This window comes from Triticum urartu, chromosome 7 (assembly GCF_003073215.2).
Source record: "Triticum urartu cultivar G1812 chromosome 7, Tu2.1, whole genome shotgun sequence".
Lineage (NCBI taxonomy): Eukaryota > Viridiplantae > Streptophyta > Magnoliopsida > Poales > Poaceae > Triticum > Triticum urartu.
In genome coordinates, this window is record NC_053028.1 from 181,830,439 (window position 1) to 181,902,527 (window position 72,089).

The window sequence follows — 72,089 nt, forward strand, 5'->3', positions numbered from 1 at the left end:
TGCTCGGTTTGTGAGGGGTGTGTGTCCAAACTTTCGTCAAACATGCCCAATTTTTTCCACATCATCTTGGTGGCATGAAATTACATCAACCAAGGTTTCATGTGTTTCTGATTTTTTTTTTAATTTTTTGGAATTAAAATGCCATGTCACTCCATGCTTAATTGTGTCATAGCCTTGAGACCAATATGTTTGAAAATTCCTTCCAATTTACTGCACATGGAATTAAATCGCACACAAGTACACAAAATATGAGTTTTCAAACCGTTATGGTTAGCTGTTGCATGTACATGTAGTTCAAATTTCAATTACGGTCATTAAATGGCTAGAAAATCACTTAAATGTCTTAAAAGGTCAAATGACCCCTGAAATTTTCCAAAATTTGACATGACAGTTGTATTAGTACTACAAAATTTCTCATACATTTAAAACACCATCCGTTGCCACTGTACTCCAAATTCGTCTTTCGCAGCTAATAAAAAACTACAACATCACACACAGTTGTTTTCGTGGAACCGTTCGCGATGAAAATATCTAGGTCTATTTAAGTCTCCCTCCTTAAGCTTCGCCGGCTCGTCTGCTCCAGTGCCGGCAACCCCCAAATCCACGAATCTCGACCCCCATTCCCGCACCCCTTTCTTGCAAAGATGACACCGTGGAAACGCTTCGTGAAGGCCCGTACGATGGTCGCGTCCCCCCCCCCCCCCCGCGCGCGCCGCCCGCGCCAAGAGCCGGCCCCCCGACCAAACGCCGAGAGCGCTTGAGCTGCCGTCTGTGCCGCTGATGTCGCCCTGGCCCGGGTCGAGGCCATCCACACCAAGATCAAGGATGCACACGCCAAGATATTCCAGGCCACCTCGGACTCCAGCATGCAACCCACATCTGAAAAGGTGGCGGTGGCCATGGAGCACCTGCTTCCTCATGAGGTCGCCGAGCATGAGCTGGAGATGCAGGAGGCGGCGGAGATCGAGGAGCGCCGGGAGAGGAGTTGCGCGTGGCCGAGGTCGAGGTAGAGAAGAGTCTGTCCGTCAAGGAATCGGCTGTGGAGTACCAACGCGAGCTCTAGCGCAGCCAGTACTACGAGTACTACAACCTTGAGGGCGGCGCCGACGACGAGGACGAAGACACGGTCGACTTCAGCAGGGGGACGCGGAGTCCACCAACGGCGGCATGTCGCCAGGACAAGTCATCGACGTCTCATCTCACATCGACGATGCATAGGCCGGCGCGGCAGCGGATTTGTTAAAATTATGCATACTTAGGCTTTGTTTTTAATGCTGGTCTTTTGTTAGAGTAATGTTTAGGTCAACTGGATGTGTTTAATTACTAAAATTGCTCGATTCAGTAAGTGTGGTCTGTCTGCTGTACGCTCTTTTGTGTGCCCAAATTAGCAAGCGATGTTAAATTATGCAATGACGTATCCGGGGAAATTTCCACCAAAATTTGAATTATCAAACTCATCCCATGCGCGTAAAGCAGAAAAATCATTTGCGATGCACACAATCATTCAAAGTGAATAGTCCGGCGGCACCACGCGCAAAGTTTCCCCTCCACATTTTCAAAAGTTTGGCTTACCGCCAAAATATCTACCCCCGCCCCCTTCCCCCCTTCCCCACCCCCTTTTCTCCCTGACCACAAGTCACATTTCCCCTGTTTCCTACTTCCTTCCTTCATTGCTAATCTATAGCCGCTTCCTCGCTCTCGTCGTCTCGCATCCTACCGCCGGGGTCACCATGGTCTTCTTCAAAGACCTCTCCAGCGGTTCCTCCTCCGGCGACTACTCCTTCAACATCCGGGTATGCCTCTCTTCTCTCTCTTGGTCTATGACTTGGAATGAAGGATTTTTACCCGGCGGTCGATTTGAGTCATTTCTTCCTCTTGTAGCTCCCTAAGACCATCAGTGGCAACGAATGGAGCGGGGTGGCTGAAGATCTATCTGCTCGTTGTGACCATCAATTTCCATGCGTGAAGCTAGTTGCGTTTGATTCTGTGGACAGTGGGAGGAAGTTTCTGGCATGTGCAGAGAAGGTTAGACCCTCTTTCATTGTTACAAATCATTTGTTAGATGTGATTCAGACACTGTCACGGTCCCAACCCATTCATACCACACCTTCAACCAAACGCACCGTAAGATAGTGTCATAGTTTGTACCTAGTATCTTAAATTGTTGCCATCTCATCAGCGGTGCCATTAGAAAAATATTTGGCACCACTTCAGCAGTTTGTGCAGCCAACTTTGGTCCACACATCCGAGCAGCCAAGCAGTAAAATACTAAATCTTTATGGCACGAAGGAACTGGGCATCGGAGCAACTACGTGCTCCGGAGTCCGGGTCCTTGATTTTTTTCCGCTGCATCGGCTCGCCAGTGTAGGGCACCGGTGCGAGATGTAGCAACAGTTGTCTTTACCCTAGTTTTGGCATACATAGTGGACGGCCTTAGCGCTATTAGTTCTATGTTACTAAATTTGTGCATGTACACACCTGTTAGTATCAATTTGCTGTCATCCAAACACTATCGCTATGTTGTTGCAGTTATATTTACCTTCCTCATAAAATGTTCAATTTGTTATTTATTGTACATGAGTAAGAACTTGTAGCGTCATTGTAGTTAATTATAGCTTCTGATGTTTCAGAATTTGGTTGTTGTCTCAGTATCAATTATTTCATTTGCACATTGATCTTTTTGAGAAGATATGTCATAATTAACATGTTTCTTCAGTTTTTCAAAATAAGCATTGATGATTTTCTATATTGCTATAAACCCATTTCCCCTACAATTGTTACTAGTCTAATTTTAAATATTATAGGATGAACGGAAGTGTTCTTACTTTGAGTGGGTTGATCAAGAGTGGCCACAGTCTTTGAAGATGTGCCTAACGAAGCTCTGGAGCATGTATGAGGAAGAGAACACACGTAGGCTTAGAGAAAGTGTTGTCAACGCTGAAGCATAGTTCAAGATGCGGGATAAAAATTTGAAGGTGGAGAATGAGCTCATATTTTTTTAATCAAACTTTGCTATGATGGTGTTGGCGAAGGAGGATGCACTTTCCTAGTTGGTCCGTGCAAAATGGGCTCTTACTGAACTGCAAGCAGGTGGATAAGACGAGTCTGGATGATCTCGATTAGGGAAATGAATATATTGTTCTTATAAAGTTGAACTAGCTATATGTTGTACTGTGTTGTTTTCATGTAGCTACCGTACTGTGATGTTATAATATATTTATGTGCCTGATATGAAATTGGCAAACAACTGTTCGATATGAAATGTGAATTTGCGTAATACTGGAATTATTAATTGTAAACTAATAAACCTACTAAATGTGTCATGGACCTTTGCAAACGGTTCTAGCAGAAAAAGCGCTTGCGATGGATAGCCCAATGCCAAACAATTTTATTCATCAAATTGTGCGTGATATAGTTGATAACCGCAAACAGTTAACCTGTTGGAGAACGTAGTAATTTCAAAAAAATTCCTACGCACATGCAAGATCATGGTGATGCATAGCAACGAGAGGGGAGAGTATCGTATACATACCCTCGTAGACCGTAAGCGGAAGCGTTATGAGAACGCGGTTGATGTAGTCATACGTCTTCACGGTCCGACCGATCCAAGTACTGAACGCACGGCACCTCCGAATTCAGTACACGTTCAGCTCGATGACGTCCCACGAACTCTGATCCAGCAGAGCTTCACGGGAGAGTTCTGTCAGCACGACGGCGTGATGACGGTGATGATGTTGCTACCGACGCAGGGCTTCACCTAAGCACCTCTACGATATGATCGAGGTGGATTATGGTGGAGGGGGCGCCGCACATGGCTTGGAACAATGAACTTCTGTGTTCTAGGGTGCCCCCTACCCCCGTATGTAAAGGAGCAAGGGGGGAGGCCGGCCGGCCCTTGCAGGGCGCGCCAGGAGGAGGAGTCCTCCTCCTAGTAGGAGTAGGACTCCCCTTTCCTACTCCTACTAGGAGGAGGAAAGGAAGGAGGAGAGGGAGAAGGAAGAAGAGGGAGGAAAGGAGGAAAGGGGGCCCGGCCCCCTAGTCCAATTCGGTTTGGGCTAGGGGGTCGCGCGCCTTGCCTCCTCTCTTCCACCACTTGGCCCATGAGGCCCAATACTTCTTCCCCGTATTCCCGTAACTCCCAGGTACTCCGAAAAATACCCGAATCACTCGGAATCTTTCCGATGTCTGAATATAGTCGTCCAATATATCGATCTTTATGTCTCGGCCATTTCGAGACTCCTCATCATGTCCCCGATCTCATTTGGGACTCCGAACTACCTTCGGTACATCAAATCACATAAACTTATAATACCGAACGTTAAGCGTGTGAACCCTACGGGTTCGAGAACTATGTAGACATGACCGAGACACGTCTCCGGTCAATAACTAATAGCGGAACCTGGATGTTCATATTGGCTCCTACATATTCTACGAAGATCTTTATCGGTCAAACCGCATAACAACATACGGTGTTCCCTTTGTCATTGGTATGTTACTTGGCCGAGATTCGATCATCGGTATCTCAATACCTAGTTCAATCTCGTTACCGGCAAGTCTCTTTACTCGTTTCCATAATGCATCATCCCGCAACTAACTCATTAGTTGCATTTCTTGCAAGGCTTATAGTGATGTGCATTACCGATAGGCCCAGAGATACCTCTCTGACAATTGGAGTGACAAATCCTAATCTCGATCTATGCCAACTCAACAAGTACCATCGGAGACACCTGTAGAGCACCTTTATAATCACCCAGTTACGTTGTGACGTTTGGTAGCACACAAAGTGTTCCTCCGGTAATCGGGAGTTACATAATCTCATAGTCATAGGAACATGTATAATTCATGAAGAAAGCAATAGCAGTAAACTAAAACGATCAAGTGTTAAGCTAACGAAATGGGTCAAGTCAATCACATCATTCTCCTAATGATGTGATCCCATTTATCAAATGACAACTCATGTCTATGGTTAGGAAACATAACCATCTTTGATTAACGAGCTAGTCAAGTAGAGGCATACTAGTGACACTCTGTTTGTCTATGTATTCACACATGTATTAAGTTTCCGGTTAATATAATTATAGCATGAATAATAAAAAATTATCATGAAATAAGGAAATAAATAATAACTTTATTATTGCCGCTAGGGCATATTTCCTTCATAACCATGGCAAACCATGTGTGATAGTTACGTCTTTCACACACGAGCCTACACATAAAACTGTGTGGGGTGTACGTCCGAACGGAAACGTGTTCCCTGGATTGACTGTGTGGGATGTACATAAGAACTGAAACGTATTCCTTGGATTGACTGTGTGTGATATACATATGAACGGAAATGTTTTTCTGGGATTCATAGTGTGGGTTGTACATACCTACGGAAATGATTTTCTCGGATTACCGTGTGGGATGTACATACCTACGGAAATGATTGGGTTTCGATGCCTCGCCCGATCGCACACGGCCCCAGCCTGGGTCCCAGGAGGGCCTATCCCCGACGATTTCTGGGTCGTGTGCGAAGGACACCCTATCGCACTCACTCACTTGGCGACGGTTCCAATTGTCGTCACGAAAAGGGGTTAAAAACCGTTTGTTTAAGACCGACGTGCACTAGTGCCGAGCTATCTGATCATTACATGCAAGTATTGATGAAGCCGCTGAAGCCTGGTCAAGCCCACAGAACCAAATTCCTCGTGAAGGAATTGCTATATGTGTTGAGGACTATCTATCACATTCTGACCAAGACCCTGAGTCCTATCAAAGGCCACGATTCAAATGAAGAAGAAGTCGTTGGCATCATGAAGAATTTGCTTTTCAACATCATTCATGGCGTTCCAATCAACTACCATGATTTCTTCATGAGGACTCTGGCCAATGTTGCACTGTCACCTTTTGAGTTGAAGCCCTACACTCATTGGATTACGAGATTCCTCAGATCAAGGTCTTCAATCAATTACAAGGCTGATTTTCAGAATCATCTCGGCTACTTGTCGCCCATTGAAATCTTCCAACGACCTATTTCCTCATCTGATGAGAAGGGCAAGTCTGCTATTATCGATGAAGGCATTCGTCCTTTGGATGGACAGTTTCGCAAAGCTGCATCCTACTCCATCAATGATGACTCTGCCACTCATGACTCTGCCGCCAATGCTTCAAGGCAAAATCCTCAAGGCACAGCTCCAAGGGTGCTGACTGATCGTGAGCTTCTCCTCATTCTTCACCAGAAGGTCGATTGCAATCATAAATGGGTCAAGTGTCAGTTTGGTTCAATTCTTCAGAACATGACCATCACTCAGAATTCAGTGAAGAAGAACCATTACTACCTCCATGAAGTTTTTGATCGCACCTGGGATGTTCTATCTCATCTCTACGGTGAAGAAGATCTTAAACAGATGGGCTTCAAGCACGACTTTGACTGGTCTCAGCCACCTTCGAAGAAATTCAAGAAGGTCAAAGTTCCTCACTTAGTGTCCAGCTCTTATTCTTCATCGCACGAGATTGATGAAAATGAAGACTTGGACGACACTGCGGCAGGCCCTACTTGAATAACCGACCCAAACAACGCTGGTGCTCCTCCATCGACTTCATGATGATATTCTTCAGGGGCGTTAGTCCTGATTTTTCGTCCCTTTTGGTCATTCGATGACAAAGGGGGAGAAATTTGAGTTAATCTTCAAGCGGGTCTATCTATTTATGGGCGTTTTTTTGCTAAGTTACAACTCTCGTTCTTCTGAAAACTTTGTTGGACCGAGTTGTAATCTTAACTCCGATGGTGGTCTGATACTTTTGCTATGTTCCTCTGCATGCTATTTCCTCATAAATGATAATGCACGCATGCTGAATTACATCAGCCATCATATTTCATCATGCATTTCAAATTCTTCATATCATATGTTAAATGCGTGTATGAATTACAAGATATAGGGGGAGATCTCCATGATACTACTCTTCAATGTGCATTGCTTCTCAAAAGCAAATTCCTGACACATACACATCTTCAGGGGGAGTTCTTCTATATCTTGCAATCAAATTTCTCAATATCAGTATTTACTCTTCATATGTTTATCCCCGTTGAAAACTTAACCTATACTGTCATCAATCACCAAAAAGGGGGAGATTGTTAGTGCATCTAGTGCCCCTTAGTAATTTTGCTGTATTGAAGACTTATAGGTTAAGGGACTAATGAGTTTGTGAGTGTACACAGGTCTATAAGTCTATGAGGAGTTTGATATTTACAGAGAGAGTCGACCCCTAAAAACGAATGTCTTCAACTAAAGACTTTGGTTTTCTGAAGACTTTGAAAGTGAAGAAATTGGTGTGATCCTGAAGACTTGGTATTGATGCAAGGAACATGAAGCGTGAAGACATTCGTTTTCGTATTTTCATTTTCTCTTTCTTGAGTCATAGGAAACACCGTACTGTTAAAGGGGGTCGAGGTAAAACTAAGGAAAAGTTTCCATGTGATGCTCAACTCAAAATCCTACACCTGCCAATCCCTTCGAGTGAAGCCATTGGAAATCTCAAACAGTTCAGTCAATTTCTTCAATAACAGAGACGAATTTCTTCTGGTCTCTGAGAAATTTGTTCTGACTAAGGAGTTAGGAATTCGCCAGTGCGGATTGCCTACAAGTGAGGAACATGATAGCCCTAAGGAAGTTGAACCTTGAATTTCCAACAGTTGCTGTGCTATGCGCCAGCTATCCCAAAATATCTTATCCACCTAACGGTCATATCATTGAAGGGCATTTATGTCTTATCATGTTGGACTGCTCCCTAGGCTATAAATAGCCGCCCCCCTACAACCACTAACTGGTTGGCTGCTCCGCGAGAAACTGACACTTGTCATTGAGAGCATCCCATCCTCCGAGGACTTTGAGCGAAAATTATCAAGTGAGGAAAAATCCAAAACCCCAAACCAAAAAAAACACCTACAAACCCAAAGTGATTGAGCATCACTGAAGATATTGTTCGTGTGTGGAACCGACGCTTGTTACCTTTGAGGACTGTGCATCCTTCAGACGGTTAGGCGTCATGGTCTAGAGCATCAGAGAGGAAATTATGGATCACCCAGTGACCGAGTTTGTGAAGGTCTGGAAGTCACCTGAAGACTTGCTACGAGTGATTGGGCGAGGCCTGTGTGACCTTAGCTCAAGGAGAATATGGTGAGGACTGTGTGTCCTCAGGTTTAAATACCTAGCCTCTCTAACCAGACGTATGACTGTCACAGCAATTGGAATTGGTCTACCAAATCATTGTCTTCACCGAGCTAACTGGTTCTGTTTCTTCAACCCTTTCATTTTCTCATTATTGTGTTGTTGTTCTTGATTGTTACCTTTGAAGACTTTGACTAAAGATTTTCTCAATTTCTTCAGTCAGTTTGTCCTCAGCCTGCTTATCCTGTGTTTACGCTTTCTGTACCCTGTGCTTGTTTTCATTTCTTCATGATGATTGTGCTACTACTTTGTTATGCTTGCATCTGAGTACTTATTCCGCTGCTAAGTAGTTCATTGCTTAGGAATTTCCTCACCCTGAAATTCCTCAGTGACGAATTTGTAAAAATCGCCTATTCACCCCCTCTAATCGATATAACGCACTTTCACCCCCTTTTATAGCTAAAGGGGTAACCACAGTGACAAAAAGATAATTACATGATGATTAGATAGCAACAGTGCTATCATACCTAACTCTGCTAGTTAGCACAAAAAGCATTAAATGCATCGTTAGGAGTCGCGAGGAGGAGGAGCCCGGGCAAGGTTGCTGCACCGCTTGCTCAGCTAACTCCTATTAGCTTGACACGCCATTTGGACGGGTGTCAATAAAGGTAAAAATCCTTCCGACGAGGTGACACGTGTCCGACAAGCCTCACCTAACTGCCTACGGGCTCGACACCTCACTGATCAGCGACTTGCTACTCGATGAGGTGTAGCGCTGGCAGCTGGCAGGAGCTTGCCGGCCAAGGAGCTTGTCGGCCAAGGAGCTTGTCGGGCCTTCGTCTTGCCAGCTCGGCCTTGCCGGCAAGGGCTGCTTCTGGAGTTGCCCTTATGCTTGTCTTGTTCCTTGAATCTTGGTCTTCTTGATGCACTCCTTGATCTCTCAAGGAGTGGCTCCCTTGGCTTGAGAGTCTTATTTATAACTTTATTTGGCAAGGGGAGGGGGGGCACTGCCTCTTGTCTGTGCATAGGTCAGGGTATAAAATGCCCATGTTTTATACACCGACAACGTGGGTGTAAGAGTGACAATATCGTTGTTCCAATCTATTTGCAGCCTCTTTACTGAAGTCTTTACCAATGTATTTTCTTGGATTTTAGTTTCAAATCAATGTACATGTAACTGTTACAAGTATGAATAAAATTACACTGTTTCTAAAAAAGCTAAATTTTAATTTGCTAAAAGAAGACTGGATTTTAAGTTGGGCCCAGGGTCTAGCCCACTAAAGCACTACAGCAGGCAGCCACACGTGGACCAACGAGGTTGTCTCCTCCGGCGACGATTATTTATCGTCTTTAGCGATACAAGCAGCTTCTATTGCTGAAGCTTTTTCCTCCCTCACCTCATATTGGGCCAGCCCATTCATGCGCATGATTTTTTTTTGAATTTTGTATGAGTTGTTTCTTGAGCGGGTGCAGATAAACCCGGGCTCAGAATTGTATATTCGAATAAACCACTCCCATTCATGCACGTGCAGTGTAAAAAGAACATAAAGCACTGCAGCAGGCAGCTACGCATGGACGAACGAGGTTGTCTCCTCCAGGAGCCCCTATTTGATGTTCTTTGCGTCAAATTGGCGGCGCCACGCACAGGGCAGCTCGACTGGGCTGGCCCATGAAGCTCCACCGCGGGTCGAAAAAGATGGCAAAAAGAAGTGGCAGGCGCGGAGGGGATTCAAACTGACGACCAACTGATTGCGACCGCGCACACGTGGCCACTAGGGTAGACTAGTTTAGTCGGCTGAACAACAACGCCCAGCTTAAAGTACAAAACCTGACTTGTGTACTATAGCGAGCCCGAAATTAGTTGCTACATTGATTTTTAAAGTGTAATTTCTTTTATTGTGTATATTTTAAAAAGTGTGCACATTATTTGAATTAATGAAAAAATTAGAGACCGGAACATATTTCGAATATGTGAACAAAAAAATTGAAAAGGCATAAATTGTTTCGGAGAAACATGAACCATTTTTTGAATTTTGGAACAAATTGGGCAAACATTTAAAATGCGAACATTTTTTGAATTTGTGAACAAATTATGAAATTCTAAACAAATTTGAAAGCGTGAACATTTTTTGAATTTGTGAACTAATATTTGAAAAATGGAACATTTCATGATATTCCAAACAAAAATTTGAAACCACGAACATTTTTTTAATTGCTGAATAAAAAACTTAAAATAGAATATTTCATTTAATTATGAACAAAATTCGAAAGCGCGAACATTTTTTTAAATTCTTGAACATTTCTTGAATTTTTGAACAAATTTGAAAGCGTGAGCATTTCTTGAATTGGTGAATAAAATTTTAAAAAATGGAACATTTCATGATATTCCAAACAAAAATTTAAAACCATGAACATTTTTTGAATTGCTGAATAAAAAATTTAAAATGGAATATTTCATGAAATGACGAACAAAAAAATGAAAGCATGAACATTTTATGAAATTCATGAACATTTTTCGAATTTCTGACCAAATTTTGGAACCGCGAACATTTTTCAAAATCTTGAACATTTTTTATACCTTCAACACTTTTCCAATTTGAGAACTATTTTTTATAGAAGAACATTTTCTCGAATTCCTAGACATATTTTTAAATTCTAACTAAATATTAAAAGTAAAACTTTTCTGAAATTCCTGTACATATTTGAAACTCAATTTTTTTTTAATTTGTGGACAAATTTTAAAAAGAGGAACATTTTTTGGAAAGCTGAACAAAAGCTGTAGTTTTCGAAAAATATTAAAAAGAAAGTTCAACTTGAAAAACAAATAATAAAAAAAGAAAAAGGAAAAAAGAAACAAAATAATGAAATTCTAATTTTTCTAAAATATAATAGGAAGAAGGAAAAAGGAAATAAAAATGACAGAAAAAATAAACAAGAGAAAAAAACAAAAATTGAAAAGAAATATTAAAGAACTATGTTTAGGAAGCTTCCCAAAACCAGAAAAGACCGACTGGAACTTCCTAGAAGCCCCTCCTAGCGCGTTTGGGTGGTGTGGCTGCGCCTGACGTGTTTAATGCAACAGTAATAGTCATGATTCCTAAAGTCAACTCACCGGAGTTGCTTTCCCAGTTCAGACCGATAAGTTTATGTAATGTACTTTATAAAATTGCATCAAAAGTCCTTGCTAACAGGTTGAAGGTAATCTTGCCAGTGCTGATATCTGAAGAGCAAAGTGCTTTCGTACCTGGAAGGCTCATCACGGATAATGTCTTGGTGGTGTATGAGTGTGTGCATGCTATACGAACCAGGAAATGCAAGAAACCTTTGTGCGCGGTCAAACTGGACATGATGAAGGCATACGATAGAGTGGAATGGATTTTTCTGGAGCAGATGTTGTCAAAGTTTGGTTTTGAGCCTGGGTGGATTTCCATGATTATGTGATGTGTGACGTCTGCAAATTTCAGGGTTAAGTTAAATGGGGGCATGTCAACGTCTTTCACGCCATCTAGAGGGCTCCGACAGGGTGATCCTTTGTCTCTATATTTATTGCTATTTTGCGTTGAGGGCTTCTCTGCATTATTAAAAAGAGCACAAGAGGATGACTTGATAAAAGGGGTCTCGTTTGGGTGCACTGGCCCCAAGTGACACACCAGTTGTTTGCAGATGACAGTATAGTGTTTCTTCAAGGAACAGAGGGAAGCTTCCAAGTACTCAAAGACATTCTCACAAGATATGAAGTGGCTTCGGGTCAGAAAGTCAACTTGCAGAAGTCATCAATTTTCTTTGGGAAGGCCTGTCCGGACAATGACAAGGTGGTATTGAAGCAAGCTTTAGGTGTTCCAACAGAGGCCCTATCGGAGCGGTACTTGGGGCTGCCTACAGTTGTTGGGAGATCGAAGGAAGGGACCTTTAAATATGTGACAGAGACTGCAAAAGGTAAAGTTGCAGGATTGAAGGGCCAGGGGCTATCTAAAGCAGCTAGAGAAATGCAAGTTAAATCTGTTTTACAAGCTACACCTACGTTCACTATGAGTTGTTTTCACCTCACGAAGAAGATGTGCTGGAACCTGACTTCTATCTCTTCGAAATTCTGGTGGGGGTCAACGACTGGTGAGCGGAAAGTGCATTGGATAGCTTGGGACAAAATGTGCATAGCGAAGCGAGATGGTGGGATGGGTTTTAGAGATCCAGAAGCGTTTAATCAAGCTTTACTGGCCAAGTAGGCTTGGAGAATTGCCCAACACCCGGAGTCTTTATGTGCAAGGGTTCTTAAGGCTAGGTATTTCCCTGATGGTTCAATAATGAATGCAACATGCCCATCTGGTGGTTCATACACTTTTAGAAGCATTATTCATGGACATGAACTTCTACGACAAGGGGCTATTTGGCGCATTGGCAGTGGAGCAAGTGTAAATATTCACCATGACCCATGGATCCCAAGACAAGGAAGTCTGACACCACTGGGTGCAGATTACGTGCATGGGGTAACCAAGGTTCATGATTTGATGCTGCAGTCTGGGAGAGCTTGGGATACACATATAATTGACAGCATGTTTTCCGCTGATGATGCCATGGATATTAAGCAAATAGCGATTGGTGGTCCGGAGATGGATGATTATTTAGCATGGAATCATACTAAGAACGGACATTTTACGGTCCGGTCTGCTTATCACCTGAAGATGGCCATGAATAGGGCGAAATCTGGACAGCCAGAATCGTCACTTTCCGTGGCGCGACTCAAAGGATAGCTCGGGTTATGGGATACAAGTGCTCCGAACAAGGCAAAAATTCATGTTTGGAGGCTGATTATGAATGGGCTGGCTGTTGGTTCGGAGTTGCATAGACGTCGGATCAAACCTGGCATTTTCTGTCCAGTGTGCGGCAGGGAGGAGACGATCTTCCACAGATTTTGGAGCTGCCCACACTCGGTGCTATTCTAGAGGCAACTACGCTCGAAAAAGGGAATTCCGGTGGCGATCCCACCGGTCCACGTCGATTCCCAGAGCGCGGTGGTGAGATGGCTGTTGGGTTGGTTCGCTGATGCACAGGAGGAGGAGAAGGAGCTAATGGTTCAAGCAACATACGGACTTTGGCTAGCCCGGAATGAAACACGACAAGGGAAGAAGATCTCTGAACCACAGGAAATAATAAACTCGGTGTTGATGTATGTCAATGAATGGAAGGCGTTTCATGGAGGGAAAGAAAAGATGCAGAAGCCGGAGATCAAGGAAAGGTGGGTGCCACCGGAGGAGGGTTGGGTTAAGGCAAATTTTGATGGAGTTGTTTACAAACAAGGAGCAATGTGTGGTGTAGGTGCTGTCCTACGGGCTCATTCAGGAGCTTTTAGAGCTGCTACTTGTCATCTCTATGATGGAATCGCCGATTCGGAGGTTGCTGAAATTTATGCCTGCAAACGAGCTCTACAGGTGGCGGCCGAACTCAACACATTCAAGCTGCTGTTGGAGACAGACTGTGCTAATCTAGCAAAGATGTTGTGTGCGCAAGAGAAAACTCTCTCTGCAGTTGGACCCCTGGTGGAGGAGATCAAGGAGAGGATGAAAATGTTCCAAGAAGTGCAAGTGTCTTGGGTAAGGCGGAGTGCTAATGCTGCCGCGGATAAGTTAGCTAAAGTAGGGTTAAGTGACCGACTGTGTAAGGTTTGGTTTGTCATTCCCCCAGATTGTATTCTGGGCATTGTGTCGGACGAGATTCCTAATTTCTTTTAATTAGTCAATAAAGCGGCAGTAGTTGATCCTAAAAAAAGGCCCCTCCCGCTGAAGCTTTTTCCTCCCTCACCTCATATTGGGCCGGTACATTGATGCGCGTGCAGGGTTAAAAGAGCAACGAAATGCGTGAGATGTTTTTTCTTATTTTTGTTTTCGTTTTCACTCTAAATTTTCGTATATTTCAAAAACATATTTTTTAATAAGTGATCAACATTTTTTATACACGTTCAACATTGATTAAACATTTTTTAAATACTTGTTCAACATTTTAGTATTTATTCAACATTTTTTAAAATATTTGTTCAACATTTTACAAATACTCGTTCAACATTGTTTTAATACTTACGCAACATTTTTGTAATAATCGTTCAATATCTTTTTAAAATGCTTCATTAAAAATTTATAAACATGATAAAAAATACTCATCATTTCTTTAATACAGGGTCAACATTCTTTCTATACACATTTAATATTTTTAAAATGCTTGATTAACATTTTAAAATACTTGTTCAACTTTTTTTCAAATGTTTAGTTAACATTTTTATATACAAGGTCGATTAAATTCACCATTTTATTACTACATTGTCAACATTTTTTAAATACACATTTAACATTTTTCAAATACTTCTTCATCATTTTTTCTCAAATTATTGTTCAATATTTTTGAAATAATTGTTCGACATTTTTATTTCTAATGCTTGATTAATTTTTTTATTCAACCAAGACATCGCGGTTGGCGAGTGGGGACTCTACTGAATTCTAGCATGGGTGTGGTAGATTACTGACGTGAAGCCGGACCTCTATGAGTGCTCTACATGGCCGGATCAAAGCTATTCTAAAAACTAGATCCATTGGAGTGGGAAGTACTCAAGATGTAGAAGAGGACTCAAGATACATGATTAACATTTTTCCAAGTACTTGTTCAACATTTTCCAAATACTTGTTAAGCATTTTTAAGTACTTGTTGAACATTTTTCAAATACTTGTTCAACATGTTTCAAATGTTTTTAGAGTGTTTTTTGTAATATATATATATATATATATAATATTTTAAAGTATAAACAAAAGTACAAAAATAAAGCAAAAAATGAAATAAGAAAACGTAAAAAAAGAAGAGGAAAACGAGGCTGTGGCCTCTCTCGCGGCTGGGCCGGCCCAATTTGCCCTCGCCTTCAGCGAGCATTCCCGTCTCGTCCTCCGTCCTCCACGCGCGAGGAGCGACCGGACCTAGCCCGTGCGACCAGCGATGCGAACTGCCTCGGCAGCGCCCCGGACACTGGACAGTCGCCGCCCCTCCCTCCTGCACCGGCCGGCGCTTCCCCTCCCGCCTCCCTGCTCCTCGCTCCCCCGCACTGGTAGAAAAAGGGCCTATAGTCCCGGTTCGTAAGGGCCTTTAGTCCCGGTTCAGGAACCGGGACTAAAGTGTCGGTACTAATACCTCCACCCTTTAGTCCCGGTTCAATCCAGAACCGGGACTAAAGGCCCTCCACGTGGGCAGTGCGCAGAGCCCAGTCAGGAGACCCTTTGGTCTCGGTTGGTGGCACCAACCGAGACCAAATAGGCATCCACGCGTCAGCACTTCTGTGGCTGGGTTTTTTTTTTTGAAAGGGGGGGGGGATTGGGGGTTTTGGGGGGTTAATTTAGGTGTTTCATATATTGTGTTAGCTAGTTATAATTAATAGAGAGAAGTGTCCTCTGTTATGTCCGTGCTTGGTCGACGCTACGTACTATACATACGTATATAGAGAGGACTAGAACACGCTAGCTAGCTAGTAAGCAACGAAGGAAACAGAAGATCGTCATGAACATATATGCATATATACAGAGAGAAGTGATATCGACCACCTCTCCTTCTCCGAAGAGATTGGTCGAACAACAAGTTCTCGTATATCTATCTGACACTACCGGCTACATATATACAATAATTATCTCTTACAAATATAATCATACGGACTCAGGGTCCACATAGAATTCTCCGTCTTCAGGGATCACGTGGTCAAGAAAGAATGCCGCCAATTCCTCTTGAATTCCTCGCATGCGAGCTGGTGCTAAGAGTTCATCCCGCTTCCGAAACATCTAATTTAAAGAAGGGAGTCAATACATATATATATATATATATATATATATATATGAATGAATGAAACTCAACACAAATGATGGTAATAAAATAAAATTGTGAATGTTGTTATTTACGTACTTCATATTGTTCGTCAGTGTAGCCCCGCTCACAGGTCGTGTGGCGGATGGACTCGCAAACATAGTAACCACAGAAATCATTCCCTTGTTGCTGCCACAACCACTTTACAAGAAATAGAGGTTAATCAAACTGATAAGCAAGAATGCCAAATGGTATTGATGAAACTAGCGCTTGAATGACTAGTAGATGCGCTTAAAATGCTACTATAGCTTACTTACTTTCGGGTGTCTAAATTGCAGCTCCTTCGGCAGTCCCGGAGCTTTTCTGGTGAATTTTCTCCAAACCCTGCCGGACAAAGAAAACAATTACTTGATATACAGGAAATGAACAAAGTTGTGATATGGTGATAATGATCGATTTAACTTACTTCTCGAGTATTTGAGTCATGTCTGCATAGTCCTTGGGATCTTTTCGTCTTGGGTCTAAGACGGTTACTAGTCCCTGCTCAAGCTTAATATGTAGGAGAATATAGTGGAAACTGCACACGCATGCATAACTCATCAATTACATTACTATAACCTTGACTAATATATAAGGGAAACCGAATACGCACAAGACAGTAACACTCACTTGAAGTTGTAAGGAAAGAGTATTATATCTTTGTTTTGATTTATTATCAACGATTCTAGCATGTGGCCTCGGTTTCTGCGGCATGAATTTAACCTGAGTTGCATCTATGAGATATGTGTTAATGAACCCAATATCACCGACTTGTCTTTTCTTCAATTCGACGATCTCAATCTGCATAATATAGTGAGGATGATTATAAATACATGCAATGAAAGAGCTGAGCTATATAGAGACTTAATGACAGAAGTAGTACTACTTACAGACAGTAGCAGGTGACCGTTGCTTTATCGAGGGCCAATTGATTGAAAAACTGATAGAACTCCTCAAATGGAACAGGCAACAGATCAATTCCAACGAGGTCATGCTCCTTTTAACTTCGCATACAAAGTACTCCTCCCCCCAGAGTCTCTGCAGATTTTCAAGTACCAATCATGCAATCTTCGCATCATCGTTGATAGAGATCTTTCATCTTTGACGAGAGGCTTCCCGTACTCGTATCTTTGTATCTGCACCTCCATGGGTTCATAATGTACTTCGTCGGGCAGGTAATCTTGCAAGATTGCTATAACCGGGCACCATCCTCGGATCATTATCGACGTTGTGGCTAGGCACCTTGAGCGGGGGGCACGATTGCTTCGCTTGTTCGCCGAGCTGGGCAATTTGTTTCCCAGCTCGTCGTTCTTTCAGCCTTTGATCACTGACAGTACTTCCCGACCGCTCCGCTTCGGCAAATTCCTTTCCAATAATGCGGTCATAGTTTCCTTTCGGCGGATCAGACTTCGGGTGGTTTTGTCAGGGCAGCCAGATGCGCTTCACTTTCACCCGATCTACCTTCTCCTCCGGAGGTGGATGTTTCTTTGCTTTCACCCCTTCAAAGAAGTTCCTCACTTCTTCTCGCGCGATCTCGGCGTTCTCCTACCTGGGGTCCTCTCGTATGGTAACTTCTCTGAGTCTTCAGAGAAGGACCGAATCTTATGTCCTCCCACCTCTGGTTGTACTGCTAGACACCGACCGAGCAGACAGAGCGGTTGTCTTCTTTACTTGCTTAAGCGGCGGAGGAGAAGGACTACGAGGCCGGAGCAGCTGGAGCGGCGGCAGGTCTCTTCCGCCCTTGCTGACGAGGCGGAGAAGGAGGAGGCTGGCTGCTCGGGCGCGTCGGCGCAGGCGGAGAAGGAGCGGAGTGCCGCCGCGCGCCGGAGAAGGAGCCGGCCGAGGGCCCTGATCGTCACTCGCCGGAGGAGGAGGAGGCGGTGGAGGCGGAGTGCCCTGACTCGCCGGAGGAGGAGGAGGAGGCGGTGGCGTCCAGTTCGGAAGGTTGATGAGCTCCTTCCGCCATAGGCATGAGTCTTCAGAGCAGACCCCAGCCGAGTCTCCCTTCACCGGTAGGGTGGTCAAGCTGGAGGTCCTCAAATCCCTCCGTTATCTCATCCACCATCACCCTAGCATATCCTTCTGGAATCGGCCGGCAGTGAAAAGTTGCGCCGGGTTCAGTAGGATAAACAGAGCCAACAGCCGCCTTGACCTTCAAATTCATCCATTGCGTCATAAGGTGGCAATTTTGAGACTCCGTGATAGCATCCACGGGATAGCTGGCAGGAGCCGTCAAGGCATGCTCCAGCTGAAGCAGCTCGGTGGAAGCCACGCTGCTTCTGCGCTGAGATGGCGGGGTAGCTTCGGGGGAGGCTTCGGCAGTACGTTTGCTTGCGATTTGCTTCTCGTTCCTCTATCGCGTCTACCCTTGCTTGCAGCCTTGCATTTGGGTCTGCTGCACTTTTTTCCTCCTCTCATGGGATTTGTAACCGCCTGCGTCCGGAAACCCAACCTTCCACGGAATGGAGCCTGGCGTGCCTCGTGTCCGTCCAGGGTGCTCAGGATTCCCGAGGGCCATTGTGAGCTCGTCGTTCTCTCTGTCTGGAAAGAACGTCCCTTCCTGCGCTGCTTCGATATACTGCTTAAGCTTACTGACTGGTATGTCCATTTGATCGTTCGTCCAAATGCACTTCCCTGTTACAGGGTCCAGTGTTCCGCCAGCCCGAAGAACCAAGTCCGGCAACGGTCTGGCCAGTTAATTGTCTCTGGTTCGATCCCTTTATGAACCAGATCATTCTCAGTCTTGGACCACTTAGGCTGGGCTACGAGGTAGCCACCTGACCCCGTGCGATGGTGAAGCTTCTTCTTCGCCGCATTTTGCTTGTTTGTCGCCGACATCTTCTTACTCTTTTCCTGATGTCTTGTGGGCCACAAATGCGGGCCAGTGATCTCTGATCTTCTCATATCTACCCTTGAATTCTGGTGTCTCATTATTTTCGACAAACTTATTCAGCTCTTTCTTCCACCTCCTGAATAGTTCTGCCATCCTCTTCAGAGCAAAAGACTTGATTAATTTCTCTTTAACTGGTTCTCTGGATTATCCTCAGGCGGTAGGGTGAAATTTGACTTCAGCTCAGTCCAAAGATCATTTTTCTGCATATCATTGACATAAGACACCTCTGGGTCTTCTGTAGCTGGCTTAAACCATTGTGGATGCTTATCGGGATCTTGTCCCTAACCAGAACCCCGCACTGAGCAACAAATGCGCTCTTTGTCCGGAGGGGTTCAATAGGTTGGCCGTCGGGCGCGATTGCTATGATCTCAAACTTTTCATCCGAGCTCAACTTTTTCTTCGGGCCTCGTCTCTTTACCGAAGTTGTGCTCGATCGGAGGGCTAGAAAAAAGAACAAAGACTTAATTAATATGTGTACATACCAAAACAATGAATGCATCAATCAGCTAGTCAGCATAGGCTTAACTAATATATATACCTGGCCGGACTCGGTTCGGTCACCGGAGCCGTCCTCATGTTCTTCTTCTTGCACCGGCATTAGGTCACCGTAGCCAGCTTGTTCACCCTCTCCTTCCAGACCATCGGTTTCGTTGAGAAACAACGAGATGGCATCACTTCCTTCTGCGATTATGTCCCTCAACAACGCTTCTTTTGTTGCTTCGTCTAGGGCGGTGTCCATAGTTTCTACAAATATTTACAACATGGCAATTATTATTCAAACATGATAGATGGATATATTAGTGCCAAACGTAGAACTAGCTACCTAATCATAGTAAGCTATCGGAGGGGGTATATATCGACAACGACGACACTACATCTATGTCCCTCGACGACCCTCGTTCCCGATAAAAAAAAGAGGAAGAAGAAGAAAAATAAGAGGAGAAGAAAGAATAGAGGAGAAGATCTCCTCTATTCTTTCTTCTCCTCTTTTTTTCTTCTTCCTCTTCTTTTTTTATCCTCTTCTTCCTCTCATGTTCGATAGGATCGCCGAGGGGTCGGGAGGTTGCGTAGTGTCTCAGGATTCAACAAAACCATGTCTTCATCATTAGGCGAAAGTAACATGTGCATGATGGTACGAAGCCTCTTCAAAGTTGTTCTGGAACGGACTCCCAGATAGGAATCCGCCTTTGGTACAAAGTTCAGCAAGAGCTTCCGAATATCGCTATTTGGAAGGCCTTTGCTGAATTGGTACCAAAAGGCGGATTATTCATCCGGGACTCCATTCCAAAACAACTTTGCAGAACTTCGTACCAACATGCCCTGTTACTTCCGCTAATGATGAAGGCATGGATTTCTTTCAATACTTTTGACACTAGAAACCTCTCTCGACCTCGGCGCCTCGACCCCTTGAACCCTAGACGACCCTGGAACCCTCGACCCCTAGACGGCCTCCTTTCTTCCTCTTCATGTTCGAGAGGATCGCCGAGGGTCGGGAGGTGCCTAGTGTCAAAGGATTCAACAAAACCATGTCTTCATCATAGGCAAATAACATGTGCATGATGGTACGAAGCTCTTCAAAGTTGTTCTGGAACGGAGTCCCAGATAGATATTCGCTTTTTGGTACAAAGTTCAGCCAGAGCCTTCCGAATATCGCTATTTGGAAGGCCTTTGCTGAATTCGTACCAAAAGGCGGATTATTCTATCGGGACTCCATTCAGAATAACTTTGCAGAACTTCGTACCAACATGCCCTGGTTACTTCCGGCTAATGATGAAGGCATGGATTTCTTCAATACTTTGACACTAGGAAACCTCTCTCTACCCCTAGAACCCTAAGAAGAAAAAAGTAAGAAGAAGAAGAAGAAGAAAAAAGAGGAGATGAAGAAAGGAATAGTGGAGAAGAAGAGAAAATAGAATCCACTATTCCTTTCTTCTTCTCCTCTTCTTTTTCTTCTTTTTTCTTCTTCTTATTTATTTCTCCTCTTATTTTCGGTAGAGGAAACCCTAAATAGCTAGCAAGTATCGTGGGTGTGAGATACATGTGGCCTTCGGTGTCGGACACTACATCCACGTCCCACAAGTGACGTGGGCATCGAAGCCCGCGCCACTTGTGGGATGTGGGTGTAGTGTCCGACACCGACGGTACATGTATCTCACACCGACGATATTTCTATTTAGGGTTTCTCCTCTACCGCTCCTCGACCTCTCGACGACCCTCGTTCCGATAAAATAAAGAGGAAGAAGAAGAGAAAAAAGAAGAGAAGAAAGAATAGAGGAGAAGACTTCCTCTTCTTCCTCTCCTCTTCTTCTCCTCTTCTTCCCCTTCTTCCTCGCCTCTCTCATGAATGTCCGGCGTTCTCGACCCCCCCCCCACATGTCGAAGAAAAAAAAGAAGAAAAAAAGAGGAGAAGAAGAAAGGAATAGAGGAGAAGAAGAGAAAAAATAGAATATATTCTATTTTTCTCTTCTTCTCCTCTATTTTTCTTGTCCTCTTCTTTTTCTTTTTTTCTTCTTCTTATTTATTTCTCCTCGTCTTCTCTCCCCTCTTCTTCTCCTTTCTTCCTCTTCTTATTTCCTTTTTCCTCTCATTCTTTTCTGCTTCTACCTTCTTAAAAATACATGAAGTAGTATTGCCTAATTCATTGTTCATATGAATATACAAAACATTTGCATATTTACAATAATTAATATCACCAAAAAAAATCTATGAACAGAAAAAATACTATTTTTTCTAAAAATCTATCTTCTTCATATGAACATAACATACATACATTTTCTTTGCATATGACCATACATACATTTTTCTTTGCATATGACCATTCATACATTTTCTTTGCATATGCTTTGCATATAAACATACATACATATGAACATACATACATACATATAAACATAACATACATACACAAAAAATTCTAAAAATCTGCCTAAAAAATCTAAAAATCTGCCTAAAAAAATTATATGAAAAAAGCATACATCATCCATCCATCCATATAATGAACATATACATCATCCATCCATCCATATAATCAACATATGCATATGAAAAAAAATTATATGAAAAAAAATTATATGAAGAGGATCGAGGGGACAGGGAGGAAAGGGGGTCGCCGGAGCCGGACCGAACGGGGAGGAGGGGCGGCGTCGAGGCAGGGGCGGCAGTGGGGGCGGGCGCCGGCGACGACGACAATGGTGGGGGCGGGGCGCAGGGGCGCCGTGCGTGCGGCGGGGGCGCGGCCGTGCGTGCTCGGGGACGGGGCAGGGGCACGGGGCGGCGGCCGGCGTGGGCTCGGGCGCGAGGATGGCGGCGGCTGGCGGCGGCGACGGCGACGAGGAGCGCGCGAGCGGCGGCGACGGCGACGAGGAGCGCGCGAGCGATTTGGGCAGCCTGGCGGCGGGGGCAACTGGCGACGAACTAGCTAGGGAGGCGAGGGAGATGTGAAATTTTCACAAGTCCTGGTTATATAGCAAGGGCATTGGTCCCGGTTCGTGGCACCAACCGGGACCAATGCCACCCTTTAGTCCCGGTTGGTGCCACGAACTGGGACCAAAGGCCAATTTCCAGCAGCCCAAAGGGCGGGAAGCGAAGCCCATTGGTCCCGGTTGGTGGCACTAACCGGGACTAAAGGGGAGCAATGGTCACGGCTGGTGCCACCAACCGGGACCAATGCCCCCTTTAGTCCCGGTTGGTGCCACCAACCGGGACCAATGCCCTTGTGCTGCCCGCGCCCATAAGTTTAGTCCCACATCGCTAGTTGAGAGCGCCCGGCACTGGTTTATAAGCTCTGCTGCCTCCTCCCTCTCGAACTCCTCTGAATAGCAGGCCTATGGGCCTAATTTGATACTGCTTTGCCTGTGGGCCTATTGGGCCTTCTGCGGGCCTGAATCCTGGCCCATGTAGGGTTTCTAGTCGTATTCAGGCCGTGGAGGCCCTGTAGGTGGCATTTTTTTTGGTTTTTTCTTTTTTATTTCTATATTTTTTTGGTTTTTTATTTTTTTATTTCTACTTAAAACTAAATACTTACAGTTTTTTAGTGATTTCTTTTTGCTTTTAGGTCACAAAAATTATAAATTTTCTGTGAGTGCCATTTGTTTTAAATTTTAAATAGTTTAAATTTGAATTTTTAAAAATTTGTGTGAATCACTAGTTTATGAATAACTTTACTATAAAATTAGAAATTTTTTTCTATTTATTTTTTATTTCTACTTAAAACTAAATACTTACAGTTTTTTAGTGATTTCTTTTTGCTTTTAGGTCACAAAAATTATAAACTTTCTGTTAGTGCCATTAGTTTTAAATTTTAAATAGTTTAAATTTGAATTTTTAAAAATTTGTGTGAATCACTAGTTTATGAATAACTTTACTATAAAATTAGAATTTTTTTCTTCTTTGCTATTTATTTTTATGAATCACTAGTTTGTGAATCACTAGTTTATTTCTATTTAAAATTAGAATAACTTTACTATTGATTTTAGGTCACACAAATTATATTGTTTTTGCTATTGAAGAATATTATAGTTTTATTTTAGTTGATCATAACATAATATTTTAATTGATTTTTTTTATTTTCATAAAAGTTTTGTAGTTTATTCTGTTTGCTATTAATTCATTTATTTGAGCTAAATGACTCTGAAATTGGAAAGCATTTCAAAATGAACTCTGAAAAGGTTGAAAGTTGGCATGGTATCATCATTTCACCCACATAGCATGTTCCAAAAAGTAGAGAGGGTTATGACAAAAACTTGATGTACTTCGTGTACAAAATGGACAATCACTTTCGAAGTATCAAAGTTTCGAACCATAAGACATGAAAGCATTTCAAATGAACTCTGAAAAAGTTGAAAGTTGGGATGGTATCATAATTTCACCCACATAGCATTTGCTTATTGCGGGAGAAAGTCTTCACTTTTTCTTCGCTTGTGTCATTTGCTTATTGCGCCGTAACCATGGACAATCTTCATTGTTTATCAGGATGCTTGGGTCAGCCTTGACATTGAAGGGAGGAATTTCATGAAACTTTTCATAATCTTCAGACATGTCTGTCTTGCCGTCCACTCCCAGGATGTCCCTTTTTCCTGAAAGAACTATGTGGCGCTTTGGCTCATCGTATGATGTATTCGCTTCCTTATCTTTTCTTTTTCTCGGTTTGGTAGACATGTCCTTCACATAGATAACCTGTGCCACATCATTGGCTAGGACGAACGGTTCGTCAGTGTATCCAAGATTTTTCAGATCCACTGTTGTCATTCCGTACTGTGGGTCTACCTGTACCCCGCCGCCTAACAGATTGACCAATTTGCACTTAAACAAAGGGACCTTAAAATCAGGTCCGTAGTCAAGTTCCCATATGTCCACTATGTAACCATAATATGTGTCCTTTCCGCTCTCGGTTGCTGCATCAAAGCGGACACCGCTGTTTTGGTTGGTGCTCTTTTGATCTTGGGCGATCGTGTAAAATGTATTCCCATTTATCTCGTATCCTTTGTAAGTCAGTACAGTCAAAGATGGTCCCCTGGACAACAAGTACAACTCATCACAAACAGTGTTGTCACCTCTGAGACGTGTTTCCAACCAACTGCTGAAAGTCCTGATGTGTTCACATGTAATCCAGTCGTCGCACTGCTCCGGGTGTTTGGAGCGCAGACTGTTCTTGTGTTCATTGACATACGGAGTCACCAAGGTAGAGTTCTGTAGAACTGTGTAGTGTGCTTGAGACCAAGAATATCCGTCCCTGCATATTATTGAGTCTCTTCCCAGAGTGCCTTTTCCAGTCAGTCTCCCCTCATACCGCGATTTAGGGAGACCTATCTTGTTAAGGCCAGGAATGAAGTCAACACAAAACCCGATAACATCCTCTGTTTGATGGCCCATGGAGATGCTTCCTTCTGGCCTAGCGCGGTTACGGACATATTTCTTTAGGACTCCCATGAACCTCTCAAAAGGGAACATATTGTGTAGAAATACGGGCCCCAGGATGACAATCTCGTCGACTAGATGAACTAGGACGTGCGTCATGATATTGAAGAAGGATGGTGGGAACACCAGCTCAAAACTGACAAGACATTGCGCCACATCACTCCTTAGCCTTGGTACGATTTCTGGATCGATCACCTTCTGAGAGATTCCATTGAGGAATGCACATAGCTTCACAATGGCTAATCGGACGTTTTCCGGTAGAAGCCCCCTCAATGCAACCGGAAGCAGTTGCGTCATAATCACGTGGCAGTCATGAGACTTTAGGTTCTGAAACTTTTTCTCTGGCATATTTATTATTCCCTTTATATTCGACGAGAAGCCAGTCGTGACCTTCATACTGAGCAGGCATTCAAAGAAGATTTCTTTCTCTTCTTTCGTAAGAGCGTAGCTGGCAGGACCTTTATACTGCTTCGGAGGCATGCCGTCTTTTTCGTGCAAACGTTGCAGGTCCTCTCGTGCCTCAGGTGTATCTTTTGTCTTCCCATACACGCCCAAGAAGCCTAGCAGGTTCACGCAAAGGTTCTTCGTCACGTGCATCACGTCGATTGAGGAGCGGACCTCTAGGTCTTTCCAGTAGGGTAGGTCCCAAAATATAGATTTCTTCTTCCACATGGGTGCGTGTCCCTCAGCGTCATTCGGAACAGCTAGTCCACCGGGACCCTTTCCAAAGATTACGTAGTGTAAATCATTGACCATAGCAAGCACGTGAACACCGGTGCGCATGGCGGGCTTCTTCCGGTGATCTGCCTCGCCTTTGAAATGCTTGCCTTTCTTTCGACATTGATGGTTGGTCGGAAGAAATCGACGATGGCCCAGGTACACATTCTTCCTGCATTTGTCCAGGTATATACTTTCAGTGTCATCTAAACAGTGCGTGCATGCGTGGTATCCTTTGTTTGTCTGTCCTGAAAGGTTACTGAGAGCGGGCCAATCGTTGATGGTCACGAACAGCAACGCCTTAAGGTTAAATTCCTCCTGTCTGTGCTCATCCCACGTACGTACACCGTTTTCCATTCCACAGTATAAAAGTTCTTCAACTAATGGCCTTAGGTACACATCAATTTCGTTGCCGGGTTGCTTAGGGCCTTGGATGAGAACTGGCATCATAATGAACTTCCGCTTCATGCACATCCAAGGAGGAAGGTTATACATACATAGAGTCACGGGCCAGGTGCTGTGATTGCTGCTCTGCTCCCCGAAAGGATTAATGCCATCCGCGCTTAAAGCAAACCATACATTCCTTGGGTCCTTTGCAAACTCATCCCAGTACTTTCTCTCGATTTTTCTCCACTGCGACCCGTCAGCGGGTGCTCTCAACTTCCCATCTTTCTTTCGGTTCTCACTGTGCCATCGCATCAACTTGGCATGCTCTTCGTTTCTGAACAGACGTTTCAACCGTGGTATTATAGGAGCATACCACATCACCTTCGCAGGAACCCTCTTCCTGAGGGGCTCGCCGTCAACATCACCAGGGTCATCTCGTCTGATCTTATACCGCAACGCACCGCATACCGGGCATTCGTTCAGATCCTTGTAGCACCGCGGTAGAGGATGCAGTCATTAGGGCATGCATGTATCTTCTCCACCTCCAATCCTAGAGGGCATACGACCTTCTTTGCTGCGTATGTACTGTCGGGCAATTCGTTATCGTTTGGAAGCTTCTTCTTCAATATTTTCAGTAGCTTCTCAAATCCTTTGTCAGCCACAGCATTCTCTGCCTTCCACTGCAGCAATTCCAGTACAGGTACCGAGCTTTGTGTTGCCATCTTCGCAATTGGGGTATAACCCTTTTTTGTGATCCTCTAACATGCGATCGAACTTCAGCTTCTCCTTTTGACTAATGCATTGCGTCCTTGCATCGACATGACCCGGTGGAGATCATCATCATCAGGCACATCGTCTGGTTCCTCTTGATCTTCAGCAGCTTCACCCGTGGCAGCATCATTGGGCACATCGTCTGGTTCCACTTGATCTTCACCAGCTCCCCCCGTTGCAGTATCACCGTATTCAGGGGGCACATAGTTGTCATCGTACTCTTCTTCTTCGCCGTCTTCCATCATAACCCCTATTTCTCCGTGCCTCGTCCAAACATTATAGTGTGGCATGAAACCCTTGTAAAGCAGGTGGGAGTGAAGGATTTTCCGGTTAGAGTAAGACCTCGTATTCCCACATTCAGTGCATGGACAACACATAAAACCATTCTGCTTGTTTGCCTCAGCCGCATCGAGAAACTCATGCACGCCCTTAATGTACTCGCAGGTGTGTCTGTCACCGTACATCCATTTCCGGTTCATCTGCGTGCATTATATATAATAAGTGTCCAAATTAATAGAAGTTCATCATCACATTAAAACCAAAGTGCATACATAGTTCTCATCTAACAACATAATAGCTCTCCAGAGCATCTAATTAATTAAACCATACATTGAAACTATGTAAAACATTTCAATGCGAAAACAAATGCGATCATAATCGCAACCAAGGTAACAATTGATCCAACGGCATAATGATACCAAGCCTCGGTATGAATGGCATATTTTCTAATCTTTCTAATCTTCAAGCGCATTGCATCCATCTTGATCTTGTGATCATCGACGACATCCGCAACATGCAACTCCAATATCATCTTCTCCTCCTCAATTTTTTTTTATTTTTTCCTTCAACAAATTGTTTTCTTCTTCAACTAAATTTAACCTCTCGACAATAGGGTCGGTTGGCATTTCCGATTCACATACATCCTAGATAAATAAAATCTATGTCACGTTGGTCGGCATAATTTTCATAAACAATAAATGAACCAATAGTTATGAAGATAATATACATACCAAATCCGAATCATAGACACGACGAGGGCCGACGGGGGCGGATACCAAAACCATCGCACTATATAAGATGCAATAATAAATGTAAGAAAATGATACAAGTATCTATCTAAACAGACAAGTAAGAATATTTTTCCTTTCAGAAAGAAGATAAGAACAAGAGGCTCACCACGGTGGTGTCGGTGATGAGATCAGCGCGGGTGATCGACGGCGGTGAAGACGGGGACGGGGCGTGACGGACCGCTAAATCTAGACAAATCTCGAGAAAAATGGAGCTTGGAGGTCGAGCTTCGAGAGGAGAAAGTTTAAGTAGTGTGGCTCGGGCATTCCATCGAACACCTCATGTGCATAGGAGGTGAGCTAGAGCACCACAAAGCCCTCTCCCCCTTGGCCAGAGAAAAACAGAGCACTGGGGTGCTCTGCTCGCGGTATATATAGGCACCTCATTGGTCCCGGTTGATGACTTGAGCCGGGACTAAAGGGGAGCCTTTGGTCCCGGTTCAGGCCACCAACCGGGACCAATGGTGGTGGGCCAGGAGCGAGGCCCATTGGTCCCGATTCGTCCCACCAACCGGGACCAAAAGGTCCAGACGAATCGGGACCAATGGCCCATGTGGTACGGCCGGCCCCCTGGGCTCACGAACCGGGACCAATGCCCACATTAGTCCCGGTTCTACACTGAACCGGGACTAATGGGCTGAGCCGGCCTGGACCATAGCCCTGTTTTCTACTAGCGCCATGACCCCCTGCGACCACGCCCCGATCCCTAACTTGTGACATGGCGGCAGAGTTCCGTAGCCGGCGCCTTGCCGGCCCCAGCAGTTGCCTATCCTAACCTGTGCCGCCGGCCCGCCGCCCCGTCGCCCTCCCGACAGAGTGTTCCAGCAAACTGTTCTATCGACCACACGCCTTTCTGAAGATTTATTCTTCATGCATTTAGATGTATTTGCTGGTGTGCCCACAACGATGTGCTCAGTTGTGCTGCTTTAGATGTATTCAGTACGTTCATTTTTTTTTACAGGAGATGTTTGCTAGACCTTCTGCACGGTGCCAAACAGCTGCAGCAACAGATTTCGTCCAAGAAAATGAACACACTCGAGCAGGACTTCTGACATATTTCTTTGAGGTAAAGCATTACTAATATGTTATGTCTCCAAGTGAAGTGTGTTTTCTTTTGACAGAAACGGTGTTTTTTCTCTTAATAAAAAGTTAATTCATACGAGTACTATGTAGCATGTAGCTTCGCAGATTTAAGGATCCATAAGCATTGAGTTTTAATTCTAGTTTTATTGTGCAATTGAGCCATATTGTTTGCTTTTGCATGTGGTATTTTTTTAGTGGTTATGACGTACTTCAGGGATAGTTACAGGCGGTAAAAAAATCTCTCTCGCCATTTTTTTGGGCCCGGGGGTTACTCCAATCCTGGATTCACCACTTACCATGGATTAGTACACTGCGTGTGAACCTACCACAATCACTGGATTCAGGTTTGCACCCGAGTCAGAATATTCATCAGGCAAAAGAGTTGTCCTTTTTGGTCAACTCCAACATACCAGCATTAGTGATTTTGAATTGTTAGACTGATGATTACCAGCTTGAGCTGGTCTTGCGACAGGAGCGTCGCTGGTCTCGGGCCACGGGCGCCACCGCCTCTGCATGCGCCATGCATGCAGCACAGCCGGTATTATCCGCTGCTGACTCTCCACGAGATTAGGATCGATGGTTAGCTTAGCTAGCGTGTGCGTGTGTATTCTCTCTCCTTCTCTCTCTCTGATGTACTGCTATATATCTTTGTACTCCTGTGTGAGAGATGAATACAATCTGCATTTGAGCTCATACTTATAGTCTAACATGGTATCAGTTTTGTGATCCTCCTTTCTCGCTTCCGCCATGGCCGAGGAAACCTCCGCCGCCGCGGCCGCCGCCGCCCTGGGCACTCCTCAGGCTTCCTCCTCGCCTTCCCTTCCCCCACCGGCCACCTCCCCTCTGCAGGTCGCCCCCTCCCCACTGCCGCTCCTTGCCGCCCCTACCCTCCCCCACTTCAAGACGGCGGCGCAGCTCCATGCCGAGCGCGTCGAAGGCGCCAACATCTTCCACCGCGTCCGCATCGTCCTCGACATGCAGGGGAAGAACTACTTCATCTGGCGTGGGCTGATGGAAGAGGCCTTCGATCAGTTCGATGTGAACGCCCACGTCTCGCCCGACTTCTCCGATCATCAGCACGACCCGACGTGGACCATCATCAACAAAGCGGTAAAAACCTGGTTCTACAACACCATGTGTCCTGAACTTCTCGGGTTTGTTCAGGACCGGAAAGCCACGGCCTTTGAGCTTTGGTCCAAGCTGGAAGCGCTCTTCCTCAACAACCAGCGCTCCCGGCAGTTCCATCTCAAGACGGAGCTCTACGCCATGAAGCAGGACGACTCCACCATCCCGGTCTTCTGCGCCCGGCTCAAGTCTGTCGCGGACGCCCTCCGCAACGTCAACAAGCCCGTCGATGACGATGAGCCGGTGATCCAGCTTCTTCGGGGCGTCAACCGGGCTCGCCACGGGATGACGGCTGCCATCATCGAGAAGTCGACGAACCCCGTGCCCTTCGAGCAGGCCGTCGGCATGTTTCTCCACGACGAGATGACCTCCAGCGGTGCCTTCCCGGCCGGTTCCCACACCGCTCTTGCGGCTCACGACCGTCCCCCTGCTCCATCTTCGAGGGGCGCCTCCGGCAGCGTCACCAAGCAGCAGGGCGGCGGTAGCAAGCCCGGCACCCCCTCGCCGAACCAAGGCGCCAACAAGCGGCGGCGCTACACCAACAACGGGGGGTACCAGGGTGCGTCCTCCGGCCCCAATCCCTGGACCGGGCATGTGTACGCCTACCCGATGCCGCTCCCGCCGCCGCCCCAGGCACTCCCGGGCCTCCTCGGCTCGCGCCCTCAGGCGCACGCCGCGTTCGGCGGTCCTCAGCGGCCGTTCCAGCCGGCGTACGGGTACACCTACGGCGGCCCTCATCTGCAGCCTGCACCCATGCCGGCGTTCCCTCCGCAGCAGCAGTACCTTCATCACCACCAGTAGCAGTACCTTCATCACCACCAGCAGCAGCAGGCGTACCTTCCGGCCCCACCGCAGCAGCAGTTCCTGCCCCCGCCGCCCGCCGCGGCCTCTGATTCACACGGCGTCGACCACGCCGCCTTGATGGGCGCTCTTCACAACCTGTCCCTACAGTCTCCGAGCGGCGGCTGGGTCGCGGACTCCGGCGCCTCCGCTCACATCACCTCGGATCCTGGTAAGCTTTCCTCCGTCGTTCCTGTATCAGGTTATCCCCCAGTTTATGTCGGTAATGGTAGTTCTCTGCACATTAGTCACGTTGGTTCTGCTACTCTTCCAAACCCACATCGGCCTCTCTATCTCAATAACGTCCTTGTTGCACCTGCTCTCGTCAAAGATTTATTGTATGTTCGTCGTTTAACTACTGATAACAATTGTTCCGTTGAATTTGATCCCCATGGCCTCTCTGTGAAGGATTATGCAACCAAGGCGGCGGTCCTCCGGTGCAACAGTAGCGGCGAACTGTATGACATTTTTCCACCGGCTGCACCCACTGCCTACGTCACCACCGTCTCACGCCTTACAGATCTTTGGCACCGGCGTTTGGGTCACCCCGGCGATGCCACTTTTCGTAACAATAAAAATTTAGATCATTGCAATAAGAGTGTCTCTGATGGGCGCTTGTGCCATGCTTGCCAGACTGGAAAACATGTTCGTTTACCTTTCAGTTCCTCTCTTAGTTCCACCACTGGTCCATTTGAATTACTCCATTGTGATCTTTGGACTGCCCCTTTGTCTAGTGTTTCTGGCAACAAATATTATCTCTTAGTCATTGATGATTTCTTGTGCTACCGATGGACTTTTCCTCTCAAACAGAAATCCGATGTCCCTGCCGTGTTTCGTTACTTTCATGCATATGTCCGCACGCATTTCGGTCATACCATCCGTACTCTCCAATGTGACAACGGACGTGAGTTTGACAGTACCCAAAACCGCGACTCTCTACTTCCCCTTGGCACGGTGATGCGCTTCTCCTGCCCTTACACGTCCTCCCAGAACGGGAAAGCCGAGCGTGCCATTCGTTCGACGAACGATGTGGTCCGCACGCTCTTACTTCAAGCATCCATGCCTCCTCGCTACTGGGCCGATGCTCTCACCACTGCCACCCTCCTTCTCAACCTTCGTCCCACCAAAAAGTTATCCCTCACCACGCCTCACGAAATCCTTCATCACACACCACCCTCTTATTCTCACCTGCGTGTTTTCGGGTGCTTATGCTACCCCAACACCGAGGCCACCGCACCACACAAACTGGCTGCCCGCTCCGTCGCGTGTGTGTTCATCGGCTACCCTCTCGATCACAAGGGCTATCGCTGCCTCGACCGCTCCACCAACAAAGTGTACACATCCCGGCACGTTGTCTTTGATGAGTTTGTTTTCCCCTTTTCTAGCACCCCGACGACCTCCCCACCGATGGACTTTTCCCACCCGGCCTCCTACGACGGCCCAACCCTCTCCTCCGCTCCCGTGATGACACCATTCGTCGTTAGGACTTCTACCACGACCGCCCCTTCGCCCGGCGACAGCGCTGCCACGGTGGCCATCTCGCCCGGCGAAACCGCTGCCAGCCGTCTCACCCGCCGCATCCGTTGCTACGACACCGGATTCCACCGCCACCCGGACCTCTTCCTCGATCGATAGTAGCCCCTCGCCTTCCTCCTCTGGTAGCACTGCCAACCCCAGACCCCTCCCTTCACGGGCCGTTGCTGTTGCACTGCCTGCTAACCCCCATCACATGCGCACTCGTGCCAAATCCGGCTTTCACTTACCCTCATGCCGCCTCAACTTCCTTGCTGATTTTCGTGGTGTCTCGCCACTCCCCCGCACCTACCGGGCTGCTCTTGCTGATCCACACTGGGCCAGCACCATGAGTGATGAGTACCAAGCTCTTCTTCAGAATGAGACTTGGGCTCTTGTCCCTCGCCCCTCCGGTGTTCCCATCATCAGCGGGAAGTGGGTTTTTAGGCACAAGTATCACTCTGACGGCACGCTTGCTCGCTATAAAGCCCGTTGGGTTGTCCGTGGGTTTTCTCAAACCGAGGGGGTTGATTACGACGAGACCTTCTCTCCCGTCGTCAAACCCAGCACTATCCGCGTCGTTCTCTCCCTCGCTACCTCTCACTCCTGGCCCATCCACCAGTTAGATGTCAAGAACGCTTTCCTTCATGGTCATCTTGCTGAGACCGTCTACTGCCAGCAGCCCCTCGGGTTCGAAGACCCCGTTGCACCTTCTCACGTCTGCCTCCTCAAGAAATCTCTTTACGGCCTTAAGCAGGCTCCGCGCGCCTGGTTTACTCGTTTTGCCGCGTTCGTCGCGTCCATCGGGTTCGTTGCCTCTAAATGCGACACCTCTCTCTTCATTTACAAGTCCACAAACCACACCGCCTATCTTCTTCTTTACGTCGACGACATCATTCTTACGGCTTCATCGACCTCATTCCTTCACTACATCATCTCTCTCCTTCATGGCGAATTCTCTATGACCGACCTCGGTACACTCTCTCATTTTCTTGGCATTGCCGTGACTCACTCACCCACAGGGCTCCATCTTTCTCAACGGCAGTATGCCTTGGATATCATAGAGCGTGCTGGCATGGCCGATTGTCACCCCATCCGCACTCCCATCGACTCTGGCGCCAAACTCTCCATCACTAACGGTGATCTCCTCGATAACCCCACTATCTATCGCAGTCTAACCGGCGCCCTCCAGTACATGACTATCACTCGTCCCGACCTGTCCTATGCCGTTCAGCAGGCATGTCTCTTCATGCATGCCCCACGTTCCTCCCACTATAATCTTGTCAAACGCATCATTCGTTATCTTAAAGGCACCCTGGACTATGGCCTCCACATTTATCCATCCTCTCCGTCCACTCTCTTAGCATATTCCGACGCGGATTGGGCGGGCTGCCCCGACACACGACGCTCCACCTCTGGTTTTTGCGTTTTTCTTGGGGATAACTTGATATCTTGGTCGTCGAAGCGACAACTTACTGTTTCCAGGTCGAGCGCTGAGGCGGAGTATCGGGCTGTTGCCCATGTCGTTGCCGAGACCGCTTGGCTCCGCCAGTTGTTGCAGGAGCTCCACCAGCCTATCGCCAAGTCTACGGTTGTGTATTGTGATAATGTCTCTGCTGTGTACATGTCAGCTAACCCAGTGCAGCATCGACGCACCAAACACATTGAGATTGACATTCACTTCGTCCGTGACAAGGTCTCACTCGGTGAGGTCCGAGTGCTTCATGTCCCTACATCATCTCAGTACGCGGATATCTTCACCAAGGGTCTTCCCACTGCTACATTCGTGCAGTTCCGGACCAGTCTCAACGTTCGGCAAGCCCACGATGAGACTGCGGGGGGCTGTTAGACTGATGATTACCAGCTTGAGCTGGTCTTGCGACAGGAGCATCGCTGGTCTCGCGCCACGGGCGCCACCGCCTCTGCATGCGCCATGCATGCAGCACAGCCGGTATTATCCGCTGCTGACTCTCCACGAGATTAGGATCGATGGTTAGCTTAGCTAGCGTGTGCGTGTGTATTCTCTCTCCTTCTCTCTCTCTGATGTACTGCTATATATCTTTGAACTCCTGTGTGAGAGATGAATACAATCTGCATTTGAGCTCATACTTATAGTCTAACATGAATAATCCAGTTACATAAAGTAAACTGCAAATGTGCCGGGAGAAGAGGATAGAAGAAACCTGACAAACGGGAGCACCAGATATCTAAGAACAGGTGTAGAGAAAAAACGGATCTTCTATTTAGTGTCGACTAATTTCCAATTCGACAACAATCAGAATTTTCTTGCAAAAAGAAATATCCTCTTCCATCTTCAATTCTGTTGAGCCCGAGCTGGAGCCAGCAATTACACGGACGCCGTGGCAACGGGCGGGGGTGAGGCAGTTGGCCAATTGGAAATCAGTCAAGACTGCCATATAGACACTCCCAAATAGAATCTAACTGGATTCCCCCCTGGTGTACTGTATCTTACATAATGTTAACCAATAGATCAAATTAGGGCACAAAATGGGGAGAACTGAAAATACAAAAAGAGAAACTACCTTGAATTTTGGCAAGTGCGTCGTACTCACGTCGAGTACTCTCTCTAGTCTCACATGAACAGAACTGCAGAGCACACTGATAATAAAGGGGGTGATGCTGCAGTTCACTATGCCTGATTCCCACCGTTCGCCTCCTCCTGTATCGGAGGAGGATTTGCCGGGGGCTGAGAACTGTCATCATGATGTGAACACAGGAATGCCAGGATTACATGAATTGCAATGTAGGCCAGCACGGCAATGATCAGTGCAACGACATACACAGACGTCTTCCACCCCCTGCTGGAGCCTGCTGCGTAGGCCACCAGGAGAGCGAGCAAATCCAGCACAATCGTCGTGCTCAACACCCTGAGTGTGAGCGACCTTTTCTTCTTGTCCTTCCACTCCAGTAGCAAGATGATGATAACAACGATGGACGCCACGAAGGACGTAGAATTGCTGTAGAAGAAGGCGAGGTACCGGTGCCTCCTGTTGTCATGCATGACCGGGTTGCCTGCGTCGTACCATTCGCTGCTGTGCTGCCAAGCTCCCCCGGGCGGATCTAGGCCGGCTTGGTAGGTGACACTTGCCACAAGGATTCCTAGCAGCATCAGGTATTTTTGCTTGGCATATGTCGTCTTTTTATCGTCCTCACCGTTCTCTGGCTTCAGTTGACTGCTGGTGTTTCTGTTCTTATTCAAGAACAATAGGAACAGTGCAGCTATAACCAAGAGGACCACAACCACCAGTGCGAAGATGTAGATGGATGTTTTCAGATGCTGTGTGCTTCCGGCTGCATAGGCCCCCATCAGGCCGAACATGCCCACCGCCGTGCAAATAGCGAGCGCATAGCTTCGTATGGCTGGCCTGTATAGATGTGGGTTCACCAGCAGTATGATGAGGGCAATGGACGGCATGAAGCTCACCGAGTTGCAGTAGAAAAAGGCGGTGTAGCGGCGGGGAAAGTTGTTTAAGAGGACCGGGTCACCTGCTTGATACCCACCAGACCCATCGTCATGGAGCCGGAAACCGCCTGGAGGTGTCAGCCCGGCTTGGTAAGTGACGGTCGCGGCCAAGACCGCGAAGAGGAGCAGCCGCTTGCGCCGCTTTTCCACCATCTCAATTTCCTGCGGGGTTATGGTGTCTGTGTGATCCAACGTGAAGAAGACGACATGGATCACCACGTAGACCAGGACGCCCCCTGCCAAGGCCATGGCGTAAATGGAGGTGCTTACATCCCGGCAGCTCCCGGCGGCGTACGCACCGATGAGGCCAAACAAGTCCAATACCATGGCTGCCTCCAGCACGTGGGTCTCGAGCAGAAGCTTGTTCTGGACCAGGATGATGGCAACCAAGGATGCCACAAAGGCGACGGAGTTGCAGTAGAAGAAGGCCTTGTACCGCCCAGGATTCGTCGTCAGGAGGATCGGGTCGCCGGCCATGTGCCCTTGGCCGTTGTCCGGCCAGACTCCACCTGGCGGATCCAACCCTGCTTGGTACGTGATGGCCGCTGCAAGAGTGGCGAGCAACAGAACAAGGGAGCTAGCCTTGTCCGCTGCCTTCCTAGAAGTTGCAGAGAAACAGAGGTCAGTTGTAAGCTGGAATGTGCAGAGGAGGAAGAAGAACAAGAAGAAGGTATGTGCTGGCGTGGTACCTGCTATTAATAGCGCGCAGACTTGGAGTCCTTGATACTGCTCGTTGCAACCTCCCTGACACGGATTTATGGAGATCTTTGATTTTGGCCCAGAAGCAGGCAGCCCTTATGTCGTCTATGAACTTCCCAACAACGGGCACTTTTTCTTTGAAATAAATGACAGCTTGGAGGAATATAATGAAGGCGAGGACAGCACCAACCAGGCTGATGACATAGATGGTGGTGTCGGTCTCCCTGCAGCTGCCGGCGGTGTACGCGCCGACGAGGCTGATCAGCGCAATGGCGATGTACCCGTAGGCCTCTTTCAAGCGGGGCTTCCTATCCAGAAGCACCACGATGATGAGCAGCGATGCCACGAACGCCATGGCGTTGAAGCACAAGAAGGCCGTCAGGCGCTTGCCGTGGCCGTCCTTGAGGATCGCGCCGCCGGGGCGGTGGCCGCTCTCGGGGTCGTCCCAGAAGCCACCTGGCGTGCTCATCCCGGCTATGTAGGTGACGCTCACCGCAAACGTCGCGAGTAGCATCAGGACCTTGCGGGGTCGTCGTGGGAGTAGAAGTAGTGACCTGAGCAGAAGGAGGCCACCGCCATCTGACCGACAAGGTAGAGGACGACGAGGCCCACCAGCACCAAGGAGTAGATGGTGGTGAGCTTGTCGCGGCAAGTGCCGGCGGCGTAGGCCCCCATGACGCTCACCAGGTCCAACACCATGGCTGCCAGCAGCGGCCGCATGCTGATCCATTTGTTCCTGTCTCGCAGGAGGGCGAGGAAGAGGACGAGGACGATGACCACCAGCGATGAGGCGAATGCGGTGGCGTTGCAGTAGTAGAACACCAGGTACCGGCGGTAGCTGGTGGTCCGGATGATGGAGTCGCCAGCGAGGCGGCCCGCGGCATCGTCGGTGTCCTGCCAGACGCCTCCCGGCGGGTTGAACCCCGCGGCGTACGTCACCGTGGCCACCAGCGTTGCGAGCAGCAGAATGTACTTGCTCAGGTCCCGCATGAGCTCGGCACTCTTGATCTCAGGACCCCGAGGAGGTGGAGCACTCTTGGTCTCAGGACCTGGAGGAGGTGGAGCACTCTTGGTCTCAGGACCCGGAGCAGGATCCACCATAGCGGCGACGTCCATGACGATCTCATCCTGACTGATGTCGCGTTGTCGCACAGTCGCCATTTCGATAGCGAATTGGTGTCTCAAGGTCCAACTGATGGAGGGAGTTGTGCCAAGACTTCCTTGCTGAAGATATCTCTCTCTCTCAAATATATATAGCCACGCTTGCTCGTCAGCATGCATGACTACCTGGCATAACGTCATAAATTTGCAAAGAGAAAAGGCCAGGAAGAAACGGTATTGCCGGCAGATTGACCTTTTAATTTATGCTGATGCGCCAAAGGTGTCAATCATCACTGTCATTCACTGAATGCCATGTCGGAATCTCGCTGAAGAATGCCATCGAAGTTCATCAAGGGGAAGGGGCAGTGCAATGTACCCGAAACAGAGGAGTGGGCGGAACGAGGGAGACAATGGAGAAGAAACTGCTTGGGCAGATCAGGAGTACACTTTATTCTAAGCACATGCATTTTTCTAGTTATACTAGTTGGTTGTTCTGTAGTGATGTAGGAGAGGCAGAGGCATGCCGATAAGGGTGGCACAACAGACAATTGTCTCCTAAATCCTTTTTTTTAGAAAAACACTGCAACATTGACATGCACACTTACACAACGTCTCAGATCATGGGATTTAAACGAATGTGTCGCTGTTGAGAGAAACGGTCTTTGTCCATGGAAGAAACAATCCATTCTTATGCGACATACATGACGTAGAAACTACTCCCTCCGTCTCATAATATAAGAGTATTTTTTATACTAGTGTAGCGTCGTAAAAAACGCTCTTATATTAGGATTATGGGACGGAGGAGTATTATGTGATGTTCATGTAGAAATGCACAAAAAATTACAACTTTGGTGACAGTAGGTTGTACAAGTTTTTGTATAGAACCATCGGGTATGTGTTCTATAGTCTGATGCCTAATTATGCCTTCAGATCAAATGCTATTGTTCTCAGTTCTCACCTATCAAAACAAACCGAAAATTAAGCATACATTGTGACTTTTTCTTTACAGGGAAAGGGAAACTGCGCTGTGAATTCGGCGGGATGAAATAAGAAAGGCAACGGAAGACAACGCGTGAGGCATGACTCCGCGTCGTGGAGCTCCACTCGGGATGGTTTCTCGCATACTCACCCTTGTTGTGACCAGAAGCTAGTGGATGATATAAAATGCGGGTCATGTAAACTAAGCAATTTCAAGTTGAGCCAGCCGCATTGTGCATGTTTGTTAGGCAGCGCTGTCGAGCATTGACTATTCCCCATGAGTTGCTGTATGTGCAACTCCTGGATGATACGGGTGTTAAGATGCTTTGACCGAGCTTAGGATTGCCAACAGCAGGCAGCAGCAGCCTCAACAAAACCATCTTGCTGGCACCTTCAGGGGAGGAGCTGGCTATTGTGCATTGAAAATCAGCAAGTCTTTCACTAGATAAGTGTCTCCTATTGTTTATTTACGGTGGATGACCCAGTTGTCGTCTGGCCTAGCTTAGTCCCTGAGCACTTGCTTAACTGTTTGCCAACCATCATTTTCCGTGGGTATGTTTGTTGGTAAGAGGCTGAACATGCCTTGCAAAGATTCGGATGAGCTTATTCGAGCATCAACAATGTATGCTGCTTGGGTGGTACTCACATCAATTTTCTAACTTGGCCAAACTTGGGTTTATGTGTGGTTCTGGTCCTAATCAGTTCGCCACACTGGATTTTAAAATATCTCCTTCCTTCGTCTTCTTGACAATAGGATGAGCGAGGGAGGAGATGCGACGGAGATGGGCCGGGCGCAAGCCTGCTCTTTGCAATAGAACAAGTTTTTCGATATTCTGAAATCTGTACTATCTTACTATTTTACGTTCCTGATTTTTGCCTGCGCGTGCTTGTCACCTACGGAACCTAAGAGGCGAATTAACAACTTTGCAGCACGCCGTAATCATAACATCTGTTCTCTGATTTAGTTGCTCATTGCAGATGTATACGCCAATTCAGGTAGCATGCTTGTGTGCCTTTTATTACAGGCAGCATCAGGGAAGACTTTGAAACTTGTTAGTTGCAAATCAGATCTCATGATGCTCCCAGTAGGGAGCGCATTGTCAAGTGTCGGTAGCTGCATCTGTTGTCCCTCCCCTCATCATGTAGTTGGTTATGTCGAGCGACAACAGTGACCGTGTCCATCATAAGGCCAAGCCGATCATGATCTTGCTGTCTAGACAATGCGTTCTAGTGCTGCAAAAATGCAAGGAAATTGACGATTGAGTCAGAGACCCGCCTAAGAAAGACCCACTCAATTACCATCTTATTGTGCGTCATCCACACGGTCCATGATAGCGCCGCAAACACAATGCAGAAGAGGCGTCTCCTCCTCCTGTCTGGTTGACATGGTTTTGAAGGGACCCAGCCAGGTCTTGGGCCTCCCAGTCAGGCCCAGAGCCTCATGGACAAAACTTCAAAAAATTGTTGCTGCCATTCAAGAGAAGAGGATGTGGGTCCCGGTCTCTGGGACACCACAAAGAGGGCACAACCCATTCCTAGAGTCGTGCCGCTTGATCATCTCCATCCCAGATGAGAGGTGATCGTGCAACAATTGCCAAACAATCATTTTGATCTTCAGGGGTAAGAGCGCTTTCTAGAGCGGAAGAGTCTAGGCAATAGGCGACCGTCATCACAAGGAATGATATGACGAGCCGAGAGAGAAGCCCCCCAAAGGGGATAGCTGCCAGGATACGGTGTCCGGATAATCCGTGAGCAACAGCGGGAGGGCTGCCCGCATGCTAGCCCACTCTACGGTCTCCAAATGTCCAGGAATAAGATGTTCCGATGGCCATTTGTGGGCAGCCGTGAAGACCAACACGATCGGATCCGAGCATATGTGTAACGTAACGCCCTCGATGCGGCTATATCTCCCACGTGTCGAAGCACGACTTAGAGGCATAACCGCATTGAAAGCAATGTCGCAAGTGAGGTAATCTTCACACAACCCATGTAATACATAAGGGAAAGAGATACATAGCTTACAATCGCCACTTCACACAAATACATGAATAAAGCATTACATCATCCAAATACAATCAGGGTCCGACTACGGAACCAAAATAAAAGAAGAACCCCAAATGCGACAAGGTCCCCGATCGACCCCAACTGGGCTCCACTACTAATCAACTAGAACGAAACAACACAAAGGACAAGATCTTCATCGAGCTCCTCCTTGAGCTTGGTTGTGGTTACGTCACCTGCTCGGTAACATCGGCACCCGCAAACTGGTTTTGGAAGTATCTGTGAGTCACGGGGACTCAGCAATCTCACACCCTCGCGATCAAGACTATTTAAGCTTATGGGTAAGGTAAAGGTATGAGGTGGAGCTGCAGCAAGCGACTAGCATATATGGTGGCTAACATACGCAAATGAGAGCGAGAAGAGAAGGCAAAAGCACGGTCGAAAATCTATGATCAAGAAGTGATCCTAGAGCAACCTACGTCAAGCATAACTCCAACACCGTGTTCACTTCCCGGACTCCGCCGAGAAGAGACCATCACGGTTACACACGCGGTTGATGTATTTTAATTAAGGTCATCTTCAGGTTTTCTACAACCGGACATTAACAAATTCCCATCTGCCCATAACCGCGGGCACGGCTTTCGAAAGTTCAAATCCCTGCAGGGGTGTCCCAACTTAGCCCATCACAAGCTCTCACGGTCAACGAAGGATATTCCTTCTAGCAGGAAGACCCGATCAGACTCGGAATCCCGGTTACAAGACATCCTCGACAATGGTAAAACAAGTCCAGCAAGACCGCCCGATGCGCCGACATCCTGATAGGAGCTGCACATATCTCGTTCTCAGGGCAACACCGGATGAACATTACGTACAGCTAAAACCAGCCCTCAAGTTTCCCCGAGGTGGCGCCGCAAGTGGCTCTGTTTCGGACCAACACTTAGACAAGCACTGGCCCGGGGGGGTTAAAATAAAGATGACCCTTGGGCTAGCCTAACCCAAGGGAAAAAGGCTAGGTGGCGAATGGTAAAACCAAGGTTGGGCCTTGCTGGAGGAGTTTTATTCAAAGCAAACTGTCAAGGGGTTCCCATTATAACCCAACCGCGTAAGGAACGCAAAATCCGGGAACATAACACCGATATGACGGAAACTAGGGCGGCAAGAGTGGAACAAAACACCAGGCATAAGGCCGAGCCTTCCACCCTTTACCAAGTATATAGATGCATTAATTAAATAAGATATATTGTGATATCCCAACAAGTAAACATGTTCCAACAAGGAACAACATCTCCATGTCCTAACAAGGAACAAACTTCAATCTTCACCTGCAACTAACAACGCTATAAGAGGGGCTGAGCAAAGCGGTAACATAGCCAAACAACGGTTTGCTAGGACAAGGTGGGTTAGAGGCTTGGCTTAACAATATGGGAGGCATGATAAGTGTAACACCCTCGATGTGACTATAGCTCCCACGTGTCGAGGCACGACTTAGAGACATAATCGCATTGAAGGCATATGTCGCAAGTTAGGCAATCTTCACAACATCCCATGTAATATGAATAATAAAGGGGGGAACATAGTTGGCTTACACTCGCCACGTCAACCAAGAACATAAGTAACATTACATCATCCAAACACTCATGGCCCGACTACGGCGCCAAAAATAAAAGAGAACCCAACATGCGACACGGTCCCAATCACCCCCAACTGGGCACCACTACTGATCATCGGGAAAGGAAACGTAGTATCGTTGAGAGTCTTCGTCGAACTCCCACTTGAGCTCATACGCGTCTCCTGGAGCGGAATCATCAGGCCCTGCATCTGGTGTAATAGTAATCTGTGAGCCACAGGGACTCAGCAATCTCGCACCCTCGCGATCAAGACTATTCAAGCTTATAGGTAAGGCAAGGTAAAATATGAGTGGAGCTGCAGCAAGCGACTAGCAAGTATGGTGGCTAACTTATTCGCAAAAGAGAGCGAGAAGAGGAGGCAAAGCACGAGCGAGAAACTAGAGAACAACCTGCGCAAACATTACTCCAACACCGTGTCCACTTCCCGGACTCCGCCGAGAAGAGGCCATCACGGTAACACACTCAGTTGATTCATTTTAATTAAGTTAAGGTTCAAGTTATCTACAACCGGACATTAACAAATTTCCATCTGCCCATAACCGCGGGCACGACTTTCAAAAGTTCAATCCCTGCAGGGGAGTCCCAGCTTAGCCCATGACAAGCTCTCACGGTCAACGAAGGAATAGACCTCCTCCCAAGACATTCCGATCAGACTCGGTATCTCGGTAACTCAAGACACTTCGATAGGTTAAAACAAGACCAGCAACACCGCCCGAATGTGCCGACAAATCCCGATAGGAGCTGCACATATCTCTTTCTCAGGGCACACTCAGATTGTCTAAACTTCCGGTAGGCCAGCCCAGAGTTGCCCCTGATAGCCACCAGCGGCTGACGGTTTGGACCAACACTCAGAGGAGCACTGGCCCGGGGGGGGGGGTTAAAATAAGATGACCCTTGAGTCTACAGAACCCAAGGGAAAGAAAAGGCTAGGTGGAAAATGGTAAAACCAAGGTTGGGCATTGCTGGAAAAGTTTTAATCAAGGCAAACTATCAAGGGGTTCCCATTATAACCCAACCGCGTAAGGAACGCAACAATCCGGGAACATAACACCGATATGACGGAAACTAGGACGACAAGAGTGGAACAAAACACTAGGTGAGAGGCCGAGCCTTCCACCCTTTACCAAGTATATAGATGCATTAAGATAACATAGCAAAATAATGATATCCCAACAAGTAAATAAATGTTCCAACGAGGAACGGCCTCCAATCTTCACCTGCAACTAGCAATGCTATAAGAGGGGCTGAGCAAAGCGGTAACATAGCCAATCAACGGTTTGCTAGGACAATGGTGGGTTAGAGGTTTGACATGGTAATTTGGGAGGCTTGCAAGCAAGTGGTAGGCATCGTAGCAACGGCATAGCAAAGAGCGAGCAAACTAGCATAGCAAAGATAGTAGTGATTTCGAGGGTATGATCATCTTGCCTGCACAGTTGTCAGAGTTGACTGGATCCTCACAAGCAAACTCAACGGGCTCCTCGTTAGCGAACTCATCTCCCGGCTCTACCCAAACAAGACAAACAAGTAACAAGGATACAATCAACCACGTGCAAACTCAAACAAAAAGATGCAATGATGACATGCTATGCGGGATGCGATGCGGGATGCAAAATGCAAGATATGACAGAAAATGTATGAACCTGGCCTCAACTTGGAAAACCAAGTGTGCCACTGGAAAGATGGGATGAAATCGCTTGAAAACGATATAAAGAACGCCGGAATCGTAGTTACGGTTTGGAAATGGCAAGCGATTCAAAAATCACACCGGTCTGTGATTTACAGCAAGTAGGCATCTAAATGCAATGAGATGAACGTGCTACAGCACCCAAACATGGCAATAAAATACATGGGGATGCACACAAGATGATTAACAAAAGACTAGCACTGAGCTACGGCCAAATCATCCATTAGGAGGTTCAAACAAGCATGGCAAAAACGCAATTGCAAAACAGATTTCAGACTTAGTGAAATTAACACTTGTCTGAAATTTCAGATCCCGAAGCCCTCTTCGGAGCAGCAAAACAACATGCTACAGGACCTGAACATGACAAAGAAAGACATGGCATGGAGCTACTCAACAATCTTAACAAAAGTCCCTTAGTGACCTTGAGCCAAAAGGGATCACAAAATATTCTAACAAGCACACGAACATAGCAAAAACATAATCAGTTTTCAGACTTGGTGAAAACTGGGACATGCTGAAATTTAACTCACGAAGGCATGTAAACAAGCTCGATGCACTCACTACGGTGCAAGTCATGGCAAGGCAAGCATACATCCATAAAGAAGGCACAAAATACAAGCTAGACATGGCAAGAACAATGGCATAGCATGCACGTTCCAACTACAATAGCATCGGCAAAATCGCAAACAAGTTGACGATCTGCCCAGATTCACAACGAAGCAAAAGTAGAGCTCGATTGACTCAAGTTAGAGTGCTCCATAATTGCAAACAAAGGCATGGATGGATAGAGCATAACAAGATTAACAAAACTCCTTTACTGATCATCCTCAAAAGAGGCACGGATCACTAGGAAACAACAAGAACATATGGCATCATGAACTAAATAATCCCAGACTTAGTGAAAACTACTAAGTCCCTGAAAACAGATTTACCGGGTGCCTCACTTTGCAAGTTTGCACAAGTCATCACACACATCAAAAAAATGCATGGGTTGCACCTCTGGAAAGAAGACAAAATCCTTAACAAAACATATGAAGGACTCATAGGCATATCATGCACACAATAATCATGGCAAAAATGACAAAAGTCTAAGATGAACTAGCAGATCTGACAATTAACTCACGAAGCCTCCTTCTAACAGCATTTCGGGCATCAAGATGAGCTCAAATGAAAATGATGCAATGGAATGAAATGATGTACTCTCTGAGATGAACATTTTGATATGCTAGATGCATGAATCGGAGCTACGGATGCAAAGAGCTACGGATGCAAAGTTACGAAGCCTCGAACAGAGCAACTTGGACTGAAAATTTAATGACTTAGAGAAAAAAAACCCAGATCTAGGGTTGCACGGAAACCAAGGCGGCGGCGGCACTGTAGCTGTTCGTCGGGGAAGAAGCACGCAGCGGCCGGCGAGAGGAGGGAGGAGGCGGCGGCCGGCGCGCCTGGGGCCGGCGATGGCCGGGGCGGCGGGGCCGGCGTGGAGGCGGCGGCCGGCTCCGGCGAGCTTGGCCTTGGCGGCGGGCGGCGGAGGCGCGAGGCCGGGAGGCTGGCGAGGCGGAGGACGGGCGGCGGCGTGCTCCGGTCACCGGAGTTGGTCGCCGGCGACGGCGCGAAGGCGGCTGCGGTAGGCGGCAGCGGATCCGGGCCCTGCGGGCCAGATCTGGGCCGCGCGGGCCCCTGGTGGCGGAGGAGAGAGAAGGAGGACGGGTGGCGCGCGGTGGTTGGCCGGGAGTGGCGGCGGGGCGACGTGGCGAGCTGCTATAGGCCGGAGTGAGGTGGCGGCGAGCGTGGACACGTCCGGCGCGGCGTGGACATGTCCGGCGCGCGAGAGGAGGAGTTTTTTTAGGGTTTCGGGGAGGAAGAAGACCCGAAAACGGAGGGGTGTATATATAGGCATAGAGGGAGCTAGGAGAGTCCAAATGAGGTGCGGTTTTCGGCCACGCGATCATGATCGAATGCTCTAGGACATGGAGCAGAGTTTGGTGGGTTTTGGGCCAAATTGAAGGGGTGTTGGGCTGCAACACACACGAGGCCTTTTCGGTCCCTCGGTTAACCGTTGGAGTATCAAACGAAGTCCAAATGATACGAAACTTGACAGGCGGTCTACCGGTAGTAAACCAAGGCCGCTTGGCAAGTCTCGGTCCAATCCGGAAATGTTTAATCCCCACACACGAAAGAAAGCTAGAAATGACCACCGGAGGAGAACGAAGCGCCGGAATGCAAAACGGACAACGGGGAAAATGCTCGAATGCATGAGATGAACACGTATGCAAAATGCAATGCACATGATGACATGATATGAGATGCATGACAACGACAACAACACACGGAGACAAAACCTGAACCCGAGGAAATAAATATAACTTAACGCCGGAAACGGCAAGAGTTGGAGTACAAATAGGGAAAGTTATATCTGGGGTGTTACAATAAGAAAGTGGTAGGTATCGCAGCATAGGCATAGCAAAAGAGCGAGCATCTAGCAAGCAAAGATAGAAGTGATTTCAAGGGTATGGTCATCTTGCCTGAGATCCCGCAAGGAAGAAGAACGAGTCCATGAATGTTGGTTAGGTACACCACATCAATTATTTAGTCCATGACGGAACACCACATCAATTATTTAGTTCTCTCTCGGTTAGGTACTCAACAATATTAAATGTTGGTTAACATGGCAAGAGGTGAGGCATAACAAAACTACACCATCTAAACAATTTAAATGGGGCCGGGTATAACAAATAACGAATCCGGTAAATCCCCATATGCATTAGTAATATATAGCAACAACAATTTTAAACATTTTAATTGTTGTTATCATGATGCGAATGACATGAGCAAGTTTTATGCAATTTTTATTAAGAGTTGACATGAGCATTATGAAGCATTTGGTCGTCATGGCGGAACAAAAAGGGTGCCACACCAACTACCATGGAAATGGTGCCACGGAAACATTCCGGGTGATCCGACAACTCATTGAGATGTCGGTGCAAGAGAAAATGTGGATGAACGGATCATGCGAGGATGGTGGGGTGATCCCGGATACCGGTTCCCCATGGGTCGACGGCATGGAAACCGAGGAGGAACGTGCAATGACAACTCGAACACGGTTTGAACATGAGCATCTCAAACATCGCAAGCATCCGTTACACGAACGTCGTCTCGGGTTATAACTTCGAAGTGTGCAAACGGGACGGTTCTCGATCGGTGCCAAGTAGAGGAAGTAGACGTTCTTGGGACGTTCGTAGTGGAAGTAGGGGTACATGACGACGATAGAGGTACTCGTGATCTTGGCGGCGGTAGTCGTTCACGTTCGTTTCGGAGAGGTACTTGATGACTCCAACGTCTTCGGGGCGACGGTAGTTGTACACGGTCCACGAGACGTTGATCGTTCGGGGTCCGATTTGCGGGTCTTGCCGACATGAAGGGGTACTTGGCGTTTTTGTAGAGGTACTCTCGATCTTGGCGACGGTAGGTGTTCCCATTCATACGGAGAGCTGCTTGGCGACTCTAAGTCCTTCGGGGTCATCACGTAGACGTTTATGTCGCAGTACTCGTTTGGGTCTTGGAGTGATGGTAGTCGTTTCGTTCACTTGACGACGGTAGACGAACTTGGTGGTCCTCGTCGTCATGTAACTTGGCATCCTCTTCGGCCTTGGCAGCGAAGAAACGAAACACGATGGTCGTGGTACTTGGCGCGGTGCAGGACGAAGCAGAGGTTTGGCGCTGGTCTTGGCGCGGTTCGCGGTTCACGAGCGTTGCTGGAGCTGGACTCCGTGCGAGGCAGAGGAGGGTTCAACTCTCCTCATTCGAAGCAGGGGAAAAACAGGGCGACGGCGTGAGAGGAACCGGGCGGAGGCAACGAACGAGTGGCGGCCATGGCAGGGCTTGAGCTCCTGGTTTCCTGCTGCTGGTCGGGACGACGAGGGAAGGTGAGGGAGTGGCTTGGGGCGGCGACGATGGGTGCAGGCGCGACGCTGAAGGAGGAAGGCCATGGTAGAGGAGGAGCGGCGCGGAGCAGAGGCGAGCTGGCGCAGCGGCGAAGATGGAAGGGCGAGGAAAAAGGTGACCGCGGCAGGGGAGGCTGCGGCCTCTGACGCCGGCAGGGAAGAAGCAGAGGGCTCGGGGCTGCAACTGCTGGCTCCTGTGGGCGCGGACGACGATGGTTGCGGGCGGTCGAGCGTGTCCAGGAGCAAGGGAGGAGGAGGCACCAGGCTGCGCTGGGATCTGACGAGGCTGGAGAAGGAGCTGCAGCTATGGCGAGCGTCGAGGGACACGACCGCGGGGAACAGGGGCGCCATGAGGATCGGGTGTGGGTGCTGTCGAGGGAGTGAGGGAGAGGGGTGGCTTGAGAGGATGGAGAGATGGCGCAAGGGAACGAGGGAGATGAGATGGGATCGAGCGAGATGGAGGAGTCGGGCTCCCTGGCGGCGCGAGGGGAGAGGAGAGGGAGGAGGGGATTCGGGTAGGGTTTAGGAGGGAGTGGGCCAGGGAGGTTGGGCCGGCGAGAGGCCCAGCTGGGCTGGACTCTCTTCTCCCTCTCCCCTATTTCCTTTTCTTTTAAATAACAGAGAAATAAAGAGAAAGAAAAGAAAGAAGAGAAGGTTAGAGGAAGAATTTGGGCATGCGGATAATATTCCCGGACTCGCAGAAATGTGCACGATCCAAGAAAAATGGAGTGGCCATTTTTCAAAGTTTAAATTCAAACTCATTTGATTTAAATTCAAATGGTTCGAATACGAAGTGAGGGTCAGGAAGGTCCAAAAATGTTCGGATTTTTGGTGGAGCTCCGGAAAATGACGAAAGAATTTACGAACAAGGTTCGAGGTCAAGCAGCGAGATAACAAAGGCATGGGGAAATATGCAAGTGTGTTTTAGGTGATTCCATAAGAATGGATTATTTTATAATAGCTCCACTAATATAGGGAGGATATATTATAAAGAGAAGTCATCCTTCCCTCGATTTAAATGGATCGAAGATCCATACGATTTATTTAGTTGAGATGCAAAAGATTTATGAGATGATGGCATGATGACATGATGCAATGCAAAAATAAAAGGGCAAGCACAAATGAAACACACGGCGAAACCCGGAATATAAGGAATTCTTCTCGAGCATCGGTCTCGAGGCGTCACAATATGACAAACAAGTTTGACCCCATTCATAATGGGGCCCGTCCACCCACGGATCAAGCCAAAAATAGGGTCCCCTCACCATTACAATTCGAGAAGGACAACCCCAGGCGAATCTCATGCTTGATGTGGTGGATGGACCTCCAAAATTGGAATCCCTCCCTACATCCACATACAAGTAGGGGCTGCCCCTAAGGTACTTTACTTTAATAAGCTGCAACCATAAACCTCCGTCCAGGCGAATTATCCGCCAGACCCACCGCAACATAAGGAACACGTTCATGCGATGGGACGCTAGAATGCCTACCCATCTCAAGTCCTTTGGCATGCAAATGTCAACCCACTTTATCATATGATATTTCTATCGGTCGTCCATCGCTTGCCAGAATAATCGGGAATGATCTTTATCAAACAAGCTATGAACCGCTTCGGTAAGATATATAACTCCATCATATACATGGGGAGACTAAAAAAGGTTGGAATCTATATATAAGGACGGTCTTGCTTCCATTGGGTGTAAAACGACTGTACCAAGGTTTCACCCTAACGCCACCCGCCCCATAAGCGGGCCAAACTCACCCAAGGAAACCCTCGAGAGTAAGACAGTGCACATAGAGGCTTGGGAGTGCCCAGAGTTTAGAATGGCCTGAATAATTTCCGGCACATACCTGTGATGTTGTAACAAGATCTAATAAACCAGGGTTTAGAGAACCCAACTGCTTTAGCATAGGGGCAAGAGAAGAAAAATATGCATGTCATCCTCTTCAACCACAAATATAGAGCGTGGTTTATTGATATGAGTACCGTACTTACCCGCTCATTTTATTTTATTTTTGAATCTAAACACACTTGCTTTATTGATTAACGTTCGTAGGCATGTATCCTTATATTCACGTGTTGTGTTAGACACTTGCTGGACCAAAAATCTATGCTCGTGGACCGGCCTTAAAGCATGACCCACTCTCTAGGGATCAAACCCAGGTCGCCACGGTGGTTCCTCGTGCTTCTACCCATTGCGCTAGGGTTGGGCTCGCGTTAGGATAGCACATGCGAACTACTTGAGAGAAAACACCAGGTTTTTCTATTTCCCCCTTTTTAGTTTTTTTTAATTTTTTATTTCTTCTCCGGTTTTCTTTTTTCTTCTCCATTTTTTCTTTATTTTTTCTTATGTATGTTTTCGTTTTTACTCTACATTTTTGTATATGTCAAAAACAGTTTTTTTAATAAGTGATTGACATTTTTTGTATACACGTTCAACATTGTCCGAATGCTTATTCAACACTTTTCAAATACTTGTTCAACATCTTCCAAATACACGTTCAACATTTTTTAAATACTTTTTTAACATTTTCATATACTCGTTCAACATTTTTAATACTTATTATTCAACATTTTCAAATACTTGTTCAGCATTTTTAATACTTGTTCAACATTTCTCAAATGTGTTTTTAAAGAATTTTGTGTGTGTAGAATATCTTAAAGTATAAAAAAGTACAAAAATAGAGCAAAAAACGAGAAGAGAAAAAAAAACAGGCCGTGGCCTCCCGCGCGGCTGGGCCGGCCCATCTGAGGCTCCCCCGACGCGAGGCTTCTCTAGTTTAAAGCGAGACATAAGGGCGCCCGCCAAGCACGGGCTTTACTTTCTACTCCCTCCATCCTAAGAACGTATTTAACACTAATGTAGTGTGAAAAATGTTCTTATATCATGGGACCGAGGGAGTACTTATTTTTTATTTTCTATCGATGGGAGCATTTTGTTATACTCGATGTTCCTTTCGATGGATAAGGCCACCGGAGCAGGGGTGTCGTCCTATGTCGTCCGCTTGCAGAGTCTAGCACAGTTTCTGTTGCCGCAGCAATCGCGATCGAGAACCCAATCTGCTGCATGCAGCTTGCGATCGTGAGAAATGGACTCCTGCGTTCGACCTGCTCGCTCTCATGGCTTAATTTACTGCCTGAATCAAGATTAGAGTTCATTGCCCTATCGCAGCGCCAAGGCTGCCGGTGCTGATGCACTGGAGACAAACGGCGACAGGCCGGACTGCGAGAAGCCGCGGGAGGTGAGTGAAGCAGGCCGAGCTCCGCTCAAAGAGCGCCCCGATGGTCCTTGACGAAATGGCCCCGTCGGAATGCCCAGCTGGTGGTGCTCGACTAAATGACCCCCTGCGGGTGCAGGGCTGGTGCTCGACGAAATGCGTGCAAGAAACCATCCTGAGAAAGGGGCATCCCGTGTCTTTCTCCACCCAGGTTGCCAGGCGCTGCAGCTGGGGGATATGCTTTCTCTGAAGTTTTCTGCAATGCCCGGACGTAATTCCAGGTGTGCCTCCTGTTCTATGGCTCCCACTTTATATTATGTTACCCTACGAACCCTACGATGCCAGATTGGGTGTGTTTCTTGAACTTCATGTTTCTGTTCCTAAATTTTAGTAGACACTGTGAAAATGTAAACTGCACTAGGATCATATTACATGTCGGTTTCCGTTCCACCTGGGGATCTTCCACCTGTTTGGGCCTCCTACTCACGCCAAAGGAGTGTGGGGTCTGGGTATGCTGGACCTAGAGATTATGAAGTCCCCTCTCAAGTTATGCTGGGCATGGAAGGCGCATACTGCAGGGGACCGATCTTGGAGCATTATGCTCAGCCCCCCTGCAGCATCATGAAAGACAGCTATTCATTCAACGTGTCGGCTCGGGTCAAACTGGGCAATGGGCGACGATGCTTCGTCTGGACAGATTGTTGGGTGCAGGGCGCTGCTGTTGCGGAATTTGCTCCGGACATCGACCTCTAAAAACAAAGCTTTTTCTTTGGTTGGTCGTCAGAGGGTGAGTCTGGACGGTGGATCGCCTTGCCAAGCGCATCTTGCCTCGTCAGGGCTCTTGCTGTTTCTGTCATAGTGCACAAGAATCAGTTCATCATCTGTTCATTGGGTGCACGGCCGTTCGGATTATCTGGAGTTCAGTGTTTCTTTGGGCCAATTTGAGCGAGGTCGTTCCTCAGGATAACTTGCTTCTACGTGATGGTTGCTCGACGCTAGATCGAGAACTCACGACACTAAGAGGAAATCTCTGAACTCTTTGGTGCACCTTATTATTTGGAGCATTTGGCGTGAGTGGAACAGCAGGGTTATGGATAATCGCTTCTTGCCTTTACAAAGAGTCATTGATCAAGTCATAATTGACGCCAGGCAATGTGAGGTGGCGAGTCTGGAGCGTATGATCCTTCACTAATAGGCTACTAGCTGTGATCGTCACTGTTATTTTGCTTGGTTGTTGTTTGTTTGTTTGTTTTTGTATATGTTTTATTTAAGTTTTGTAGTTTTTGTCGAACTGGTCGTGTGTATACCTTTCCCTCTTTAATACGGAGTATAATACATGCAGCTCTCCTGCATGGTTCAAAAAAAAATTAACGAAGAAATACCTTGAATTACAAGCTGCACAATAAAAAACAGAATCGTGAACTTTGAGCGTGAACAGTGCTTAAAAGCCACATTTTTTTGTAGCTCTCATTTTAATGTATTTCATCATGAAATTTACACACATGTACATTACATCTCTGGGTTTTTTTTAAGAATTTTTTGAAACATAGAAGTATGATTTTTGAATTGTCAAAATTTAGGCTCCATGGAGCCTGAGTTCCATTTAGCATTTCATCTTGCATGATCCGGTTCCTGGTGCCTGCATAATTTCTAATGCATCTACCCAGGTCACATGAGCACAAATCGGTCAGGTGTTTACATCCTTGCTTGCCAAACTGTCTTGTGATGTTTGTGCAATTGCTCTTTTTTATGTGTTTAACACTTAACAATGATTAAGACTGCTCTTAGTCTTCGAATCATGTAACTGCAGAACAACCATACGTAGCTCCAAGCCCTGTGAACCTGCCACATCCACTGGATTCAGGTTTACACCCAACCCGAGTCCAAATATGCCCGATGCAAAAATGTATAGTTTTTGCCAATATGCTCGAACATACTAGCTAAGTTTGAGTGATTTAGAATAATCCAGTACATCAAAGATCAAGTAGACTATAAATCTAGAACTGGGGAGGAATAGGGCATAGCAGAGATGACAAGCTACGACCAAAACTAAGAATAGGAAGAAACTAAAAATAAAAGAGAAGCCACACACCATCCCCTCCTTTCTATTTGTATTACTCCCTCCATTCACTTTTGTAAGGCATTTTAGACATTTAAGACAACACCTAAAACAGGTCAATTTCAGCTGTCTTAAACGACTTACAGAAGTGAACAGAGGGAGTACATAAAAACAATAAATCAAATCAGGGGACAATAGGGAAATTGATATACAGGAAGATCGCATCCACTCCTCACACGAACAGAGCTACAAACACACTGATAATCAAGGTGTTGACATTGCAGCAAACTGTGCCTGATTCCTCGCGTGCTCCTGTGATTGAGAATTTGCTTGGGCGCATGGACTCCTTTGCTGAGGAATGCCAGCACTATGAGAATGACAACATAACAATGCCAGCATTATATGGATTGCAACGTAGGCCAGGACGGCGATGATCAGCGCGGCGACATAAACAGATGTCTTCCACCCCCTGCTGGATCCTGCTGCGTATGCCACTAGTAGGGCGAGCAAATCCAGCACAATCGTTGTGTTCATGACCTTGAGCGACCATTCTTTATTCTTATTCAACCACTGCGGCAGCAACATGACGATGACAACAATGGACGCCACAAAGGAGGTGGAGTTGCTGTAGAAGAAGGCGATGTACCGGGGCCTCCTGTTGTCATGTATGATCGGGTTTCCTGCATCATACCAACTGCTGTCGTTCTGCCAAGCTCCCCCAGGCGGATCTAGACCAGCCTGGTAGGTGACACTTGCCACAAGGATTCCTAGCAGCATCAGATATTTGCGCTTGGCATGCTTTGCCTTTCCTTTTTTGTCAGCATTTTCTTGCTTCAGTTCACTGACCATATCTTTCTTATCCAAGAACACTAGGAACAGTACAGCTATGACAAAGAGGACCACAGCCCCCAAGACAAAGATGTAGATGGATGTTTTCAGATGCTGAGTGCTTCCGGCAGCATAAGCCCCTATCAGACCAAACATGCCCGCCGCCGTGCAAACAGCGAGTGCGTAACTTCGTATGGCTGGCCTGTATAAATGGGGGTTCACGAGCAATATAATGAGGGCGATGGACAGCATGAAGCTCACCGTATTGCAGTAGAAGAAGGCTTTGTAGCGGCGGGGAAAGTTGTACAAGAGAACCGGGTCCCCTGCCTGGTGCCCGCTGGATCCATCATCCTGAAGCCGGAAGCCGCCCGGAGGTGTCAACCCTGCTTGGTAACTGATGGTCGCAGCTAATACTGCGAAAAGGAGCAACCTCTTGCGCCTCTTCTCCACGGACTCAATTTCCTCAGCAGTGGCTACGGCGTGGTTCAGTGTAAAGAAGACAACATGGATCACTACATAGACCAGGACGGCGCCTGCCAAGGCCATGGCGTAAATGGAGGTGGTCAAGTCCCGAGAGCTTCCCGCAGCATATGCTCCGATGAGGCCAAACAAGTCCAGTATCATGGCTGCCTGGAGGACATGGGTCTGGAGCATAACCTTGCTTTGTACCAGGATGATGGCCACCAAAGAGGCTACGAAGGCGACGGAGTTGCAGTAGAAGAAGGTCTTGTACCGCTTAGCGTTCACTGTGAGGAGGATCGGGTCACCAGCCATGTGCCCGTTCCCATTATCCGGCCAGACGCCACCGGGAGGGTCCAGCCCCGCTTGGTAAGTGATGGTTGCTGCAAGAGTGGCTAGCAACAGTACAAGGGAGCGAGCCTGATCCGCTGCCATCCTATGTAATTGGGGAGCAAAAGAGGTCATTTAAAGCCAATGATTTTCAGAGGAAGAAGAATAAGAAAAGGGATGTGCTCCCGTAGTACCTGCTGTCATTAGTCTCCGGACCTGGAGCTATTGTTATTGCTTTTGGCAAGCTCCAGCATGAGTCTCCGGACCTGCAGCGTTGGAAGCTTTTGATTTTGGTCCAGAACCAGGTACTTGCAGCTTGTATGGTATCTTAAACAAATGCAACTTGAAGCAATGCCATGAATGCCAGGACGGCAATAACCAGGCTGCCCACATAGAAGTTGGTGTCGGTCTCCCTGCAGCTGCCGGCCGTGTATGAGACGATGAGGCTGATCAGCGCGACAGCGATGCACCAGTATGCCCCAGTCACGCGAGGCTTTCTGTCCAGAAGCACCACAATGACGAGCAGTGACGCAACGAACGCGGTGGTGTTGAAGTAGAGGAAGACCCTCAAGCGAGCTCCATGGCGGTCCTTGAGAATCGCATCGCCTGGCCGGTGACCGTTCTCGGTGTTGTCCCAGAAGCCACCTGGCGTGCTCATACCTGCAACGTACGTGACGCTCACTGCAAACGTGGCGAGCAGCATGAGGACCTTGCGGAGCCGTTTCTCTTGCACAGGGTCATTGTACTCGTGGTCGTGCGAGAACGAGGCCAGCACCATCTGGAAAATGAGGTAGATGAGGACGGCAGCCACCAGTACCGAGGAGTTGATGGTGGTGGGCGTGTCCCGGCAGGTCCCAGCGGCGTAGGCCCCCATGACGCTCATCAGGTCCACCACCATGACCACCCGCAGCGGCAGGAGGCGGAGCTGCTTATTCTCTTCCAGGAGGGTGAGGAAGAGGACGAGGACGATGATCACGAGCGACGAGGCAAACGCGGCGGCGTTGCAATAGAAGAACACCAGGTACCGGCGGTAGCTGGTGGTCCGGATGATGGAGTCGCCGGCGAGTTGGCCTGAGGCGGCGACGGTCTCCTGCCAAACGCCCCCAGGCGGGTTGAACCCTGCGGCGTACGTCACCGTAGCCACCAGCGTTGCCAGCAGCAGGATGTACTTGCTCAGTTCCAGCATGAGCTTGTAGCTCTCGATCACCTCCTTGGGCTGGCTGCTTCCATTTGCTGGAGGCTGATGATACTGGGGCTGGCTGTTTTCATTTGTTGGATTGGGGGCTGGAGGCGGAGCTGGATGATCCGGCTCGGGGCAGTCAATTGTGATCTCAGTTGGGCTGTTCTGGCGTGCTGGCTCGGCCTCCATTTGCACAGAAAAATGGTGCCTCAAGGTTCAACTTGTCGACGGAATTAAGGACAAGACTGAATCTGTCTCCGGTATATAGCTGACCCGGCAAGCTTGCTCGTCAGCATGACAACCTGGTATAACGTCATAAATAATTATAAAGGAGGAAAGCAAAAGAAAAACGGTATTGCAGCCAAATTTATCATTATACATGGTGTCGTTGGATCAGCATCTGACGGACATATTTGTGTTATGAGGTAGCTGGTTGCCAGTACAGGCGGAACCTCATCGCCGTTAACAAATGGGGTGGCCGGAGAGGGACTCGTGGTAATGGTATTGTCGCCGGTCCCCGGCCCGCTTCATCATTCTGATATGAATGTCCCCGCTTCATCAGTAATGGGGCGTGGGGAAGATGGTGACACGCCACGACAGGGCCACTCGTTTATGCGCCACGAGGGAGGGTGCAGACACCGGATGTTGAATCCAGGTAAGGTACAGCCATTCGACGAACTGCGTAGTAACTTTCTTGTGGTTTTATACAGGGGCAATGTACTGGAAAAAGCTAGAGTGCTAGTACTCACTTGTTCAGAACAACAGAACGTGGAGCAGGATATGAGTCGCATTCTCGACAGTGCTGTTTGTCCCCGAGGGATATGATGCACCTCACACCTCAACGCCAGGGTTCAAGTCATTTCCAGGGTGAATCTATGTGCATGTTCAACGATAAAACATCGTGTGCAATCAATGAAAACAAATACCGTGGCTCTTAAAATATGCTATTAAGGTGTTGTATCATGCTGCAACGTGCTATTAATAAGACATTGTACACTAATTCAGTTAGCGAGACATTACTCAAAACGCTATAGCGTGCTAGTAGCGGTGTTATAGCGTGCTATTTTTTTTGTTTCACTGCACGCAATGCATATTCGTAAATTGGGGAATAGCATGCATGGCTGGACTGTCTACATTGCACTATTCTCGGTGACAGTACTTGAGTTGCTTTCCATGTCTTTATGAACATGTTTGGTTGCCTCCAGCCGTTTTGACCTCTTTACATCTGTGGCTCAGTAGAGCTCTGGCCGACATACTACCAGTTTTGAACCATGTTTTGCATTTTCGTTTGCCTGCTTGCATTGCATCATGAGATCGTTTGACACATACTTCCTCCCCTTGCTGCTCGTCGGCGGGTCCGGGGCGGGCTGTGGCCCTTCCTCCTGCGCCCCGTCCCCGCAAGTTTGCTCCTGGTGAGAGGGGGCGGCCTTTGGCTGCAGCGGTGCCCGATGGAGGCTGGATCCGGGTTTCTCGTCGTCGGTGCAAGTTCGGTAAGAGCTCGGCTGTATCTCCTGGGTTGGGGATTCTAGGAGCCGCCCCTGGTGGGGAGCTTGGTGGCTCCCCATCATCCTCTTCCTCCCGCGGTGATTCCCCGGCTGCCGCGCCGCCGCCGGCGGTGCTTTCGGGGAGGTTGGTGCCGCTGGTTTCGCTTGACCTAAATCTGGTGGCCGCTTCGTTGGTTAGTGGGTCGCTGGCTGGGCCCTCTGGTGGGCTTGTTGGGCCTTTCGCTGCTGTCCCACCAGGTGGGCCCTCTATTCCCCCACTGTCGTCTGTCGTCGATTTCCCCCCTCTAGTATCTACTAGCCCAGTTATGGCCCCCGCTTTGCTGCCTGCTCCTCCCCCTTATTTGGCCCATTCCACCCGTCGGGCCCAGGTGGGTACGGTTTCGTCCGGCTATATATGGATTCCCCGTGGCTCCTCCCCCCCTCTGCTAGGTTTTCCGGCTTCCGCTGCTGATCTGCGCCGCCACCGCTTTCCCATCCGCCGGCTCGTCAGATCTAGCCCTCCTCCTCCCCTTCTCCTCTCCTTTGCTGCGGTGCTCACCATGGATAAGTCTCGGGGCTCGTCGTGCGAGGCTGTCTCGAGCAGCAAGCGGCCGCGCGAGGAGTCGCCTGCGTCTGCGGTGGATCTGGAGCTCGAGGCCGAGCTCCGCTCCAAGCTGGAGGCGGAGCAGGCGGCCCGCGAGCAGGTGGCTCGTGACCGTGCGGCCTGGGCTGCGGGTCCGGATTGGTCGCAGCGCTCGGAGCGGGGGCGCGCCCCTGGCTCTGGCCCTCCGCGATCTGGATCTGGTCCCTCTCCTCCTCCTGTGGTGGATCCATGGGAGGCGGCGGCGGCCTCCGGTGGTGGGGGTTCTTCCTCCTCGGGCTCCTTGCCTGTGCTTGGCGCGGGGCGCGGCGCGCCTGCCCCGGCGCGTTTCCCCCCTCCTCCTCGTCCGGCTAGTGCGAGCGTGGGGTCCCGCCCGCCGCCTCGGTCCTTCGTGGGGGCGGCGCGGCGTCCCTCCGGTCCTCTCCCTAGATCTTCTTCTTCGCCGGTGGTGGGGGACGGGATCCTGCCTCCTCCTCCTTCCCTCCCACATCCCCGCCCTCCCTCTGCCTCCCACAGCAATCCATCTGCGCTCACCTGCTTCGCCTGCCAGAAGCCTAATCACTTCCAATCACGCTGTATCAACCCTCCGTTCTGCCTGATTTGCCGCACTGATGGGCACCTCACGGTCAACTGCTCTAACAGACCGAAACCTCCCTTGCTCCTCCAGTTTGGTACTGGCCTCCCCGGCTGCGCTTTCTTTGCTTTTGATAGTGATCTGCCTACCCTGGAGGTGGCCCCCTCGCTTTCGAATGCTGCTATTGTTTCTGTGAAGGACCAGAAGATTTCTCCCCAGACTTTACTCGATGGGCTTCGTATCTGGGACAAGGCTGGATGGGACTGGCAAGTGGCCCAGATTTCTGATCATGAGTTTTCGGTTGTGTTTCCCTCCAAGGAGTGCCTGCAGATGATTGCTTCGTGTACTAGTTTTACCCTCCCCCTCAATCAACTGGTCGTCTCGGTCAAGCCGGCAACTTGCAGTGGTACGGCTGTCGGCCCTCTTTCTCAGGTCTGGGTTTTGATTGATGATCTACCAGCTGGGCTCCGCTCATCTGCCTTTCTCATGGCGGTGGGGGGGGGGGTTCTAATTGGGAAGCTCGTGGAGGTGGATTTGGAATCTCTGAATAAGGTTGGCCCAGCAAGGATGAAGATTTGGTGTTTGGATCCGGGTCGTGTTCATGGATCGGTCGATGTGTTCCCCTCTCCCAGCGGTATCAGGCTCAGGGTGCGGGTGGAGGGGGCGGCTGCCTATCAACCCCCTCCTCCCCCTTCTCCTCCTTCTAATCCCACGGATAAACACGATAAGGACGGGGATGGATCTTTGGGTGGTAATAACCAGAGTGATGGCTCCAACCTTCGTTTCACCCAATCTAAATGGGATGGCTTGGCTGAGTCTGAAAGGGAGCTGTTCCAGTCTCAAGCTCCTTCTGGTGTTGCCCCTCGGGAGACTATGGCGATTCCTCCTGCTGCTTCCATGGGTGTGGCTCCTGATGTTGCTTCTCTGAAGATCCCGCCTGTGTCGGCTACCCCCAAGTCTGATGCTTGCTCCAACCTCCCGGCTCGCCCGATCTCCCCCACCCGCTCCGGGATTGAGCATCTGCCTGCCTCCCCTGAGCGTGATGCGGTGGGTGCCCAGTCTCAGAGGAAGAAGTCTTCGGTGCGCAAATTCTCGGCTAAGAGCAGGAATTCGCTGGGCTCAAAACAATCCATGACTGGTGTCTGCCGCCGTCTCGACAAGGATCTCGGGTCCATGTCTCGCTCCGGTCCATCTCTGGCTTCCCCCGTGCCTCGGGCGCAGGCGATTCGGTCACCGGCGTCTACGGCTCGCAAAGGTCGGCGGGTGGCCAACTCAGGAGGCTCTGTCCTGGAGCGGGCGGAAAAGCGGGCTGCGGCGAAGGATCTTCCTACCCCAGGTATTCATCCCACTCACTCCGTTGGTTCTTCTCGGTTCGGCTGGTTTTACCTTCTCTTTCGGACAATCATCTTTTAAAAGTCATGTCGGATATGGGTGTGGTGGTTGACTCTAATATTGGTTCTCCTAGGTCTCTTCTTGCAATTATTCGGGCTAACGAGGCTGCTCAGGCGGCCATTGCTAAAGCTAAAGAGGCCGTTGCCTCCGACGTTGCTGTCTCTATTAATTCTCTGGGTTCGGAGGCGGGTGTGGGAGCTGGTAGTGGCCAGCCCCAGCCCAGTTCTTCCAGGAGGGGCACTTCTAAAAGAGTTAAAACATGCGCGGCTCCTAGCAGGTCTAGTCTCCGCATTAAAAATCTGTCTTATAAATGAAGGCTTTATTTTGGAATATTAGAGGGTTCGGCGCTAGGGGGCGTCGCGACCAAATAAAAGATATGACCCGCTCGAACTATATTGACTTCGTGGGGTTGGTTGAAACTTTTAAGGAATCCTTCTCCCCTAATGAACTTTCTGCCATCGTGGGTATGGACAGATTTGATTGGCATGTGTTACCTTCCTCGGGCCACTCGGGTGGGATCTTGATAGGCTCTAATAAGGACATTTTTGATGTTGTTGCTTATGACCATGGGGTCTTTTGGGTTAGTGCTGTACTCAGTCTTAAAGCACTGAATACTTTAATGGAGGTTATCGTGGTATATGGACCTGCTGATCACTCTATGTCTCCCTTGTTCCTTAACGAACTTTCTATGAAGATCGAATCATGTAACCTCCTGATGGTTATCGGGGGTGATTTTAATCTCCTTTGTTGCCCTTCTGATAAAAACAATGATATCTTCTCTTGGCCTTTGGCGAATGCTTTTAACGAGTTTATTAGCTCCAATGCAATTCGTGAACTTCCCAGGGTTGGAGCCCGCTTTACTTGGTCCAATCACCAGGCTAATCCTATTAGATCTGTTCTTGATAGAGTGTTCATTTGTCCTAGGTGGGACTCCCTCTTTCCTAGGGCTTCCCTTGGTGCCAAATGCATTGTTGGGTCTGGCCATACCCCTCTAATTGTTGACGACGGCTCTGTTAACCTTAGACCCCCGGCCAGGTTTCAGTTTGATGCCTCTTGGCTGCTCGTAGATGGTTTTTATGATATGTTAGCCACGAAGATATCCCACCCGCTCTCCTCTAATACGCGCTCTTTCGGTCCTCTGGATGACTGGCATTCTTGCTCCTACAATCTGCGTAAATTTCTTAGAGGTTGGTCTCGCAACCGTGCGGCGGAGGTGCGCCGTTCCAAAGAATTCCTCGAGGCCCAAATCTCGGCCCTCAACTTGACTGCCGATTTTGCTGGGCTTTCTGAGGATGGGTGGTCTGTGAGGTATAACCTCGAGGCTGCCTTAATCCAGTTGCACCATCAGGCCGAGGTGTATTGGCGCCAGCGGGGCACGCTCAATTGGACGCTCAAAGGCGATTCCCCCACTGCTTATTTCTTTGCCATTGCGAACGGTCGAAGGAGGCGCTGTGGTATCAACAATCTGATCATCAATGGTGTGCGGTCTTCGGACCAATTTGTTATTATGAATCACGTGCGGGACTTTTTCTCTACTTTGCTTGGGGCTAAACCTCCTTCGGGCCTCTCGATCTCCCCTTCTCTCTGGAACATGGGTTTAAAAGTATCGGCCGATGATAATGCCTCGTTGATGATTCCCCTATCTGATCAGGAAATCTGGGATATAGTTAACTCTGCTAACCCGAATGCGGCCTCCGGGCCTGACAGCTTTTCTATCCCTTTCTTCCGGAAATTCTGGCCTCAGTTAAGGCAGCTGGTTTGCAGTGTCATACAAGGCTTTTGCCTTGGTACTATCGATATTTCCCGCTTGAACTACACCGTCATTACTCTGATCCCCAAGGTCAAGGGGGCTGAATTAATCTCTCAATTTCGTCCTATTGCTCTGATTAATAATTTTGCCAAATTCCCGGCTAAGGGCTTTGCTAACCGCCTTTCTCCTGTTGCTCATAGAGTTATTAGCCCCTTCCAATCTGCTTTCATTAAGGGTCGCTTTATTCTAGATGTTATTCTTTCCTTGCACGAAATTGTGCATGACCTGCATTCTCGGAGCTCTAAAGCGATTATTCTTAAGCTAGATTTTGAGAAAGCTTACGACTCGGTTAGTTGGTCGTTTCTTAAGCAGGTCCTGCTCGCGAAAGGTTTTGATGGCGCTTACGTGCATCGTATCATGCAGCTGGTCACGGGTGGCCACACTGCCGTTTCGGTGAATGGGCATATTAGTAATTTTTTTTGCCAATGGCAGGGGTCTTCGTCAAGGGGATCCTGCTTCCCCTGTTCTTTTTAACTTTGTGGCCGATGCCTTTTATTGCATCCTCGCGAGGGTGACTCAATGCGGTCATATTAGTCCGGTGGTCTCTCATTTACTTCTGGAGGGGGTTTCTCACTTGCAGTATGCCGACGATACGATCATTATGGTTGAGCTGGATGATGCTTGTATTGCCAATTTGAAATTCATCCTTTGCTTTGAAGCGGTCTCTGGCCTGAAGATTAACTTCTCCAAGAGTGAGGTCCTAGTTACTGGTGTTGTTGATGCGGAAGCCTTGCGTGTGGCCAGGCTTCTTAACTGCTCTCTAGGTTCCTTTCCCTTCAAGTATTTAGGCCTCCCAATTTCCCCTCTTAAGCTCCATGCTAAGGACTTTGCTCCGGCTGTCACCAAGGTGGGAAACAGGGTTCTTCCATGGCGTGGTAGATACAATACTAACGCTGGCAAGGTTGCGTTAATCAACTCCTGTCTTTCGTCCCTTCCTATGTTCCTTATGGGTTTTTATCTCCTATCAGCTGGCATTCATGCAGGCTTTGACAAACACAGGGGTGCCTTTTATTGGAATGATGCAGATAATGGGAGGAAATATAGATTGGTCAAGTGGCAGCTTATGTGTCGGCCTAAGAACCTTGGGGGGTTAGGCATTATTAATACGTTGGTGATGAACAAATGCTTATTAATTAAATGGTGGTGGAAAATTATGACTACTGGGGCCGGTTCTCTTTGGTATTCTATCCTCAAGGCCAAGTATATCCCTCAATCTAGCCCCTTGTTTGCCTCTGCTAGACGAGAGTCCCAATTCTGGAAGGACCTTGTCAAAGTCAGACCTATTTTTTGGAGCATGTTAAATTTATCGTGGGTAATGGTACGTCGGTTCGATTTTGGCGGGATTGGTGGTGTGATGATGCACCTCTGGCCGTTAAGTTCCCGGTTTTGTTTTCTTACTGTCCTAAGCCGGACATCTCCATCGCGGAGGTGGCGGATAATAATTGGGACCTGGCTTTTCGCCGTTCCCTGTCTCCTGAAGAGTTGGAAGATTGGCAAAGTCTTTCTGCCCTCTTCCCTATGCTCTCGGAGGCGCCGGATTCTGTTGTTTGGCCTCATTCGGCTTCTGGCAGATTTTCGGTCAAGTCGCTATACTCTAGGCTTATCGGAGGTACCCTGTCGAATAGATTCTCTAGTATCTAGAAGTCCAAAGTGCCTCCTAAGATTAAGATATTTCTCTAGCAAGCTTTCAGAGGCTGCCTTCCTGCGGCCGACCAGATTCGCAAGCGCAATGGTCCGGGATCGGAATTTTTTCACCTCTGTGGTGCTCTGGAAAACACGGAACACATTTTTTTCCATTGTGTCTTGGCTAAGTTCGTTTGGAGCTGTGTCAGATCTTGGCTTCAGGTGTCTTGGAATCCCTCGTCCTTCTCTGAGCTTAGAACCCTAGCCAAGGTTCTGGTTGGGGTCACTAAGAGGGTGTTCTAGGTTGGCTTGGGTGCCTTTTGCTGGGCTCTTTGGGCTATTAGGAACAAGTTTAATATTGAGCATATCTTTCCATCTAAACCTGCTGACGTTCTTTCCAAATCTTGTATTCTATTGCAGTAGTGGAGATTATTGACTAAAGACGACGATCGGGATGCCCTGGACGTGCTCATCGCCAAAATTCGGGCTTCGGCATCCCTCTTCTCAGGGTTGGGCCCAAACGTCTGATCTCTGTCGCGGTGGTTATGTCCGTTTGGTAGTAGTCTTCCTTCTCCCTCCGGCCTGCGCGCCGTGTATGGCAGGGTGCCATGTTTTTTTTCTGAACCTTCTTTCGCCTGTTCCACGCTTTATGTTCGCTGGATTTGCGGTGTTTCGCTAACTGTTCGGGTTGTTCGGGTCTGTGACGCTGCCATGTGGCGTTATTTATAAAGTCGGGCCAAGGCCTTTTCTCTAAAAAAAATGGCCTAATCTTATGATCACTTCTTCTTACTAGTGATGATTTTAACATATACTCCCTCCGTTTCTAAATATAAGTCTTTTTAGACATTTTAAATGGACTACAACATATAGATATATATAGACATATTTATGAGTGTAGATTCACTCATTTTGCTTTGTATGCAGTCACTTGTTGGAATCTCTAAAAAAACTTATATTTGAGAACGGAGGGAGTATTACACTACATAGACAATGCCAAATAATCATCATGCAGTACGAAAATTACACCGTTTCACTCCTATGTACTAAGCAAATGTTAGTTCGTCCTAGATACTGACAAATGACAATACAAATTAGCAGACATATGGCTCAATGAAAGAATGATTCCCAAATAATCATCATGCAGTATGAAATTAATATTGGAAAAATAACCGAAAAACAAGAAAAATGGCAACCGAAAAACACGGAAGAAAAAACCCGGAGCCTGGGAAGCACGGTTGCGGTTTTTCTTTTGAAACCCATGTTGTGCTTTTTTCTATTTTCCGGGAAACATGAGTTGTCCATCTCACGGAAGCATAATTATGCTTCTCGAAGTAAACATGTGCGTCTGTTCTCATAGAAGTACTTCTCGTGGAAGCAAGTGGAAGCAAATATGTGCTTCCACGAGTGTGCTTCGCAAAAATCTCCAAAACCTAGAAAAAAAACCCAGGCAAAAACAAAAAAGCCGAAAAAACAAAAAAAATCTAAAATCTGAAAATAGTATAGAAATGTAAAAAACTAATTTTCAAAGGGGGCATCTAACACAGGGCACATGGTGGCGGCTGGACGCACCACCCGCACACTCCAGACCACATGAAGGACCCTTACAAAAGCCCCTAAGGGTAACCATTGGTTAGTTGGTCCCACGTATATAGGATTTTTTTTGATGAATAAGGACAACTTCAATGTAGGGATGCTTTTCGTCCGTTGTTGTCCATTTGTGTGACGCCCCCACGCAAACGTGTACGATCGAGATCAGGGACTCACGGGAAGATATCACAACACAACTCTAAACACAAATAAAGTCATACAAGCATCATATTACAAGCCAGTGGCCTCGAGCGCTCGAATACAAGTGCTTGAACATAAACGAGTCAGCGGAAGCAACAATATTTGAGTACAGACATAAGTTAAACAAGTTGCCATAAGATGGCTAGCACAAACTGGGATACAGATCGAAGAGGCGCAGGCCTCCTGCCTAGTATCCTCCTAACTACTCCCGGTCGTCGGTGGCTTGAACGTAGTAGTAGGCACCCCCAGTGTAGTAGGGTCGTCGTCGACAATGGCGCCTGGCTCCTGGGCTCCAACGTCTGATTGCAACAACGGGTATCGAAGGGGAAAAGGGGGAAGCAAAGCAACCGTGAGTACTCATCCAAAGTACTCGCAAGCAAGGATCTACACTACATATGCATTGGTATCAAATGAAATGGGTAGTATCTGTGGACTGAACTGCAAAATGCCAGAATAAGAGGGGGGAAGCTAATCCTATCAAAGACTATGCTTTTGGCAGCCTCCATCTTGAAGTATATAGAATAGAGTAGCTGATAAGTTCACCAAGTGACAACGTGTAGCATAATCCTACCCGACGATCCTCTCCTCGTCACCCTGTGGAAGAGCGATCACCGGGTTATCTCTGGAACTTATCTAGGTGTGTTTTATTAAGTATCCAGTTCTAGTTGTCATGAGGTCGGAATACAACTCCGGGTCGTCCTGTTACCATGGACATGGCTATTCGAATAGATCAATCTTCCCTGCAGGAGTGCACCACATTACCCAACACGCTCGATCACTATAGCAGGACACACTTTCCTGGTTCATGCCCGGCCTCGGAAGATCAACACGTCACAGTCCTACCTAGGCCTAACAAAGAGGTCAGCACGCCGGTCTAAATCCTAAGCACGCAGGGGTCTTGGGCCCATCGTCCTTTGCAATCCTGCACGTTGCGAACGCGGCCAGTGAGCAGACCTAGCCCCCTTATACAAGAGCAGGCGTTCCAGTCCAACACGGCGCGCGCCACTCAGTCGCTGTTGTCTAGAAGGCTTCGGCTGATACTATGACGTCGAGTGCCTATAACTGTTCCCGCGTGGTGGTTAGTGCGTGTAGGCCAGTGGCCAACTCAGATCAAAAACCCAATCCCGTTAAGCGTGTTATTTGAAGTAATCGCGAACGCCGACCAGGGGCAGGCCAACCTGTCTCCTAGGTGGTCACTGTTGAGGAACATAGTAATTTCAAAAAAAATCCTACGCACATGCAAGATCTATCTAGGTGATGCATAGCAACGAGAGGGGAAGAGTGTTGTCTACGTACCCTCGTAGACCGTAAGCGGAAGCATTATGACAACGCGGTTGATGTAGTCGAACGTCTTCACGATCCAACCGATCCTAGCACCGAAGGTATGTCACCTCCGCGATCTCCACACGTTCAGCTCGGTGACGTCCCACGAACTCTAGATCCAGCTGAGTGTCGAGGGAGAGTTTTGTCAGCACGACGGCGTGATGACGGTGATGATGAAGCTACCGGAACAGGGCTTCGCCTAAGCACCACTACGATATGACCGATGTGGATTATGGTGGAGAAGGGCACCACACACGGTTAAGACAATGATCAACGTGTGTGTCTATGGGGTGCCCCCCTCCCCGTATATAAAGGAGGGGAGGAGGGGGGAGGGCCGACCCTCTATGGCGCGCCCTAGGGGAGTCCTACTCCCACCGGGAGTAGGATTCCCCCCTTCCAAGTAGTAGGAGTAGGAGAGAAGGAAGGGGAGGAGAGAAGGAAGGAAAGGGGGCCTGGCCCCCACCCAATTCGGATTGGGCTAGGGGGCGCGCCTCCCACCTTTTCCCTTCCTCTCCTCTATTCCACTAAGGCCCAATATGGCCCATATACTCCCCGGGGGGTTCCGGTAACCTCCCGGTAGTCCGGAAAATGCCCGAACTCATCCGTAACCATTCCGATGTCCAAACATAGGCTTCCAATATATCGATCTTTATGTCTTGACCATTTCGAGACTCCTCGTCGTGTCCGTGATCAAATCCGGGACTCCGAACTACCTTCGGTACATCAAAACACATAAACTCATAATACTGATCATCACTGAACGTTAAGCGTGTGGACCCTACGGGTTCGAGAACTATGTAGACATGGCCGAGACTCATCTCCGGTCAATAACCAATAGCGGAATCTGGATGCTCATATTGGTTCCTACATATTCTACGAAGATCTTTATCGGTCAAACCGCACAACAACATACGTTGTTCCCTTTGTCATCGGTATGTTACTTGCCCGAGATTCGATCGTCGATATCTCAATACCTAGTTCAATCTCGTTACCGGCAAGTCTCTTTACTCGTTCCGTAATGCACCATCCCGCAACTAACTCATTAGTTACATTGCTTGCAAGGCTTATAGTGATGTGCATTACCGAGAGGGCCCAGAGATACCTCTCCGATACTCGGAGTGACAAATCCTAATCTCGATCTATGCCAACTCAACAAACACTATCGGAGACACATGTAGAGCATCTTTATAGTCACCCAGTTACGTTGTGACGTTTGATAGCACACTAAGTGTTCCTCCGGTATTCGGGAGTTGCATGATCTCATAGTCATAGGAACATGTATAAGTTATGGAGAAAGCAATAGCAACAAACTAAACGATCATCGTGCTAAGCTAACAGATGGGTCAAATCAATAACATCATTCTCTGATGATGTGATCCCGTTAATCAAGTGAAAACTCTTGTCTATGGTTAGGAAACATAACCATCATTTATTCAACGAGCTAGTCAAGTAGAGGCATACTAGTGACACTCTGTTTGTCTATGTATTCACACATGTACTAAGTTTCCGTTTAATACAATTCTGGCATGAATAATAAACATTTATCATGATATAAGGAAATATAAATAACAACTTTATTATTGCCTCTAGGGCATATTTCCTTTAGTCTCCCACTTGCACTAGAGTCAATAATCTAGATTACATTGTAATGATTCTAACACCCATGGAGTCTAGGTGTTGATCATGTTTTGCTCGTGAGAGAGGCTTAGTCAACGGGTTTGCAACATTCAAATCCGTATGTATCTTGCAAATCTCTATGTCTCCCTCCTTGACTTGATCGCGGATGGAATTGAAGCGTCTCTTGATGTGCTTGGTTCTCTTGTGAAATCTGGATTCCTTTGCCAAGGCAATTGCACCAGTATTGTCACAAAAGATTTTCATTGGACCCGATGCACTAGGTATGACACCTAGATTGGATATAAACTCCTTCATCCAGACTCCTTCATTTGCTGGTTCCGAAGCAGTTATGTACTCCGCTTCACACATAGATCCCGCCACAACGCTCTGCTTGGAACTGCACCAACTGAAAGCTCCACCATTTAATAAAAATACGTATCCGGTTTGTGACTTAGAGTCATCTGGATCAATGTCAAAGCTTGCATCGACGTAACCGTTTACGACGAGCTCTTTGTCACCTCCATAAACGAGAAAGAGTAAATTACATCTACGGTACCTAAACTTGAAGCTAGGGTTCACTTTCATCACTGTATTCAGGAAGTGTAAAAATACAGTCATTGAGGGTGCAAAACTGTGTCACTCTACGGTTACCGCTACCGTATATCCAACGTATTTTGCTGACATGGCATGAGTTGACCAAGTTCTGCACCGTTGAATTTCTTACGTGGCAAACAAATCCCTCTCATCTTCACACATGATGCAGTGAATGCACTGTTGGGGAACGTAGTAATTTCAAAACAAATCCTACGCACACGCAAGATCATGGTGATGCATAGCAACGAGAGGGGAGAGTGTCGTCCACGTACCCTCGTAGACTGTAAGCGGAAGCGTTATGAGAACGCGGTTGATGTAGTCGTACATCTTCACGATCCGACCGATCCAAGTACCAAACACGCGGCACCTCCGAGTTCAGCACCCGTTCAGCTCGGTGACGTCCCACGAACCCACGATCCAGCAGAGATTCACGGGAGAGTTCCGTCAGCACGACGGCGTGATGACAGTAATGATGATGCTACCAATGCAGGGCTTCGCCTAAGCACTGCTACGATATGACCGAGGTGGAATATGGTGGAGGGGGGCACCGCACACGGCTAAAAGATCAATTGATCAACTTGTGTGTCCATGGGGTGCCCCCCTCCCCCGTATATAAAGGAGTGGAGGAGGGGGAGGGCCGGCCCTCTACTATGGCGCACCCTAGGGAGTCCTACTCCCACCGGGAGTAGGATTCCCCCCTTCCATGTAGTAGGAGTAGGAGAGAAGGAAAGGGAAAAGAGAAGAGAAGGAAGGAGGGGGCGCCGCCCCTCCCCCTAGTCCAATTCGGACTAGGCCTTGGGGGGGGGGGGCGCAGCCTCCCCTCTCTCTTTCCCCTCAAGCCCAATAAGGCCCATATACTCCCGGTGAATTCCCGTAACTGTCCGGTACTTCGATAAATACCCGAACCACTCAGAACCTTTCCGATGTCCGAATATAGTCTTCCAATATATCGATCTTTACGTCTTGAACATTTTGAGACTCCTAGTCATGTCCCTGATCTCATCCGGGACTCCGAACAACCTTCGGTACATCAAAACACATAAACTCATAATATCGATCGTCACCGAATGTTAAGCATGCGGACCCTACGGGTTCGAGAACTATGTAGACATGACCGAGACTCGTCTCCGGTCAATAACCAATAGCGGAACCTAGATGCTCATATTGGCTCCTACATATTCTATAAATATCTTTATCGGTCAAACCGCATAACGGTATACGTTGTTCCCTTTGTCATCGGTATGTTACTTACCCGAGATTCGATCGTCGGTATCTCAATACCTAGTTCAATCTCGTTACCGGTAAGTCTTTTACTCGTTTCGTAATGCATCATCCCGCAACTAACTCATTAGTCACATTGCTTGCAAGGCTTATAGTGATGTGCATTACCGAGAGGGCCCAGAGATACCTCTCCGACAATCGGAGTGACAAATCCTAATCTCGATCTATGCCAACTCAACAAGTACCATCAGAGACACTTGTAGAGCACCTTTGTAATCACCCAGTTACGTTGTGATGTTTGGTAGCACATAAAGTGTTCCTCCGGTATTCGGGAGTTGCATAATCTCATAGTCAGAGGAACATGTATAAGTCATGAAGAAAGCAGTATCACCAAACTAAACGATCATCGTGCTAAGCTAACGGAATGGGTCAAGTCAATCACATCATTCTCTAATGATGTGATCCCGTTAATCAAATGACAACTCATGTCTATGTCTAGGAAACTTAACCATCTTTGATTCAACGAGCTAGTTAAGTAGAGGCATACTAGTGACACTCTGTTTGTCTATGTATTCACACATGTACTAAGTTTCCGGTTAATACAATTCTAGCATGAATAATAAACATTTATCATGATATAAGGAAATAAATAATAACTTTATTATTGCCTCTAGGGCATATTTCCTTCAGTCTCCCACTTGCACTAGAGTCAATAATCTAGTTCACATGTTTATGTGATTAGTTCACATCTCCATGTGACTAATACCCAAAGGGTTTACTAGAGTCAATAATCTAGTTTACATCGCTATGTGATTAACACCCAAAGAGTGATTATGTTTTGCTTGTGAGAGAAGTTTAGCCTACGGGTCTGCAACATTCAGATCCATATGTATTTTGCAAATTTCTATGTCTACAGTGCTCTGCACGGAGCTACTCTAGCTAATTGCTCCCACTTTCAATATGTATCCAGATCGATACTTAGAGTCATCTAGATCGATGTAAAACGCTTGCATCGACGTAACTCTTTACGACGAACTCTTTTATCACCTCCATAACCGAGAAATATTTTCTTAGTCCTCTAAGGATAATTTTGACCGCTGTCCAGTGATCTACTCCTAGATCACTATTGTACTCCCTTGCCAGAATGATGCTAAGGTATACAATAGGACTGGTAAACGACATAGCATACTTTATAGAACCTATGACTGAGGCATAGGGAATGACTTTTTATTCTCTTTCTATTTTCTGCTGTGGTCGGGTTTTTAGTCTTTACTCAACTTCACACCTTGCAACACAGGCAAGAACTCCTTCTTTGACTGTTCCATTTTTGAACTACTTCAAAATCTTGTCAAGGTATGTACTCATTGAAAAAACTTATCAAGCGTCTTGATCTATCTCTATAGATCTTGATGCTCAATGTGTAAGCAGCTTCATCGAGGTCTTTCTTTGAAAAACTCTTTTCGAACACTCCTTTATGCTTTCTAGAAAATTCTACATTATTTCCGATCAACAATACGTCATTCACATATACTTATCAGAAATGCTGTAGTGCTCCCACTCACTTTCTTGTAAATACAGGCTTCACCGCAAGTCTGTATAAAACCATATGCTTTGATCACTTTATCAAAGCATATATTCCAACTCGAGATGCTTGCACTAGTCCATAGATGGATCGCTGGAGCTTGCTCAATTTGTTAGCACCTTTAGGATCGACAAAACCTTCTGGTTGCATCATATACAACTCTTCTTTTAAGAAATCCATGAAGGAATACAATTTTGACATCCATTTGCCAGATTTCATAAAATGCGGCAAATGCTAACATGATTCGGACATACTTTTAAGCATCGATAGGAGTGAGAAAATCTCATCGTAGTCAACACCTTGAACTTGTCAAAAACATTTTGCGACAATTCAAGCTTTGTGGATAGTAACACTACTATCAGCGTCCGTCTTCCTCTTGAAGATCCATTTATTCTTAATGATTCACCGATCATCGGGCAAGTCAATCAAAGTACATACTTTGTTCTCATACATGGATCCCATCTCAGATTTCATGGCCTCAAGCCATTTCGCGGAATCTGGGCTCGTCATCGCTTCCTCATAGTTCGTAGGTTTGTCATGGTCAAGTAACATGACATCCAGA

General features: G+C 47.5%; 2 pseudogenes; both read right to left on the reverse strand.

Moving 5' to 3' along the window:
* Positions 1-34,907: 34,907 nt before the first annotated feature.
* LOC125524330 lies at positions 34,908-37,650 on the reverse strand (annotated as a pseudogene).
* A 15,330-nt stretch (positions 37,651-52,980) lies between these two features.
* On the reverse strand, positions 52,981-57,129 carry LOC125525070 (annotated as a pseudogene).
* Between the last annotated feature and the right edge of the window lie 14,960 nt (positions 57,130-72,089).